Here is a 72,089-nt window from a genome sequence, read left to right as displayed (position 1 = left end):
TGGATCTGGAGAAGGCATTTGACCGTGTCCCTCGGGGTATTCTGTGGGGGGTGCTCAGGGAGTATGGGGTACTGGGCTCTTTGTTACGAGCTATCCAGTCCCTGTACAAACAGAGCAGGAGTCTGGTTCGTATGGCTGGCAGTAAGTCCGACTGGTTTCCAGTCGGAGTTGGACTCCGTCAGGGCTGCTCGTTGTCACCGGTTCTGTTCACAATTTTTATGGACAGAAGCCGAGCCGGGACCTCCAGCTCTTGCTGGACCAGTTTGCAGCCGAGTGTGAAGCGGTAGGGATGAGGATCAGCACCTCCAAGTCCGAGTCCATGGTACTCAGCCGGAAAAGGGTGGACTGCTCTCTCCAGGTTGGAAGTGAGATCCTGCCTCAAGTGGAGGAGTTTAAATATCTCGGGGTCTTGTTCACGAGTGAGGGAAAGATGGAGCGTGAGATTGACTGGTGGATCGGTGCAGCGTCAGCAGTAATGCGGGCTCTGTACCGGTCTGTTGTGGTGAAGAGAGAGCTGAGCAAAAAAGCAAAGCTCTCGATTTACCGTTCAATCTACGTCCCAACCCTCACCTATGGTCACGAGCTTTGGGTAGTGACCGAAAGAACGAGATCGCGGGTACAAGCGGCTGAAATGAGTTTTCTCCGCAGGATGTCTGGACTCTCCCTTAGAGACAGGGTTAGGAGCTCGGACATCCGGGAGAGACTCGGAGTGGAGCCGCTGCTCCTCCACGTCGAGAGGAGCCAGTTGAGGTGGTTCGGGCATCTGGTTCGGATGCCTCCTGGACGTCTTCCTGGTGAGGTGTTCCGGGCATGTCCAATGGGGCGGAGGCCCCGGGGCAGACCAAGAACACGCTGGAGAGACTATATGTCTCGACTGGCCTGGGAACGCCTCGGTATACCCCCGGAGGAGCTAGAGTCGGTGGCTGGGGAGAGGGAGGTCTGGGTTTCTTTGCTCCGACTGCTTCACCCGCGACCCGGACCCGGATAAGCGGTGGATAATGGATGGATGGATGGATCTAGAAACAAGTTCAAGCAAACTTGTAGCATAATAATATATTATTATGGCAATTATTTTAATGACAATATATACAAAAGCATGTTAATAAATAAAAACCAAATATTAAAACTATTATAACAATCAAACATTTTTTAAATTATCTTAAAGTACTTTTATCTGAAAATGAACACAATACTGTATACATATATACATACCTTACATTTGCAAATAAACCAACTTTAAAAGATTCAAGTATATTTAACCAAAAAAACATGAGATGTTAGAAAGAAGAACACCCCTATTTGCATGCTGGACACATGTAGTCTCTATGCAGTGTAGCCAGAATTAAGAGGGGGTGCCTTTTCATGTAGATGGACTGCCTCAAAAAGCACCCCATCATAACTCTCTTTCTGTACACACAAATATGGTTTGTTTTTGTCAGTACACCTATAGGATCAATGTAAAATACCTGTATAAGTTTCATGGTTATAACAGTAATGTAGCCAGAATTAAAATTGGGTACATTTCTTTCTAATTCAACTATTAATATTGCAGTTATGTTCAGGCAGTGGCAGCATGTGTACATTTTCATGGATATAACATTTAGCAAGTTCAGTAATGAAGTGGTAATTTTATTTACAATTCGCTGCTTTTGTCCTATATTCCTATTTATTTCCAGTGTTTAAGTATTCCATAAAAACTGCGACAGGATGTGTAGGAGTTTCATTGTGGTCAGATAATGAAGGTACACGTTTGTTTTAGAATAAGTCGAAGCTGACTTCAGAAAAAGCAGCGGTGCCTGTAGATTATATCATTTTATTATTTACAAGCGACCTTTTCTTTTTTACATCTCAACATCTAGAGTGTTTCTACTGGGGAAAAGGCGATTTATTTTTATTTTGACGGAAATGAACATGATATTTTGCCCGTTTTGTCATAAAACGCCGATTAACCTCCCTTAGGACTAAATATGCCGGGGATGCATCTCGCGGCGGGGGTGCTGAATTCGGCACAACACCGGCATTTCCTACATACCCTCGTGTAGGGCGGGCTTCTTTCTAACGACATGTCAATCAAGTCTATAGACAAATCAGGGGCAGAGTTATGGCGATGCGCACCCAAGGAGGCGGGACCCAAACGCAGCAAAATATTTCCAGCGCCTAACAGACCCAGACACCGCGAGAGAGACTCAAACGGTTCTGTTTAACAGCCAGAAGCTCCACAAACAGTAATCAAGTCAATAAACATGTTTTTAAAACGTATATTTCTTTATTTCCCTCACTGGGGCCATTCAAATGCAGCAGGGTGTGTGGGGGAGGCTGCCTCGTTCTACAGCCAATCAGAGCGCAGCTCTTGCGTCTGACATTTAAAGGGACAGTGTTTTCACAAGTTTTGACCACTTCATATATATTTCAGGATCTCTAAATGGTTTCTTTTACAAATCTGAAGGGTTTTCTGTAAAATTAAATCATGATAATGCCTCTAGTTTATTCACTGCCTCTAGATTTGGGTATGTAATTTCAGACGGAAAATCGAAAAAAGGCCTGGATTTATCTGGCTTCATTAAAAAAAATAAAAATAATAAAATCACTGAAAACCCATTCCATGTGGCATTGTCACAAGGTCAGTGATAACTCAAGAGGATTCTATGATTCTATGAACAACACACACTCCCCATAAAATATTATGTGAGATTGGAAAAATAATTAAAGGTACATGAAAACGTCAAACAAACTGAAATACCAGCCTACAGTTAAGAGCACAGATAACTTATACACTGAGATTTTGGTGGTACAAAGAAGAGGATCACTGATCGTTTTACTGAAATTTAAATGAGGCTACAGAAAGATGCTGACAGTGACAGAATGTTAATAACTGGATAAATGGAGCACCCCTAATTTCCAAGATACCAGCAAGAGTCAAAAAGTTGCATTATATTTCCAGGCATAACAATCAGTCCCACAAGAAGATCAGCCACAGCCAGACAGAGGACGAGCAGTTTGGTTGGAGTGTGGAGCTGCTTGAAGTGAGAGATGGAGATGATACATGAGAGAACAATCAACAGAAATATGTTAGCTTAATGTTAGCTCCTATCTTTGTCTTTCATCAACTTATCTGCGGGCACTTTAAAGGACACAGCCAAGTAGAAGGTCCATTTGACCAGACGACACTTTGGGGATGTATACACCACCCACAGTGGTTGGATTAAAGACTTTGAGATGTGCTGGTTTAGAGCCTCCAAACTATCAATGATCCCTGAGAATGCATTTTCTAAATCATTAGTTCTCAAACTTTTTAGACCAAGTACCACCTATTATAAAATACAAATGAATGCAAATATTTAGGCTTCTCACACAGTTATATATTTATAAGAACATATACAGTTTTGGGGAATAAACAATTTGAAGAGAGATCAATTTAATATGTGCTTTAGGTGAAAACAACACGGCTCTTGTAGTGACTGTCGAAGTAAAAAGTCAAACACAAACAAATAATCAAAAATTAATTGCCATAGGAATAAGAAGGGAACTTTATTCTGCAGATTGTCTCACCAGCAGGAGAGCTGCAGACTCTCCCTGTATCAGTGCCAGTTTACCGTTTATATTGTTTCTAAGAGTCCGTTTGTTTAACGCATCATATGTGAAGTACGTGAGGTCTGTGTTCTCATCAAATAGATTATTTATCATTCATGTCAGGTTTCCCATACCTTGAAGTCAATCACTCACACTGTACTGACCCTGCATTACCCTCTAGCTCTCTTGAACCCCTACAGAAAGCAAAGGTTCTATCACCTAAATCCTCTCTCCTAAAGGTATCAAGTCACACATTTGAAAGATTGTAAACGTGCATTGTCTCTGGACCCCCTGCAATTATCCAGTTTTACATTCTAACAAGCATGAAATAACTGTTTCTCCTTTACCATTCACATAGTTTTAAACACATAAAATGAATACAAATTAATCATGTTATCAATCATGTTATCATGTAATCATTAATCAAATTCCCTTGGAAGGAAAAAAAAAAATATGCTGATGAAATTTTTGCATTCCCTCCCTGGAGATGAGTAGCAGGGAACACTGCCCCAGGTCTTCCCTTACAGACGTACTGAACTTCCATTTCTCCTTAGCTCATGTTTTTTTTTTTTGTTTATGATTAATTATGAAAATCATGAAACATTATGTAATTTACATGTGAAAATTTTTCAGTTATTAAGTAATTCTTTAATTAAATAGTTTGAGGTCACCTGGAGTACCACACTTGATCTTTCATTCATTCATTCATTCATTCATTCATTCATTCATTCTTGCCTGCTGAGAACAAAAAATCCTGCTGCCTCTAACCTTTTGGATTTGTGATATAGTTAGGCTTAGGCTTAAATTTGGAGGTTGGTTTAATTTTAGGTTTAGGTTTAGAGTTAACAGCATGTTTAGAGTTAGAGTTAGGTTTAGAGATTGGAGCAGGGTGGAATGGAACTGGAAACTAAAGCTTTCTTAATTAAATTTAGGCAAAGAATCACTGTAGCTTAAAATAACTATATTTTATTTAATTAATGTATATTGTATTAAAACAAAACTGAGCACACCCCAACCCTCAGACACATATCACTTTTAATTCAGTATAATTCCTGGAAGTCCATATGTGCTAGTATATGTATAGTGTGCTTATGTATTGTGTGGTTTAGTATCAATTGCCAAAACCAGCAATTCCTGAATGTAATGTAGTTTTTGGCATGGAGGTCTATAAATCAACTAAATAACAGGTGACACCTATAGAGGTTTCCCTCTTTTTCATATCATGTTTTCTACATGAGAGCAGTACATGCCTGGATACTCAGCCCTTAAAGGAATGATATAATGCTGCAATACCTTGTTATGGAAGGACACATGGAAGGCATAATGTGGGTACATTATTCCCCCCCAAAAAAGCTAAATTTCTCTTTAACTACGTCACATTTAGAAATGAAAAGATGCCTCAGACCAAATGCTGTTTCAGGAATTCTATGATTCAGATTTAATAAGTCATGACACAAGAGAGAAGACAATACAGAAATGTATTGAATGCTACTGATTGTGTAATAGAACAGTTAGTATAATAAATGTTATATTATTTTAGTGACTAAAATCTATACATAATGAGTGCATCATGTGTTGATTTCACTGTACCTAGCTGTTATATCCACTACCTCTACTATCTACTAAACAAGCCACAGTTCTGTTTTTGTTAGTTATATTATTCAGAAAGTTTTCTGTAACTGTAAACTTGTCCAACTGCTCAGTCTGACACTAGAGATGTTCAGGAAACAGATTAATCTTTGAAGATGTGGATTCAAATATTCTGCAGCTTAAAATATACTTTGTTGACTCTCTGAACCATGAATAGAAAATTGCATAAATCAGAGGGTTCACAGAGGAGTTCATGTACATCAGCCAGCCAAACACAGTCCACACTAAAGACACAGAGGTAACATTTTCAACTGCCATAGAACTTAAATAAATTGGTATCCAGCTAGCAAGGTAAACAAAAATCACAATTCCCAGAGTTTTTGCTGCTTTGGTTTCAGAAGAACTTGAGACTTTGTCTCCTTGATTCTGTGAGAGACCATTAGTCACAGCTCTGACAGCTTTGGCTTGACGTCTTGCAACTTTAAAAATGATGGCATATAAGACTACAATAATAGAGCAAGGGATTATGAAAAAAATAACAAGGTCAATGGTTACCCAGAAATGTTTTACATACAAGACACACTCCCCATAGCATCTTATCTGAAATGGAAGGAAATGGTCATTGAAATACAGGTAGATGGTTATATAAAACAGACTGAAAGACCAGCCTAGAATTATTAAAATGGACATTTTACACACTGTGACTCTGGTGGAATACAATAGAGGATCACTGACAGCAATGTACCGATCAACAGCAATGAAAATGAGGCTACACAGTGATGCAGTCAGTGACAAGAAATTAATTATTGGAGAAATATAACACCCCAATCTTCCAAGGTACCAGCAAGAGTCAGCAAGTTCCATTATTTTCACAGGCATTACAAACAGTCCCACGAGAAAATCTGCCACAGCCAGAGAGAGGATGAGCAGGTTGGTTGGAGTGTTGAGCTGCTTGAAGTGAGAGATGGAGATGATCACCAGCAGGTTCAGAACCACAGTGCTCACAGATATACATGAGAGAATAATGAACAATAATGTATAAGCTGGGCCTCCTCTGACCTCCTTTATGCAAGATGAGTTGTTATCTGGAAAGCAATACTGGGCTGTGATGTTTTGTTGATGCTCCGTAAAATTCATCCCAGACATGTTTTATAATTTACACATGGATACAATTCCACTGCATTTTTATAGACTAGTCTGAACCCTCCCATTGACAGGATTGGCTGCTGTGTCTGCAATCTCTATTGCTCCTGTAATACCCCAATGTTTTTCTGGAATGGACATTCCCAAAAGGTTCTGAGAGAGTATCTCACATCAGATATATGTTAGAGTTCATTTTTGCATTTCAGTTACCTCTTGTTGAATTATCCAGAAATGTAGAGTTAATATCTACACAGAAGGTCCAATTAAATTATTTACCACACTTAAACATTAATTAAGTTTGTACTTTAAAAAGAAGATGAATCCAATCCCCTGATAATGTCAAGGACACAGTTTTAGGTCCTGTGGAGATATTCCAGGAATCCCCTCTGGGAGAACTGTTGCATCTGTGGCTTCATCCCAATCATCTCCTCCACCTGTACCTGTGCCCTTGGCTTTTGTTCCTGTTTCAGCAGTTTTGCACTCTTCTGGCCCTATATTGGCAGTTGTGCCTGCTTTGCAGTTCAACCCACTTTTACTCCTAATTTGGCAATCAAAAGTGCTTGTGCTCGTTTGCTCATTTTTTGCTGTTTCGGGAGGTCTGACCAGTTTAGCCCCTGCTGTCCAGGACATGGCAACATAGTCATATACTCCTCCTCTAATCCCCATTAAGGCCACCTTATCAGGCTTCGATGTGTTCACTCAGCCATTCTCCATTCTGCAGTTACCTTTTTTGGACAGTTCTATTTTCTGCTTTGTTTTACTTGTTAATCTAGTCTACTTTATTTAGTTCTTAATTTTTGTATTGCCTTCATGTGTTTGGATCATGTTTTGTCTTGTGTTCTTGTTTTGTCTGATGTCTTGTCTCACATATTTCCTTGCTCATGTTTGTTCTTGTTTGTTGCGATTGGTTTATTTTAATTCTCTTTGTGTTTTGGTCTTTGTCATTTATTGTTTTTTTGTTTCTTTTGGTATTCATTCCTGGCCTCCCCTGTCTACAATTTGTTTTTGGTTTGGTTTTCACTCATCCCGTGGGGCATGTTTTGAGGGGACGTACTCTCAAATTCTGTCTCTGTGCTGTGCATCAGGTCACACTCTCTGTCAGACTTGCCATGTGATTTTTGCATGTAGTGTTTGTTTGTTTTTCTTTTCATTTTCTGTCTGTGCATTTTTTTCCTGTTCCTTTCCTCTCTCCTTCTATTTTAAGTATCCTCATTTTTGTATTTACCTGCATTTCTGTTGGTATTCCCTGAATTTTGTTAGTGTTCATATTTTATATAATAAATGCCCCTTTGGGTAGATGTATACAACCTCATCTCATCCCTGAATACACCAGCAGTACACTTACGTGTAAGGAAAATAAAATATATGATACTAAAAACATTTTGAATTATGATAATATATATATATATATATATATATATATATATATATTTCTTAAGTTTCTAACTTTTGGAGATGCACCTGTATGTGGCAGACACTGCCATGTTTCTTCATTGTGGCACCATATACTGATTTATATTGCCAAACATTCCAACTTCATTTTCAATAGTCAGGACCCCACAGAGACACATCAGGGATTATATGGCAAAATAGTACACAAAGAAACAGTAAATTTCCTCTTTAAATTTGCAAATACAATAGAGGGTTCAAACAAAATCCATGATCCCACTTTAGTCGGTCACAATTACAAAATTGTAAATAATGACTGCAGAAACAGTAGAAATCAAGTATGAATTTTAGTGTGCTGAGTTGTTATACTCACAAATTCACATTTCCAAAAAAAACAACAATTCTAGTTTTGTAAGTGACATCTGTCCAGAATGTGGTAAATAAGTATAAACTTGTCAACTTCCTCAGTCCCAAGTTAGAGACGTTCAGGAAAAAGATTAATCCTTGAAGATGAGGATTCAAATATTCTACAGCTTAAAATATACTTAACCGACTCCCTGAACCATGAATAGAAAATAGCATAAATCAGTGGGTTCACAGAGGAGTTAATGTACATCATCCAGCCAAACACAGTCCATACAACAGACACAGTGGTAAGATTTTCAACCGACATAGAGCTTAAATAAATTGGTATCCAACAAGCGAGGTAAACAAAAATCACAATTCCCAGTGTTTTTGCTGCTTTGGTTTCAGAAGAATTTGAAAGTTTGTCTCCTTGCTTCTTTGAGGTACCATTAGTCACAGCCCTGACAGCTTTGGCTTGATGTCTTGCAATTTTCAAAATGATGGTATACAAGATTATTATAATAGAACAGGGGGTTATGAAAAAAAGGACTAGGTCAGTGATGACCCAGGAATGTTTTATAAACAAGACACACTCTCCATAACATCTTACCTGAGATTGAATGAAATTGTCATTAAAGTACAGGAAGATAATGACATAAAATAGACTGAAAGACCATCCTGTAATTATTAACACAGACATTTTACACACTGTGATTCTGATGGAATAATGTAGAGGGTCACTGATAGCAATGTAGCGATCCACTGCAATAAAAGTGAGGCTACAGAGAGATGCACACAGTGAGAGGAAATTAATTATTGGATAAATATAGCACCCCAATTTTCCAAGGTACCAGCAGGAGTCAGAAAGTTCCATTATTTTCACAGGCATTACAATCAGTCCCACGAGAAGATCAGCCACAGCCAGAGACACAATTAGCAGGTTGGTTGGAGTGTGGAGCTTCTTGAAATGAGAGATGGAGATGATCACCAGCAGGTTCAGAAACACAGTGCACACAGATATACATGAGAGAACAATGAACAGAAAAGTATAAGATGGGCCTCCTCTGACCTCCTTAATGCAAGATGAGTTGTTGTCAGGAAAGCAGTACTGGACTGTAATGTTTTGATGATGCTCCATAATATTTATCTTAGACATGTTTAAAATTGTGTGCACTCATACAATTCCACTGTCTTTTTATAAATGAGTCTAAAACCTCCCATTGACAGGATTGGCTGCTGTGTGTTTATCATAAAAAAAAAAAAAAAAAACTGTTCTCACTGTCGTTCCCAAATGTACTGACAGAATATCTGACACCAGATTTGTTTTTGTTTTAATCGTTATTGTCTCTCACTTAGCTCATTGTTGCATCATCCTGATTTGTAGAGGTCACAGCTACTCAGAAGGCCCATTTGGCCATTTTCCATGCCCAAAAATGCAATAATATTTTTAAAAATGTTTTTTAATAATGAGTTAAATTGCTGGGCGGCACGGTGGCACAGCAGATAGTGTCACCGTTTACACAGCTCCAGGGACCTGGAGTTGTGGGTTCAAGTCCTGCTCTGGGTGTCTGTCTGTGAGGACTTTGGTGTGTTCTTCTCATGTTCACGTGGGTTTCCTCTGGTTTCCTCCCGTGGTCCAAAAACACACATTGATAGGTGGACTGACAACTCAAAAGTGTCCGTAAGTGTGAATGTGTGAGTGAATGTGTGAGTGTGTGTCACCCTGTGAAGGACTGGCACCCCCTCCAGGGTGTGTTCTTGCCTTGCGTCCAATGATTCCGGGTTGGCTCCGGACCCACCACGACCCTGAATTGGATATGTGGTTACAGACAATGAATAAATGAATGAATGAATGAATTCATTCGATTTCTTGTTCAGGACAGACTTCTAGGTCCTGTGGAAAGATTGCAGAGATCCTATCAGGGAGAACAATAGCTATCAAATTTAATAACAATAAAAGTCCTGTATATTTTGTTTCCATTTGAAGGAACCAGGTAGAGTAGCAAAGGCAGATGTTAAATATAATCAAGTGGTGATTAGTTGCATATCTGTCAGGAACGAGAGGCGGACTGACGGAGCGGACGCATTCGCTAAAGCACAGTATATTTAATAAAGAAGAATAATAACAAAACAAAGAGACTTTAACATAACGAAAACAAACAGGGAGCCAAACAGGTTAAACGGGACACGAGGAGCAAATCAGGGCAAACGGGACAGACAGACTAAAGAACGAAACGACAAAGGAAATACAGCGACAACGTGAAAACTAACAACGGAGAGACTAACGAACACGACAGACTTGACTGGATACACGGAACAATAGAACAATGACCAACAAACAGGAAGTGTAGGAAGGGGACTTAAATACAAGACACTGACGAGACGCACCTGAGACAGATAACGAGAAGGACGGGTTAACAGATGACAGACGAGGAGGCGGGACAAAGGCGGAGACAAGAACATAAACAAAACAGAGCCATGTGCAAATAAAGCACATGGCGGGGACAACAGACTGACAGGACGAAGGCGTGACAGATGCCCCCCCCAAGAACGCGCAACTCCCGGGCGCGTACTCCTAAACCCCCCAGGAGCTGGCACAGGAGAGGGCACGGAAAACAAGACAGACTAAGACAAGACAAGGAACCAAGGGAGACAGGACTCAGGAGAGGACGGGAACAGACACAGGAGCTGGGGACACGACAGGACCGAATATACGAGACTGGACATGGGACATGACAGGAGACTGACAAAGGGGGGCCACAAGAGACGAGAACGGACTGGACAGGACAGGAGTGGACACATGGGAATTGACGGGAGACAATACAGGGGACTGAACGTGGGACGGATACGGAGACTGGACACGTTTGGGGACAGAAGACTGGACATGGACAGGTGACAGAACAGGGGACTGGAATGGAGACGGGACTGATGACAGGACTGGTTGCTGGGAATGGACGGGAGCAGAGACTGGTGACAAGACACTGGACAGGATAGGAACGTTAGACTGGACAGGGGTACGTGACTGGACAGAAGACAGGACAGGTGACATGACACTAGACTGAAACGGAGACGGGACAGGGGATTGAAAGGGAAACTGGACCGGAGACAAGACAGGTGACTGGACATTGGACGGATACGGGAACTGGACGTGAGACAAGACAGAGGGTTGAAACAGGGACTGGACAGGACTGACAGGGGACTGGACAGGAGACAAGACAGAGGGTTGAAACAGAGACTGGACCGGAGACAAGACGGGTGACTGGACATTGGACAGATACGGAGACTGGACCTGACTAACAGGGGACTGAACATGAGACAAGACAGGGGGTTGAAACATAGACTGGAAAGGGCTGACAGGGTACTGGACAGGACTTGACAGGGGAACTGGTACAAGAACATTTACAGGGACCGACACAAACACAGTGACCGGGACAGGGACAGAGACAAAGGCTGACACGGGCACAGGGACAAGAACAGAAACAGGAACCAAGTCAGGGACAGACAGGGGAATCAATATAACAGGGGGGTGCCCAGGACTGGCTAATGTCTGTGGGGCAGTCTGAGGAACCAGCCTGGGCACAGTTCTGGGGATCGGCCCTGAAGTCCTTCGGGCAGACCTACGGACATGGACAGGAGCGGCCGTAGCCACAGTCACGGGGACAGGAGCGGCCGTAGCCACAGTCACGGGGACAGGAGCGGCCGTAGCCACAGTCACGGGGACAGGAGCGGCGGGTGCCGCCATCACCGAGACAGGAGCGGCGGGTGCCGCCATCACCGAGACAGGAGCGGCGGGTGCCGCCATCACCGAGACAGGAGCGGCGGGTGCCGCCATCACCGAGACAGGAGCGGCGGGTGCCGCCATCACGGACACAGGAGCGGCGGGTGCCGCCATCACCGAGACAGGAGCGGCGGGTGCCGCCATCACGGACACAGGAGCACGTGCGACGACGTCCACGGAGGCAGAGGAATCTGCGCCGTCGTCCACGGAGACTGGAGAACGTGCGACGACGTCCACGGAGACAGAGGAATCTGCGCCGTCGTCCACGGAGACTGGAGAACGTGCGACGACGTCCACGGAGACAGAGGAGTCTGCGCCGTCATCCACGGAGACTGGGGAACGTGCGACGACGTCCACGGAGGCAGAGGAATCTGCGCCGTCGTCCACGGAGACTGGAGAACGTGCGACGACGTCCACGGAGACAGAGGAGTCTGCGCCGTCATCCACGGAGACTGGGGAACGTGCGACGACGTCCACGGAGGCAGAGGAGTCTGCGCCGTCGTCCACGGAGACTGGGGAACGTGCGACGACGACCACGGAGGCAGAGGAGTCTGCGCCGTCGTCCACGGAGACTGGAGAACGTGCGACGACGTCCACGGAGACAGAGGAATCTGCGCCGTCGTCCACGGAGACTGGGGAACGTGCGACGACGTCCACGGAGGCAGAGGAGTCTGCGCCGTCGTCCACGGAGACTGGAGAACGTGCGACGACGTCCACGGAGGCAGAGGAATCTGCGCCGTCGTCCACGGAGACTGGGGAACGTGCGACGACGACCACGGAGGCAGAGGAGTCTGCGCCGTCGTCCACGGAGACTGGGGAACGTGCGACGACGACCACGGAGGCAGAGGAGTCTGCGCCGTCGTCCACGGAGACTGGAGAACGTGCGACGACGTCCACGGAGGCAGAGGAATCTGCGTCGTTGTCCACGGAGGCTGGGGAACGTGCGACGACGTCCACGGAGGCAGAGGAATCTGCGACATCGTCCACGAAGACAGGAGAGGCGCGCTTCGCGCTCACGAAGACAGGAGAGGCGCGCGCCGCGCTCACGAAGATAGGCGCGGCTGGAGGTGCCGCGCTCTCGAGGACAGGCGCGGCAGGAGGCGTCGCGTTAACGAAGACAGGAGTTCGTGCTGCTCGCCGGGCTCGCGCTGGAGCTGTAAAGGGTTTAGGGGGTTTCACAGGCGCACCCATTAAATCCCTCAGAGGTGCGCCTCTGTTAGCCCCAACTCCGTCGTCACAACGTTGGAGGCTAACAGCCCCTATCCTTAACGCCCCCCCAAAAATTTCCCCGGACCTAAGGGGGTAATCCACCGTCGAGGGGGGAACTCCAGCACGCTTCTTCCGCCGGCTCCTTCGACTCCCGCTGGCGCAACTACTCGATTCACGAGTCGACTCCTCAGGTTTAGGAATCGGAATAGCGCCAGGCAGGAGCTGGAGCCGGCAACTCCCGCTGTAGCAGTCCTTCTGTCCATAATTCGGCTCTTCTGAAGTCCTAGAGGCTACCATTGCACGAATTATGGACGCTTGGACTTCTCCTAGTCTCCGAAAGTAACTGTCTGTGCTAGCTGCGTCCTGGCGGTTGGTCATTCTGTCAGGAACGAGAGGCGGACTGACGGAGCGGACGCATTCGCTAAAGCACAGTATATTTAATAAAGAAGAATAATAACAAAACAAAGAGACTTTAACATAACGAAAACAAACAGGGAGCCAAACAGGTTAAACGGGACACGAGGAGTAAATCAGGGCAAACGGGACAGACAGACTAAAGAACGAAACGACAAAGGAAATACAGCGACAACGTGAAAACTAACAACGGAGAGACTAACGAACACGACAGACTTGACTGGATACACGGAACAATAGAACAATGACCAACAAACAGGAAGTGTAGGAAGGGGACTTAAATACAAGACACTGACGAGACGCACCTGAGACAGATAACGAGAAGGACGGGTTAACAGATGACAGACGAGGAGGCGGGACAAAGGCGGAGACAAGAACATAAACAAAACAGAGCCATGTGCAAATAAAGCACATGGCGGGGACAACAGACTGACAGGACGAAGGCGTGACAATATCATTGTACGTCCACATGTACATGGACATTTAAACAGTAGTTTTCCTCTGATATTTAAAAAAAACAGCGTAGGCTCTGGACCCACCCAAATTAATGTTGTCCACAACAGCATTTTTAAAATGCACCATCCAAATGAAAATGCAATGTCTACTCTGACAGGTAATCTCAATGCAGCAATGTGCTTTTTAGTGTCCAGGCAATGGAGCTCACTCAAAGCATTTTTCTTGATCAACCAAACCCCTCTTACCACTCTTAAAACACCATGTGTGTGTGTCTTGGAACATCTGGATGTTTTAGTGATGTTTTAGAACTACAAAGTGTTCCTCTATGGTCAGTGGAGCTAAGAGAATGGACAATAAGTGTGCAAACAAGGTAATACATTGACCATTATTTGTATAAGGGGCCTTCTTTTTATGGGTGACCTCCAGTATGTCTGCATGGTTCAGCAGTGAGCTGTATGACAAAAAAAAAAAAAAAAAAAAAAGAAAATCTAACACTAAACAGCTAGTGTCAGATACTCCAATTTCTTTTGGGAATGAAAATTAATAACTGTAGAATATTACAGAGTGATGGTGATTGGAGAGTTAATGTTCATTCTTTTGTCAATGGGAGGGGTCATACAAATAAGCACATGATTTATGAAATATTTTCATAATGTACACCGCACATCATCAACAAAACACCATGATCCAGCACTGCTTTCCTGACAACAACTCATCTTGCAGAAAGGAGGTTCTCTCTCTCTGGCTGTAGCTGATCTTCTCGTGAGGCTGTTCCAAAATCATGGAACTTCCTGACTCTTTGTATCTAGGAAAAGTGGGATGCTATATTTCTCCAATAATCAATTTCCTCTCATTGTCTGCATCTCTCTTCAGCTTGATTTTAATTTCAGTAGATCGATACACTGCTGTCAGTGATCCTTTAATTTATTCCACATGACTCTCAGTGTGTAACATGTCTGTGTTCAAAATCCTAGGCTGGTCTTTCAGTCTAATTTATGTCATCATATACTTGTACTTTAATGACCATTTTCATCAGTCTCAGGTAAGATGCAATGGAGAGTATGTCTTGGTTATAAAATACACCTGAGTCATCATTGACATGATTATTTTTTCATTACCCCCTGCCTTATTTTAATAGTCTTATATTCCATCATTTTAAAAATATCAAGACATCAAGCCAAATCTGTCAGAGCTGTGATTAATGGTGTCTCAAACAGCAATGGAGACAACATTTCAAATTCTTCTGAAACCAAAGCAGCAAAAACACTGGGAATAGTGGTTGTTGTATACCTCACTTGGATGTTGGATACCATTTTATATCAGTTCTCTGGCTGTTGCAAATGTTACCTCTGTCTATGATTTAGACTGTGTTTGGATGGCTGAATTACATTAACTCATCTGTCATCTGTGACTCATCCTGGTCAGTGTAACCCCTAGTCGATCTGAAAAGGTTATCTAGTCAGATGTTATACATATATCGTTTTATTTTGTGTATTAGGTTTTCACTGTTTTGAATGCTACATAAATGCAAGTGGATATAAAATAATTAAATTAATCATTCATTGATTTATTTATGGGCCCTGCAGTGGCATAATGTGTCAGACACAATGACATATCCTCGTGTTTAGAGCTAGGCCCAGTGTGAGCTAGGCCCAGTTAAATGTGTGTGTGTTTGTGTGTGTGTGTTTGTATGTACTGTATATATGTATGGAGAGAGAGGAATTGAAGATACATTTCATAGTACTGCTTCAGTCTCCAGTCTTATGGTCACCTTAATGGTCTCCAGTTACAGTTAAGATTGCTGTCGTAGGCAACAAATGTTGTTCTTCAGGAAAATACTCACTCACAACACCTTCTACATTTTAGATGTATACACACACACACACACACACACACACACACACGCATACACACATAGATATATTATATTATGATTATATATTATTTAGTATATATATATATATTAAAATTCAGTATAAAATTTTTTTATACCATACTGGTTAAGTTATTGGAATGTTATGAATATCTGGGGTGTGCATTTTTGCAATGTATGTAGGTCTTTTTGGAGATCTTGACAACATCTGCCATGTTGTTGAAGTCAATATAAAATGTAAGCCAATGTATATCTATTGAATAATGTGGGTGTCTTCCACTCACATTTGATTTCGTCAGTTTTTACAGTGGTAGGAAAAAGTTTGGGCACCCCTGATATTTATCATGATTTTACTTTCTAAATCATTAAATCATTGGTTGTTCAGAGCAGCAATTTCAGTTAAATATATCATACAGCAGACGAACACAGTGATATTTGAGAAGTGAAATGAAGTTTATAGGATTTACAGAAAGTGTGCTATAATGATTTAAACTAAATTTGGGCACCCTGACAGAAAAATTACTTCAATATCAATAGATCCATCTTTTGCAGAAATAACAGCCTCTAAACACTCCCTATAGCTTCCAATGAGAGCCTGGATTCTGGTTGAAGGTATTTTGGACCATTCTTATTTACAAAACATCTCCAGTTCAGTCAGGTTTGATGGTTTCCGAGCGTGGACAGTGTGCTTTAAATCACACCACAGATTTTCAATAATATTCAGGTCTGGGTACTGAGATGGCCATTCCAGAACGTTGTACTTGTTCCTCTATATGAATGCTTTAGTAGATTTTGAGCTGTGTGTAGAGCCTTTGTGTTGTTGAAGTATCCAGTCCCGACACAACTTCACCTTTGTCACTGATTCTTGAACATTGTTCTCAAGAATCTTGTTCTCAAGAATATTGATTAGAATCCATGTGACCCTCAATTTTAACAAGATTCCCAGTACCTGCACTAGCCACACAGCTTGAGAACGAGATACTTCAACAACACAAAGGCCCTACACAGCATGATGGAACCACCACAAATTTTCACTGTGGGTAGCAAAGGTTTGTCTCGGAATGCTGTGTTCTTTTCAAATAACTCAATTTTAGTTTCAGCGGCCCACAACCACTTATTCCAAAATGAAGCTGACTTGTCCAATTGTGCTTTAGTATAACTCAAGCAAATAATCATTAGGGGTGCACAATTAGTAGTACATATAGTGTGTTCCTGCCTTGCACCCAGTGTTTCCCGGTAGGCTCTGGACTCACCATGACCCTGAACTGTATATGTGCTTACAGCCAATGAATGAATAGTTAATTAATTATTTTTTACACTGTTCTAGAAATAATTTAATGCACCCATAGATGATACTATTCCTCCACTTGTTAAATTCAGGCTGAGCCTACAACTTGGAAATAAAGTAGCACAAATACTATTTATTTTACTACACAATTATATAATTCAACAGATATTTCACATAATTAGTTATGGTGGTGGCCATTTGGAAATGTGCAGAGGTAAACGATTTAACATGGCCTTATGGTTGTCTAGCTATGGTATTTCAGTCCTTGCTTAATGAAAAATGTTGTTAGATGGCTAATGCCATCTAAAAAATCAATGCTTACTGACTTTTAAATGCTACCACTTCACTCAACTTCCACTGTTTGCCTAGGTCACAGGAAGTACATGTGAGTAAAACTGTACCTGCAGTGGAATGCACATCTGTAATCTAAATAAATGGCAAACATAGACATCATTTCACAGGAGAAAGTTACCTGCCTTTACTGCAGTGTACAAAATGCTGTAAAGCTATCAAATATGTGTTATGCAATGGTTTATGTAGTGTTTCCTAAGGCAAAATAGTCTCCACAGGTGTCAAGGAGAATTAATAAAAATATCCAAATACATAATCTAATACTACAAAAACCATGATCATGTATAATTATTATTACCATATGGCCCATTCAGTTTGACTAGGAAAGGCCAAGATTAAAATTCCTCTCCTCTGTCTCATTAATTTATTCCATTTCCTATATTCCATGCGAATAAATAGATTTTGGGACTTCTGCATGCTATTGCTGTTGATGGGAATTCTATAAAAACAGTTAAATTCCTTGTCAGTGAATATGTTGAAAATGTGGTCAATAACTGCTAAGTGCTCAACAGTTTCATTGTGAACCTACACGTTCTGGAAACAGATTGATCCTTGAAGATGAGGATTCAAATATTCTACAGCTCACTATATACTTAACTGACTCCCTGAACCATGAATAGAAAATAGCATAAATCAGTGGGTTCACAGAGGAGTTCATGTATACCAGCCAGCCAAATATAGTCCATAAAACAGACAGAGAAGAGACACTTTCAACTGACAGAGAACTCAAAAAAAATGGTATCCAACAAAGAATGTAAACACAAATCACAATACCCAGTGTTTTTGCTGCTTTGGTTTCAGAACAATTTGAGACTTTTTCTCCTTGACTCTTTGAGACACCATTAGTCACAGCTCTGACAGCTTTGGCTTGACGCCTCGCAACTTTAAAAATGATGGAATATAAAATTATTATAACAGAGCAAGGGCTCACAAAAACAATGATCAGGTTAGTGATGACCCAGGAATGTTTTATAAACAAAACACATTCCCCATAACATCTTACCTGAGATTGATGGAAATGATCATTAAAGTACAAGTACATGAAAACATAAAATAGACTGCCAGACCAGCCTACAGTTATGATCACAGACATTTTACACACTGTGATTCTGGTGTGATAAAGTAGGGGATCACTGACAGCAATGTAGCGATCCACTGCTATTAAAACTAAGCTGAAGAGAGATGCTGAAATTGAGAGGTAATTGATAATTGGAGAAATATAGCAACCAACTTCCCCAAGGTGCCAGCAAGAATCAGCAACTTGCATTATTTTCACAGGCATTAGAAACAGTCCCACAAGAAGATCAGCCACAGCCAGAGAGAGGATGAGCAGGTTGGTTGGAGTGTGGAGCTGCTTGAAGTGAGAGATGGAGATGATCACCAGCAGGTTCAGAAACACAGTGCACACAGATATACAAGAGAAAACAATTAAGAGAAATATATAGGCAGGGCCTGTATGGACCACCTTCCTGCAAGATGAGTTGTTATCAGGAAAACAATACTGGACTGTAAGGTTTTCTTGATATGTTGTGATATTCATCTTGAACCTGTTTGGTAGTTTATGCACCAATACAATTCCACTGCCATTTTATGTATTAGTATGAACACTCCCATTAGCAGGAGTGGCCATTTTATCTCCAATCATGATCTCCCTGTAATATTCAAGTTGAATTGGTCATTCTAATGCCCTAAATATCTGAAGACCAGCTAAATGACATTAGATACTTTCAATATCATAATCAAAAGCAGTTTCCTCCCACAGTCCAAAAACACGCGTTGCAGGTGGATTGGCGACTCGAAAGTGTCCGTAGGTGTGAGTGTGTGAGTGAATGTGTGTGTGTCTGTGTTGCGCTGTGAAGGACTGGCGTCCCCTCCAGGGTGTATTCCCGCCTTGCGCCCGATGATTCCAGGTAGGCTCTGGACCCACCGCGACCCTAAATTGGATAAGCGCTTACAGATAATGGATGGATGGATAATCAAAAGCAGCTTTTTTGGCCAGTATGTTCACACACACACACACAAGGAATTTGTTTCCAACCGTTGGCGACACTCTCTAATATTAACCAGTATACAATAAATATACACATATAAAACACAATATTCAGTAAACACAGTACACTGCCAATACACAGACTACACTATATTACAAGGGCAATAGTTGCAGATCAGCTACAAAGTATTACAGGCAGTATACCCAATTTACACAATAAAGTGTGTGTGTGTGTGGGGGGGGGGGGTCTGGGGGATGGGCAGGGCGGTACAGTAGGATGATACAGTAATCTTTGATTACAATATTCATATATTTATATCCATATCAAATTATGGATGTGATAACTGGAGTAAATATGGTTCTAGTCAGTGATAGCATATGTCATTTATTTGAGAGGGTGGTGACTTGAGGTAAAAAGAACTGTTCTTGTGTCTGGCAGTCTTAGTATGCAGGGTTCTGTAGCACCTGTGGGAAATTTTAGGATTTACTTTTACAAGCCTCCAAACCAGATATACATGAGAGAATAATGAACAGAAATATATAAGCAGGGCCTGTTCGGACCTCCTTTCTGCAAGATGAGTTGTTGTCAGGAAAGCAGTGAAGTTTATCTTCAGCCAGTGAGTCATTTCAACTGCTTATTTATAGAAATATCTGTCCCCACAGGATTGGCTGTTGTATCTTCAAACACCCTCCTAAATTCATTAATTCATTCACTCATTCATTCATTATCTGTAACCCTTATCCAGTTCAGTGTCACGGTGGGTCCAGAGCCTACCTGAAATCATTGGGCGCAAGGCGGAAATACACCCTGGAGGGGGCGCCAGTCCTTCACAGGGCAACACAGACACACACACACACACATTCACTCACACACTCACACTTTTTTTTGAGTCACCAATCCACCTACCAACGTGTGTTTTTGGACCGTGGGAGGAAACCGGAGCACCCGGAGGAAACGCACGCGGACACAGGGAGAACACACCACACTCCTCACAGACAGTCACCCGGAGTGGGAATTGAACCCACAACCTCCAGGTCCCTGCGGCACTACCTGCTGCGCCACCATGCCGCCCACCCTCCTAAATGTAATATTCAAATATTGTTTTGGAATACACATTCTTAAAACTAATACATCGATATTTCACCCAAACGTTTGTCAATCAACTCATTATGACATCAAGCAGTTCTTTTGTAGGTTGCAACTCACAAAAAAGCCATTTGAACTAGGGCAACATATCATCTGGGCTCTTTTCAGTTGAGCAATTCTGACAAGGCTCCAGAATCCTAGTAATAAAGTGTGGGGACAGCTGTGGCCTTGAAGATAATGAAGTGAGTTGGTGGCCGGAGGGTCATTGGTTAAATTCCTAGGACTAGCAAAAGAAAATTAATTCATAGCTGTAGTGCCTTTGAACAATGCACCTGACCCACAAATTGGCCTCAGATGCAGAGATCATTTACAGCATTCTACTCTGTTTGTTTGTGTGTGTGTTCATTGCCCCTAGCGTGTGTAAATAAATTGATCACTAGTGTGTGTTTGTGTGTGTGTTCATTGCCCCTAGTGTGTGTAAATAAATTGATCACTAGTGTGTGTTTGTGTGTGTGTTCATTGCCCCTAGTGTGTGTAAATAAATTGATCACTAGTGTGTGTTTGTGTGTGTGTTCATTGCCCCTAGTGTGTGTAAATAAATTGATCATTAGTGTGTGTTTGTGTGTACCCTGCCACGGCTGGGACATATGTTGTGTAACCTCACTGTCAGAACTCCACATGGCTTTAAACTGCACATTGTTTTTCTCTGCAAAATTAAATGAGACAAGCTCTATCAAAGTTTCCCAGTCACCCTAAAAAAAATATATATATATATATATATATATATATATATATATATATATAATTTATTTTTTTTTTTTTTTTTTTTTAAGGTTACCATAGGACTGGTGACTGGAGCATTTTGATAGAGGTTATCACACTTAATTTCCCAGAGAAAAACAGTACAGGTTTGAAATCTCAATACCTACACAGAAGGCTGTTAACGCCTGTGACAGAGGGGGACACGGAGGGCATCCTAAAGCTAAACAGTCCTCCAAGTAATCAGTAACATTCACATTTAACTATATCTTATTTTTAAAAGAAACAAGGCATTACACAAAAGATGTTTTATATTCCATGAAAAAAGAAAAAGACAACTATAAAATATAATATTTTATTTATTAGTCTATTTGGGTAATAAACTGTAATAAATTGTAAATAAGTGTTTCAGAGCATAAGAAATCATGTGTGAATTTTACTATGTCTAGCTGCAATACTCACACATTCACATCCAGCAAGAACAATCTGCAATCATTAACTCAGACTAAACCCAAGGATATGTCATTATGAGTGACACTTTCAGTTTCTGCCGTTGGGTTTGAAATGTATGGAAACCTAGTGTTCACATAATGCATAATCTACAAAAATTGCAAGGGATCTTTAATAGGGAAACACTCTAAATTTAAATCATTCTATATTGTCATCATTTCACTTTACTATGTTCCATGTTAAAGGCAAGTAATTAAATTTCTGTGCTGTATTTTGTAGTATAGAATAGTATAGAATGTGGTCAATAACTGAGAACCTTTAACTTGTGTCTGAATTATAAACGTTCAGGGAATAGATTAATTGTTGAAGATGAGGATTCAAATATTCTACAGCTCAAAATATACTTAACTGACTCTCTGAACCATGAATAAAAAATAGCATAAATCAGTGGGTTCACAGAGGAGTTCATATACATCAGCCAGCCAAATATAGTCCATACAACAGAAACAGAATTTACATTTTCAACTGAAAGAGAACATAAAAAAAAGGGTACCCAGCAAGTGAGATAAACAAAAATCACAATTCCCAGTGTTTTGGCTGCTTTGGTTTCAGAAGAATTTAAGACTTTGTCTTTTTGACACACTGAGACAACATTGCTCACAGCTCTGACAGCTTTGGCTTGATATCTTGCAATTTTAAAGATGAGTGAATAGGAAATTATTATAATAGAGCAAGGAGTCACAAAAACAATGACTACGTCAGCAATGAACCAAGAATGTTTTACAAACAAGACACACTCCCCATAGCACCTTAACTGAGACTGAAAGAAGTGGTCATTAAAGTACAAGTAAAGAATGTTATACAAAAGAGAGAAAATCCAGCCTATAATTATGATCACAGACATTTTACACACTGAGATTCTGGTGGAATAAAGTAGAGGATCACTGACAGCAATGTACCGATCTACTGCAATTAAAACCAAGCTGTATAAAGAGGCTGATGTGGAGAGAAAATTGATTACAGGTAAAATAGAGCAGCCCAATTTCCCAAGATACCAACAAGTGTCAGCAAGTTCCATCATTTTCATAGGCATTAGAAACAGTCCCACAAAGAGATCAGCCACTGCCAGAGAGAGGATGAGCAGGTTGGTTGGAGTGTGGAGCTGCTTGAAGTGAGAGATGGAGATGATCACCAGCAGGTTCAGAAACACAGTGCACACAGATATACATGAGAGAACAATGAACAGAAACATATAAGCAGGGCCTGTTTGGACCTCCTTTCTGCAAGATGAGTTGTTGTCAGGAAAGCAGTACTGGACTGTGATGTTTTGTTGATGATCTGTGATGTTGATCTTCAGCATATTTCCTAAATCATGCAGTGAGTCAATAGCCACTGCCTATTTATAGAAAGATCTGACACAGGATTGGCTGTTGTGTATTCAGACCCCCTCCAACATGTAATATTTAAATATTATATCTGGATCCACCACAACCCTGAAATAGATGGGCGGATGCAGACAATGACTCAATGAATAAATAGACATTCTCAAAACTAATAAATCAATATCTGACCACAACTTTTTTCATTTAACTCATGGAATCATGCTGATACTTGTTAGGTCACAACTAATAAAATTGAAAATTTCACATAATTTGAACACAGGGCAAAATAACAGTGGGGTTCTTTTCACATCAACATTTCTGACAAACCTGGTTCCAAATGTAAGAAGTCTGACTTCCTGTTAAGGCTCCAGAAACCTAAACCTCTAAAACACAGCCTCTAGAATATAATACATTTATTACTATATAACATATAAGCATACTGTATAAAATATTATGTCTGATCTAACACTCAGTACTTCACACAGCTTAACAGCTGCAGAGGAAAGTATTCAGCATGGTCTACTTTGTTGTGTTTTGGCCTTAAGAGACATTGTGTCAGAAAAAAAGCATTTGGTTTACACTCCATGTTTGCAGATATTCGTGGAAAGTATTAACATGAGCCTCTTTTATGGGTATCCTCAATGTAAAGACTAAATCCATAACTCAGTATTTCTGTAAAAAAAGTCAGTATTTCTACATTTTTATTCCAGTATTGTCTAATGTTTTTATCATTGTGCATTACGCTTTAACAAAATTTCTCCCACTCCTGTTATATTTGTACTTTCACATTTGTAAAAACTTTAAATGAGAGCAGTATGTGAAATGTGTTATTAAAAAAAAATAAAAAATAAAAATAAATTAATAATAAAATGGCTTTATCTTACTTTGGCTATGATTTGTGCTCTACTCAGACTGGGGTTATGTAGTTTTACCAAAGGACATCAGTAAAGTTAATAATGGATCCGTTTTGGTGAAAAATAACTGAGATGGGAATGGCTACATGTTTTGCACACTGCCAACACAAAGTGTGGGTCCGTATACAGCAGAGCTACTGGTGTTTTTCTTTGGACTCACTACTTTTCAGAGAATAGCTCAGCAACCAGAAAACATACAGTAAAATTTTACTAGACCCTGACACAATAATTGTAACTGATCAGCGCGTTTAATGGTAACATAATGAGTAGGACACATGCTCATAAAACATCTTTAGACTGCTACTGTGCACAAAACCTGAATATATCTACTACAATTTTTCATCCAATGACTACAATATTAGGTCATCTTATGGATGGTTTGGTGTGTTTTGTGTTTCAACAACTGAGCCTCGTACTTCAACAGCCTACTCCAGCTCCTTCATTCTTGAGAAAACCCGCAAAATATATATGTACCTCAGGATTTGATAGAAATTTACCAATATGTCAATTCAGACAGTTTTAATATAACCTGGGTAGTTTTAGATTAAAACTTCTGTCTTGAAACAAGAGCAATCACCCTGGAAAATCACTGAAAGTCAGACAGGATTAAAATGACTGAGAAGTTCCAGTAGAAATTACTTTACCCCATGTGCACAGGTCAAACTATTAAATCTGTATAGGGCTTTATTCTGTTTTAGCTGTTAGTTAGCTACATAACCTAGCTTTGATATGTGGTATTTCATAGTTTTGATTAATATAGTTTTGCATTGCTTTCTTCTTGTTTTTTCATTAAATCTGATAAAATTTGTAATACAAAACTTTGTATATCTTCTGTACTAGTATAATACAAAACAGCAACATTTAACTCTGATTTTGTCAATCAAATTGTGGTTTTGAATAAAATGTAGGCCATGTTAGACATAGTGATCATTAAAGTGATCATATGATTGATGACTGCAGCTTGTCTTTAAGTCCTCACTATATTTCCCAGAAGAGTGCGGTACAAGCATGACTATTCAAGACCTGCACAAACAGATGTAAGTCCTTGTGACTGAGGGACACATGGAGGCCATCCTAAGGCCACACAGCAAATTCACCAGTGTTAAATCAACACTATTAGTGTTAAATTAACACTGTTAGTGTAATAATTTACCACTCTCAGTGTTAAGTTAACACTAATAGTGTTGATTTAACACTGGAGAATTTGCTGTGCACGTAGTCCTTAAAGGTATCTGTAAAATGTCCTTTTAGGAATATATTTTAAAAAGAAACAGAGGCTTCACACAAATTATGCTTAAAAGTCTGTGACAAAATAAAAATAACCATGAAATACAACTAATAAAAGTATTTGTCAGCTTGTACAATAAACAGTTAGTAAAGTGGTTTTAGTATTAAAGTTAATATTAATTTAGCTGTGTCTACCTGCTATGCCCACAAATTCACATTCAGCAAGAAAAGCCTGCAGCCATCATTAACTCAAGCTAAATGCAAATATATGTAAATATGAGTGTCATTTCTGCTTCTGTTGTTGTGTATTGATTAATTTTAAAATGTATGGTAAAGAAGAGGCCATATAATAGTCCCATAATCATACAAACATTTTTAACAGGAATATGCCATATGACCATATATCCCTTTCAGTTTTACTGGGAAACACAAAAAGGCCTCATTAACCTCTTCCATTTTCCATATTAAATGCAAGTAAATCCATTCTACTCTGATGTAGAATATTCTATTGTAAACAAAATATTAGATATAGTAACCTTTTTCTCTATCCAAAATTTGGTTAATATCTGCAAAAGTCTCATGTCTTCAGCCTAGAATTATAAACGTTCAGGAAACAAATTAACCCTTGAAGACGATGATTCAAATATTCTACAACTCACAATATACTTAACTGACTCTCTGAACCACGAATAAAAAATGGCATAAATCAGGGGGTTCACAGAGGAGTTCATGTAAATGAACCAGCCAAATACAGTCCAAACAATAGACACAGAAGCGATATGTTCAGTTGACAAAGAACCTATGAAAAATGGAATCCAACAAATAAGGTAAACACAAATCACAATTCCCAGTGTTTTTGCTGCCTTTGTTTCAGATGAGTTTGGGACTGTGTCTCTTTGAATTCTTGACACACCATTATTCACAGATCGGAAAGCTTTGGCTTGACGTCTTGCAATTTTAAAAATGATGGAATATAAAATTATTATAACAGTGCAAGGGGTTATAAAAACAATGACCAGGCTAAGGATGACCGAGGACTGCTTTCTGAACAAGATGCACTCTCCATAGCATCTTATCTGAGATTGATGGAAGTGGTCAGTTAAGTACAAGTACATGAAGACATAAAACAGACTGCCAGACCAGCCTACAATTATGATCACAGATATTTTACACACTGAGATTCTGGTGCGATAGAGTAGAGGATCGCTGACAGCAATGTAACGATCTACTGCAATTAAAACCAAGCTGTAGAGAGATGCTGACATGGAGAGGAAATTGATTATTGGAGAAATATAGCACCCCACTTTTCCAAGATACCAACAAGTGTCAACAAGTTGCATTATTTTCACAGGCATTAGAAACAGTCCCACGAGAAGATCAGCCACAGACAGAGAGAGGATGATCAGGTTGGTTGGAGTGTGGAGCTGCTTGAAGTGAGAGATGGAGATGATCACCAGCAGATTCAGAAATACAGTGCACACAGATAAACATGAGAGAAGAATGAACAAAAATATATAAGCAGGGCCTGTATGGACAACCTTTATACAAGATAAGTTGTTGTCAGGAAAGCAGTAATTAATTGTAATGTTCTGCTGCACTGTGGTGTTCATCTTGAGTATATTTCATAGTTTGAGCACCGATTAATTCCACTGATTTTTATGGATTTGTCTGAACCCTCCCACTAACAGGATTGGTCTTTTTTTTTATTCCTTCAGTTGCCCTCATTCAGTAATATTCTATTCTTATTCTGAAATTCACATTCCTGACACAAGTTGTTTTGTGTTAGATTTATTCCATGTCTCTCATTCAACATTCTGTTGCATCATCCAGAGCTTTATGAGGTCAAATAGATTCCAAATGTGTGTTGGGCCCCAAAAAAATATTACAGCCTACAATTTCAACAGCATAAGTTATTTTTTCCCTAGCTAATACAGAATATGTAACCTTGAAGGTGCCACCACAGTGACAGCAAACTGTACCAACACAGTGACAGTTTTTCTGACACTGTAGTATATTATAGTAAATATTAGTGGTTGTTTGAGTTTACATTAGTGTTAGGGTCAATGTTAGAGTTTGACTAAAACTTAGAGTTAGGGGTAGTGTTAAGGTTAGGGTTGGAGTTACAGATAGGGTGCTATGCCTTCTGTGTTACATTCTGTCCCTGTGTTGTGTTTGTCTAGCCATGTGCTCATTCAGTGTGAACACAGTGTTCAGTGTTTAGTCATGTGACTAAAGCTCACAGGTGTGCATTATTAGTAAGTAGGCTGAAAAGCCATTCTCCCTAATTTAGTCTTGTTGGTCATTCACTCCTCCCAGTAAACATTTAGCTGTTGATTCAATGTTGAAATAACGTAATGACTGCCGTCTAATCAACGTTCTCTTAAGGTTGAAAATGAAAGTTGAAAAGACGTCCAAACACAGACAGTGAAAATGCGACTATTAGACGTATTTTGGACGTCCATTGACGTTATTAATTGGTCCCGAAATAAATTACTTGTATAAAACGCTTTTTGGACGTCCACTGACGTTATCGATTGGTCACCACTTAACTAACTTATTAAGATGGAATTTGGACATCCATTGACGTTTAAAATATGTCCTTTAAGGACAGACTACTTTTAGACCTATTTTGAACGTCCAGGGACGTTCCTTGTTTACTGGGCTGTGTCTGGTTGCGTTCTAAACATTCGGTTGTAGTATTTTCAGTCTTGTTCTATTGATCTTTAGAGTCTGTTTATTTCCAGTTCATGTTTGTTACATTATTAGTAAATAATCCATATTTGTTTTGATAAATAGGACCTCTGATTCAACCAATTTCATTTCACCCCATTTTTTGGAGAAATCCTATAACTCACACTTAGTATTTATATAAGTGTTAGATTGAGCTGGAATTTCCTCACACCTCTTCTACCCCCAGAAGAGGCTGAGGCAGTGTTTTCATGTTCAGTGAGACTCTTGAATAAGTCCAGCATGAACTGCCTTGGATAAAACATTGCATTTTATATTATCCTACCCTCTTCAAAATGTACAGAATTGAGTTAACAGTTTTGATATTTTAGGAACCAGGTTAATGATTATGGTAGCAAACAGCAAAATACAGTTTCCTACCCAAGTTTCTGACCTTATGGTCAAGTCAAGTAATTGAATGGTTCATCAGTGCGTATCAATAGTTCAGTATTCTTACTGATTAGTCGGGGTGATGTTATATTATTGGAAAAAATATAAGCTTCCCAAAATTGTATATTTTCACTGATGTAATCACATGTCATATGTTGTTATACAGGAAGAGAATATCTTAAAATTTTAAATAAAAGTTGCAAAGAAGCATTATATGGTACACTTAAGTGTACTTAACACAAATTCGGCACTAAACCCTAAAAGAACTGCTGCAGTGCTGTCCGTTATTTTGGTGGAGGGCTATATAAAGGTCATCATTTTATTTTTAAATAAAACAAAGGCTTCAAACAAATCACAAATGCTATGTTCCATTTTAAGAAGTTATAGAAAAAGACAAATAGCAATAATTTATTACAGTTATCTGTTTGATAGTGTTATTAAACAATTAATATATTCATATTATATAAGTACAAACAATAACTGAATCTGCAAATGATCACACCCAGCAACAAAATACATTAACAAACTTAAGTTGAGTATATATAATTAAATCTGGTGCATGATGTAGCAACTGTAGGTTCCAGCCAACCTGTGATATGTTTAAGGAGTCTGAATATTATGGAGTTTATATGCAAATCTTGTTAAGTATGATCACATAATTCGACAACAAAATAGCACCTCACAAAAATGAAATGACAGTTTGAACACATATGTTCCTCATGTGACAGGGAAGTAAATTGAGCTGAAATTGCTCTTTTGTCATTCAGTTATAAATGATATTCAGTGTAAGTGCATACATATCTACACGGTTGTATGTGGTTGGAAAATCTATAGAATCTATAGGATAGTAAAATTAATTTTTCAGTAAGTTTGTCCACAGTATGGTCAGATATTCCAATTTAAATTAATGATGTTCTGGGAACAGATTAAACCTTGAAGATGATGATTCAAATATTCTACAACTTACAATGTATTTAACTGACACCCTGAACCATGCATAGAAAATGGCATAAATCAGTGGGTTCACAGAGGAGTTCATATAATTCAGCCATCCAAAAATAGTCCATATAACAGATACAGAAGTGACACTTTCAGCTGTCAGAGAACTTATAAAAACTGGTACCCAGCAAGCGAGGTAAACAAAAATCACAATTCCTAATTTCTTGGCTGCTTTTGTTTCAGACGATTTCGAAACTTTGTCTCTTTGACTATTTGAGACACCACTGGTCACAGCTCTGACAGCTTTAGCTTGATTTCTTGCAATTTTAAAAATGATGGAGTATAATATCAGTATAAGAGAGCAAGGAGTTATGAAAAAAAATACCAGGTCAATTATGACCCAGGTGTATTTTATGACCAAGACACACTCTCCATAGCATCTTATCTGAGATTGATGGAAATGGTCATTAAAGTACAGGTAGATGATGACATAAAATAGACTGAAAGACCAACCTAGGATTATAAACACAGACATTTTACACACTGAGATTCTGGTGGAATAGAGTAGAGGATCACTGACAGCAATGTACCGATCTACTGCAATTAAAATCAAGCTGAAGAGAGATGCAGACAGTGAGAGGAAATTGATTATTGGAGAAATATAGCATCCCACTTTTCCAAGGTACCAACAGGAGTCCATCAGTTGCATTATATTCACAGGCATTACAACCAGTCCCACGAAAAGATCAGCCACAGCCAGAGAGAGGATGAGCAGGTTGGTTGGACTGTGGAGCTGCTTGAAGTGAGAGATGGAGATGATCACCAGCAGGTTCAGAAACACAGTGCACACAGATACACATGAAAGAAGAATGAAAATAAATATATAAGCAGGGCCTGTTCGGACCTCTTTTCTGCAAGACGAGTTGTTTTCAGGAAAGCAGTACTGAACTGTGATGTTTTCCTCATGTGCCATGATGTTCATATTTCAACATTCATGCACTGATCCATTTCCACTGCTTTTTATGGATTTGAACCATAAAAGGGTTTGAACCCTCCCATTCACAGGATTGGTTATATTTTTCTCCAATTACTACTCCTTAAGTAATACATCAATGTTATTCCTGAATCATCATTCACAAATTTAACGGCAAAATCTGACAACAGCTATTTTGTGTTATATTCTTTCATTCTCTGTCATGCTCAATGTTGAATGACCCAGACTCTTTGGAAATGGTGACTGAGCCAAAGACTCATTAGAACATTGGACACCAAGCTAGATGGGCTCTTTTCAATTCACAATTTTTCTGTCAGACCTAGTGATCACAATCCTGAACTTTCCAAAATCACTGAAGTGCAGCTCATCATCAAGCCCACTTGCTTTGATGCTCCTCAGGGTATATAGACAAAAACAATCACCCCAGCATCAGAAGGTGACCCCAGACACAGTGACAAGCAGCTGAACATGTTACTTATTGCAGAGGTCTCTCAAGACAAAGCTCATCACTTTAAAAAGTAAATCCACAGTAACTGATGTCTGAGTCTGCATGCAAAAATACTGTATAGATATTTCTGAGTTGCTGTTCTGTGGTTTGCCCAGTCCCTTAATACTAAACCCTCTGCCCATTCTTTAGTGACATTTTATGTGCTTATCTGTGGATTCAGTAACTGGCTTCCCAGGGTAGTATACAGTGAATTTTCTGTAACAACTCAATAAAGGTCATTTTTCAACATGTTTATTAACATGCTTTGGCTTTCAGAAGACATCATGTAAGACAAATCATTTGTTTAAATGTCGGTGCAAGTTCCTGGAATGAGAGGGTATTAAGTTTACAGTTTCGTTTCTGGGAATTATAAACATAGAAATTGAATCATCAATAATCAGCAATTCAGTCAGTAACTGTGCAGTTTCAAACCACACATTAAGGCTGACAATATAAAGCATCAAATGCTGACTCTTCTATTGTGTTTCACAGACAGATAACTTGCCTAAGCCAAAATATACATGCATATATATAATCCTGAATAAATTTAGGTCATGTTCAACAAAAGGGTCATTAAAGTTAACATTAAATGGAAAACTGAGCATATTTTACTTATTTAACATGGAATAATTCCAAGTAAATTGACTTGTTTGGGTAAAAGTAAAATGGCTCATGCATGATTTTGTCTGTACAGATTTAACTGTATGGTGAAAAGCCTGGTTTAAAAAAAAACATTCCACTGATTTTATGGAACTCATTCATTCATTCATTCATTCATTATCAGTAACCACTTATCCAGTTCAGGTTCATGATGGGTTCAGAGCCTACCTGGAATAATTGGGCGCAAGACAGGAATATACCCTGGAGGGGGTGCCATTCCTTCACAGGGCAACACACACACACACACACACACATTCACTCACACACTCACACCTACCGACACTTTTGAGTCGCCAATCCACCTAACAATGTGTGTTTTTGGACCGTGGGATAAAACCCACTCAGACACGGAGAGAACACACCAAACTCCTCACAGACAGTCACCCAGAACTGGACTTGAAACCACAACCTCCAGGCCTCTGGAGCTGTGTGACTGCAACACTACCTGCTGCCCCACCGTGCCACCCAATTTATGGAACTGATTCTTTCTAACTGTTTGTTTTGAAAAATCAGACATCTGTATCTGTCAGATGTAATGGTTGACTGAATCCTATTTCATTTTCATTGAGGTTCTTGAATAAGTTCAGCTAGAACTACCTTGGATATAATGTTAAATTTGACACTATCCTACCCTCTTCAAAACCTAAATAATTGAGCCCCTGAGCACATAGCCATGTTAATTTAGGAAGAGAGTTATCAGATATTGGTAGTGAACAGCAAGTTTCACATTTCCTAACCATGCTTCTGATCTTATGGTCGAGGAGGTGTTGAGTGGTCAAATGGTTCATGAGTGTTTATACCACAAACTAGTTCAGTATTCTCACTGATAGTCACTGATAACCGTAGGTTCCTACTGTTAAGTCATAAGTCCTTATATAACATATCAAAGTCATTGTACATGGAAAAAAATCTAGAAATTTAGGTTACAATTTTTGAGGAAGCATACATTCTATCATGAAACAACATGCTGGAGAGTATTTTATTTCATCTTGACGTTCAGACATCTATATGGCTGGTGACAGGAGCACTGCTATAGACCTTCCCCTAAAGAATTTACCATATTGTCCACAGAATAGGCCTCAACCCTCTGCCCCTACAAGGACAGCTGTAATGCTGTAAATGCTTTTTCTGAAGGTATACATTAAGAAAACCATCATATATAAGAATTAAGTAGAGGCTTCGTACAAAAGCTGCACCACCAGTTCAATAATGACTTTTTTATGAAGTGGTGATAAAAGTCAAGTGACAATAATAGGACATTGGAAATTTCACTTTGGTTGTGTATTTAAACAGTATAGTCATATTATATCAGTATTATTAACAAAAATAAAATAATTTCTTAGTTAACTGCAAATCACACAGAGCATGAAAAAACAACAATATTAACTTTTTAAAACCATGAATAAATGTTATTATGTCAGGTGTATAATGTGTGTCTTCGATTGTTGTATTCCAGCTAATTTTTGTTATGCTCAAACATATACATTTTTATAGCAGAGAAAGATTTCTATATTCTGTGTGAGAAAAAATATTTTTACAGTCATTTATGTATGTTGTTGGAAAGTATAAAGAACAAGCAAATGCTATTTTTTCAATGTGCAAAATGTGGAAAATGACTATGAATTGCTGAACAATTTTTACTCTGATTCATTCTTGAAGATGAGGGTTCTTGTCACGCCCTCGTCCTGTCATGTCTGTTTTCCCCGATCATGTGCTCATTCTCAGCACATGGCTCTCTGTTTGTTGTCGTTCTAGTCCCGCCTTTGTTCCGCCTCCTCGTCTGTCATTTGTTAACCTGCCTCCCTCGTTGTCTGTCCAGGTGTATCTTGTCTGTGTGTTGTATTTAAGTCCCCTTCCTGCACTTCCTGTTTGTTGGTCATTCGTTCTTTGTATCATGTCTAGTCAGTCGTGTTCTCAAGTCTGTCTGTCTCTGCAAGTTCGTCCGTTATTGTTTTCCACGTCATCGTTTCATTTCCTCTGTCGTTTCGTTCTTTAGTCTGTCTGTTCCGTTTGCCCTGTTTAGCTCCCCGTGTCCCGTTTAGCCTGCTTGGCTCCCCGTTTCTTGTCTTTTTGTTAGTCTATTTGTTTTGTTATTATTTGTAAATTAAAGTTTATCTGTGCTTTAGTGTGCGTCCGCCCTCAGTCAGTCCGCCCCGTGAGCCTGACAGAATGACCAACCTATATATGGACGCAGCTGGCATGAAGAGTCTGTATGACAGGGCTGTGGAGTGGAATAACCGACTCCAGCTTAGGCCCGGCTCGGTTCCGTATCCCCTACCGGAAAAGTCAACTCGTGAATCGAGTGATTGCACGTCCGCGAGTCCTGACAGAATGAACGATGATCATTTTGCGAGGTGTGCTGTTCGCCGGACTCCATTCCGTACAGGCCCCAAAGATCCTGTGGGGGAGGTTAAGAAAGCGGCCTCGGAATGGAGTCGCCGGGAAATTTTTTTGGGGGGTTAAGGGTAGCCAACCCCCAACCTCAGGACAACGGAGGTGGGGCTAACAGGGGCGCACCTCTGAGGGATCTGATGGGTGCGCCCGTCAAACCCCCTAAACCCTCTACAGCTCCAGCACGTGCCCGGCGAGCGGCACGGGCCCCTGCCTCCGTGGACGTCGTCGCAGGGCCCCCTGCCTCCGTGGACGTCGTCGCAGGGCCCCCTGCCTCCGTGGACGTCGTCGCAGGGCCCCCTGCCTCCGTGGACGTCGTCGCAGGGCCCCCTGCCTCCGTGGACGTCGTCGCAGGGCCCCTTGATTCTGTGGACGTCGTCGCAGGGCCCCCTGCCTCCGTGGACGTCGTTGCAGGGCCCCTTGATTCTGTGGACGTCGTCGCAGGGCCCCCTGCCTCCGTGGACGTCGACGCAGGGCCCCCTGCCTCCGTGGACAACGTCGCAGGGCCCCCTGCCTCCGTGGACGACGTCGCAGGGCCCCCTGCCTCCGTGGACGACGTCGCAGGGCCCCCTGCCTCCGTGGATGTCGTCGCAGGGCCCCTTGCTTCCACGGACATCGTCGCAGGGCCCCCTGCCTCTGTGGACGTCGTCGCAGGGCCCCCTGCCTCTGTGGACGTCGTCGCAGGGCCCCCTGTCTCCATGAGGGCAGTGCCCGCTGCTCGTGTCTCCGTGATGGCAGCACCCGGCGCCTCCAGCCACTCCTGTACCCGTGAAAGCGGTGCCTCCAGCCGCTCCTGTCCCCATGAAAGCGGCACCTCCAGCCGCTCCTGTCCCCGTGAAGGCGGCTCCCTCAGCCGCTCCTGTCCCAGTGACTGTGGCCCCGGCCGCCTCTGCTCCTGTGACTATGGCTTCGGCCGTTTCGGGACCCGTGACTGTGGCCCCGGCCGCTAATGGTCGTGTCCGTGGGACGTGGGATCCCCAGAACTGTGCCTAGGCTGGTTCCTCAGACTTCCCCTCAGACATTTGCCAGTCCTGGGCACTCCCATGATATATTTTTCCCCTGTCTGTCCCTGTCCTGGTCCCTGTCTCTGTCCTCGTCCCAGTACCTATGTCTGCCTTTGTTTCTGTCCCAGTCCCGGTCACTGTGTTTGTGTCTGTCCCTGTAAATGTTCTGGTCCCTGTTCTCCTGCCAAGTCATGTCCAGTCCCCTGTTAATCCAGTCCAGTCCCCGTTGCAGTCTAGTGTCATGTCACCTGTCCTGTCTTCTGTCCATTCCCAGCACGCAGCCTTTGTCCAGTCACATACCCCTGTTCAGTCTAATGTTTCTGTTCCTATCCTGTCCAGTGTCTTGTCCCCTGTCTTGTCACCAGTCTCTGCTCCCGTCCATTCCCAGCACCCAGTCCTGTCACCTTTCCTGCCTCCGGTCCAGTCCCCCTTTCAACCCTCTGTCCTGTCTCAAATCCTGTCACCTGTCCCGTCTTCTGTCCAGTCCCTGTTCCCATCCAGTGTCATGTCCAATGTGCAACCCCAGTCTCCTGTCAAACTTTGTTTCCACTCCCGTCCTGTCTAGTCTTTTGCAGTCCCATTTGCCCTGTTTAGCTCCCCGTGTCCAGTTTAGCCTGCTTGGCTCCCCGTTTCTTGTCTCTTTGTTTTGTTATTATTTGTAAATTAAAGTTTATCTGTGCTTTAGCGTGTGCGTCCGCCCCGTGATCCTGACAATTCTCCAGCTCACAATATACTTAGCTGACTCCCTGAACCATGAATAGAAAATGGCATAAATCAGTGGGTTCACAGAGGAGTTCATATATACCGACCAGCCAAATATAGTCCATACAACAGACACAGAAATGACACTTTCAACCAAAAAAGAACTTATGAAAAATGGTATCCAAGCAAAATATACAGAAATCACTATTCCCAGTGTTTTTGCTGCTTTGGTTTCAGATGAATTTTAGACCTTGTCTCTTTGGTTCTTTGAGACACCATTAGTCACGGCCCTGACAACTTTTGCCTGATGTCTTGCATTTTTAAAAATTATAGAATATGAAATTATTATAATAGAACAAGGGGTTATAAAAACAACGACCAGGTCAGTGATGATCCAGGAGTATTTTATGAACAAGATACACTCTCCATAGCATCTTGTATGAGATTGAAGGAAATGGTCATTAAATTACAAGTAGATGATATTATACAACAGACTGCTAGACCAGCCCATAATTATAATCACAGACATTTTACACACTGTGACTCTGGTGGAATAAAATAGAGGATCACTCACAGCAATGTATTGATCAACTGCAATTAAAACTAAGCTGAAGAGAGATGCTAACATGGAGAGGAAAATGATTTTTGGAGAAAAATAGCACCAGACTATTCCAAGGTGCCAACAAGTGTCAACAAGTTCCATTATTTTCACAGGCATTAGAAATAGCCCCACGAGAAGATCAGCCACAGCCAGAGGGAGGATGATCAGGTTGGTTGGAGTGTGAAGCTGCTTGAAGTGAGAGATGGAGATGATCACCAGCAAGTTCAGAAACACAGTGCACACAGATATACATGAGAGAAGAATGAACAAAAAAATATAAGCAGGGCCTGTTCGGACCTCCTTTCTACAAGATGAATTGTTGTCAGGAAAGCAATACTGAACTGTGATGTTTTGCTGATGCAATATGATGTTCATATGGTTATTTTTTCAAACATCATACACTCAAGCATAACCACTGCCTTTTATGGATTAATTTTAACCCTCCCATTAACACATCATTGGATGTTTTTCTTCAGTCACCATCGCTGAATATAACATCACTGATAATTCAGAATTGTCATTCCTAGAAGTAATAACAGTATATCTGACACCAGTTGTTTGTTTTTACATTCATTTATTGTCTGTCATTCAGTTCACTGTTTAATGACCCAAAAAAAAGTCACAACTAACACAAAGGTTCATTTGAACAAGGGGCACCAAGCAAGGTGGGCTTTTCAGTTCACCATTTCTGTCAAAGGTGAGAAGGCTGAAAACCTGAACCACCCATCATCAAATTAAAAAACATTATAAAGCCTGCTTGTTTATTCGCTCTATTTGGGAGACAGACCAATAAATCTCTCCAGCAGCAGCAGATGGTCACAGGCACAGTGATAAGCAGCCAATCATTTTTTACATCCCAGAGTTTTCTCAAAACAAGCTCATTACTCTGCCACACAAAGTCAAAGCTACCACTCACCCAGCAGCAACCAGAATTTTGCATATTTTATTTTAATAACTACTGGTGGCCATTCTTCAAAAAGGCCAGCATGAACTGCCTCGGACACAAATTTAAAATTGTTCACTATCCCACCCTCTTCAAAATGTAAAGATTGGACACCTTGAGCACATCGCTACACAGCAAATTCTCCAGTGTTAAATCAACACTATTAGTGTTAACTTAACACCGAGAGTGGTAAATTATTACACTAACAGTGTTAATTTAACACTAATAGTGTTGATTTGACACTGGTGAATTTGCTGTGTACTTTTTTTTAGGAAAGGAGACTATAATTATTTGTAGTAAACAACAAAATACACATGGCATTTCCTGACCATGTTTTTCATTTTATGATCAAGAATGTGTCAAGTTGTTGAATGGTTCATTATTTTTTGACAGCAATCTAGTTCAGTATTTTCCCTGATAGGTCAGGGTGATGTTATATTATTTCAAACATATTAGCTTTCCATAAATGTTGTTTCTCACTGATGTAATCAAACGTCATATGTCATTAAACAGGGAGAAACAAATCTTGACATTTTGGTTAAAAATTGTGTAAAAGTAGGGGCGATCTATTTTAAGTTATATTAACACAACTGACACAATAGAAACTGTCTCATTTATATTTGTTTTTTAGGCGACAATAAGACTGGTGATTGGAGCAAAGCTATAGAGCTTCTCTTTAAGGACTCCCAATATATTCACAAGAGAACAGTATAGGCCTCAAAACTCAGCTCCAACAACGACAGCTATAATTCTGTAATTGCTTTTGGTGGGCCCCCTCCAGGGTGTATTCCCGCCTTGTGCCCAATGATTCCAGGTAGGCTCTGGACCCACCGCGACCCTGAATTGGATAAGGGTTACAGATAATGAATGAATGAATGAATGATGCTTTTGGTGGAGAGATACATGAAGACTGCCATCATATTTTAAAATGTTATTGAAGCTTAAGACAAATGCTGTGTCACTAATTCCCATTTTAATATGTTTGAATAAAAGCCAAATAGCAAAAGTAGAGAAACTTTGAAAATGTCAGTTTGGCTGTGTAATTCAACAGCAAACATAGTAACAGAAATAATTAAATATTAAAATAATAATTATTAAGTGTTATTCAAATGATCGCACCTAGCAAGAAAAGACAAAATTATTAACTCTTCATAAAAATGAACATATGTCAGATACATTGTGTTTTTCCTCAGTATTTGTTGTACAAATAAGTTTGGTTATAATCGATGATTTTAAAAAAAAGTATGACATTTTATACCAGAATACGTATATTGGCATCTCTTATTTTTAAATACACTAATCTGAATTTTTTTTTTCCGCTGGTCTCATTACTCACTCCTAATTCCTATAATCTGTGTGAGTAAATGTGTTTTTAAAGTCATGTGGGTTGGGCTAAAATTCTAAAAAAAAAAACCCAATAATTTGCCAGTATGTTGTCAAAGCATGTAAAGAGCCAAAAGGACTAAAGTTAGAAATGTTCAGGAAATAGATTCATTTCTGAAGACGAGGATTCAAATATTCTACAACCTACAATATACTTAACTGACTCCCTGAACCATGAATAGAAAATGGCATAAATCAGTGGGTTCACAGAGGAGTTCATGTACAACAGCCAGCCAAATATAGTCCATACAACAGACACAGAAGTGACACGTTCTACGGACAGAGAACTTATGAAAAATGGTATCCAGCAAGCGAAATAAACAAAAATCACTATTCCCAGTGTCTTTGCTGCTTTGGTTTCAGAAAATTTTGAAATGTTCTCTCCTTGATTCTTTGAGACACCATTATTCACAGCTCTGATGGCTTTGGCTTGATAGTGTGCAATTTTAAAAATAATAGAATATAGAATTATTATAAAAGAGCATGGGGTTACAAAAACAATGACCAGGTCAATGATGACCCAGGAGTGTTTTATATATAAGACACACTCTCCATAGCATCTTGTCTGAGATTGAAGGAAATAGTCATTAAAGTACACATAGATTATATTATACAACAGACTGCTAGACCAGCCCATAATTATGATCAAAGACATTTTACACACTGTGACTCTGGAGGAATAAAGCAGAGGATCACTCACAGCAATGTATCGATCTACTGCAATAATAATCATGCTGCAGAGAGATGCTGACAATGAGAACAAGTTCATTATCTGAGAAATAAAGCACCAAACTATTCCAAGGTACCAACAAGTGTCAACAAGTTCCATAGTTTTCACAGGCATTAGAAACAGCCCCACGAGAAGATCAGCCACAGCCAGAGAAAGGATGATCAGGTTGGTTGGAGTGTGGAGCTGCTTGAAGTGAGAGATGGAGATGATCACCAGCAGATTCAGAATCACAGTGCACACAGATACACATGAAAGAATAATGAACAGAAATATATAAGCAGGGCCTGTTCGGACCTCCTTTCTGCACGATGAGTTGTTGTCAGGAAAGCAGTACAGGACTGTAATGTTTTCCTGATGCAACATGATAATCTTATAGGACATTTTTCAAAAGACATACACTTAAGCATAATCATTGCTTTTTATTGAATTAATTTGAACCCTCCCACTCACACAGGATTGGGCACATTTCATCCAGTCACAATCACTCAAGTCATTAAACTCTCTACTAAATGATCTATATCCTTTGGAAGGTACAACTAAAATGAAGGCCCATTTCATACTCTGACCCATCCATCACCAAAATAAAATCAACCATTAAGCCCATCTACTTCATCGCTCAAGTTTTTTGGGAGACCAAAGAAAGTTCCCCAGCAGCAGCAAGAGGCCCAAGACACAACCAGAGAATTCACCCGAGAGTTTTCTCAAGGTACCCTCAACACTTGGACACACAAAGCCATAGTAAACACTCATTATTATTATTATTATTATTATTATTTACATTAATACTCTTTTTTATTCCAAAAGGACTTTGCACCTGTTTTTACTCTCCCACAGCATCATTAATCAATTTCTGCTACCTCTTACCTCTTAATAACTATCTACAGTATATGATTACATTTTATTGCTGTCTTGTAATTTTTACTCTCCAATGTTAAACAGAGGTGTATGGGTTCTGCATTATTAGACTTGCTTCCTCTCAAAATAGTTCCTCTTGTACTTAAGAAGTTCTTCCTTTACTGTTGCCCTTGGCTTGCTCATTGGAGTCTTGAACCCAGATAAAGCTGCTTTATGGCAATGTTCTGTTGTTATATATATAGGGGTGTATTCCTGCCAGGGTGTATTCCTGCCTTGCGCCCAATGATTCCAGGTAGGCTCTGGACCCACCGCGACCCTGAATTGGATAAGTGGTTACAGATAATGTTTAATTGATGGATTGATATTGGTTACCATTTAATGTTTTATTAGATTCTTGAATAAGTCCAGCATGAATGGCCTCAGATATAATCTTAAATTTGACACTATCAAAACCTCTTTAAAGTGTAAATATTGGAGCCTCATATTGAGGACATAGACATGGTATTTAAATAAGAGAGTTGATGTAACACATCATAAGTTTTTAAACATGTAGAAATGTTCTATTTTTTTTCTATTTTAATAGAAAGTGTCTCATTTCACATTCAGGCAACTATATGACTGGTGACTGGAGCAATGCTATAGAGCTTTTCCATAAGGCTTTGCCATATTATTCACAAGAGAACAGTTCAGGCCTCAACACTCAGTCCCTACAAGGAGAGTTGTAATACGGTAAATGCTTTTGGTGGAGGCATACTTGAAAACCACCATAATATTTTACATTATATTTGATGATTCATAGGAATGATAAGTAACTATATGATCCCATATAGTTCTAAGAAAAATCAAATGACAGCAATATACTACAAACATTGAAAATATCAATTGGGTTGGGAAATTAAACCAATAGTATAGTCACATTAACCTTTTATATAATAATTATTATTAATTATGTTCTCTTCATTTTAACTGGGAAATTCGCTGGCTTAAAATTTCTTTCCACTGGTCTCATTATTCACTTTCAATGTTTATATTCCGTGTGAGTAAATGTATTTTTACAGTCAAGTATGTTATTGGATAGTCTAAAAAACAAACAAAATGACTGGAAAAAATATCTGGAATTTGTTCAATAACAAGAAAGTATCAAACTTAAAAAAAAAAAGTTAGAAACATTCAGGAAATAAATTAATCCTAGAAGATGAGGATACAAATATTCTTCAGCTTAAAATACACTTAACTGACTCCCTGAACCATGAATAGAAAATGGCATATATCAGTGGGTTCACAGAGGAGTTCATATACAACAGCCAGCCAACCACAGTCCATACAACAGAAGTGACACTTTCAACTGACAGAGAACGTAATAAAAATTGGTATCCAACAAGCGAGGTAAACAAAAATCACAATTCCCAGTGTTTTTGCTGCTTTGGTTTCAGCTGAATTTGAGACTTTGTCTCTTTGGTTCTTTGAGACACCATTAGTCACAGCCCCGACAGCTTTGGCTTGGTGGTTTACAATTTTAAAATAATGGAATATAAAATTATTATAACAGAACAAGGGGTTATACAAACAACGACCAGGTCAGTGATGACCCAGGAGTATTCTATGAACAAGACACTCTCTCCATAACATTTAGTCTGAAATTGAAGGAAATGGTCATTAAAGTACAAGTACATGATATTATACAACAGACTGCTAGACCAGCCCATAATTATAATCACAGACATTTTACACACTGTGACTCTGGTGGAATAAAGTAGAGGATCACTCACAGCAATGTATCAATCTACCGCAATTAAAGCTAAGCTGAAGATAGATGCTGACAATGAAAGGAAATTGATTAATGGTGATATAGCACCACAATTTTCCAAGGTACCAACAAGTGTCAGCAAGTTCCGTTATTTTCACAGGCATTAGAACCAGTCCCACGAGAAGATCAGCCACAGCCAGAGAGAGGATGAGCAGGTTGGTTGGAGTGTGGAGCTGCTTGAAGTGAGAGATGGAGATGATCAGCAGCAGGTTCATAAACCCAGTGCACACAGATAAACATGAGAGAAAAATTAACAGAAATATATAAGCAGGGCCTGTTCGGACCTCCTTTTTGCAAGATGAGTTGTTGTCAGGAAGGCAGTACTGGACTGTGATGTTTTCCTGATGCAACATGATAATCTTATAGGACATTTTTCAGAAGGTGTCTACCCAAGCATAATAGCTGCCTTTTTTATGGAGTACTTTGAACCCTCACATTCACACAGGATTGGTATTTTTTTTCCTCCTGTCACCATGACTTAAGTAATAAGCCCAAAATATTCCCAAAAGTAATGACAGAGTATCTGACACCAGCTGTTTGCTGTTATATTCTTTCATTGTCTGTCATTCAACTCATTATTTTACACACTGAGCTTCTGATGGAATAAAGCAGAGGATCACTGACAGCAAGGTACTGATCAACAGCAATAAAAATGAGGCTACAGAGAGATGCACACAATGAGAGGCCATTGATTAATGGAGAAATATAACACCCAATTTTGCCAAGATACCTACAAGAACCAGCAAGTTCAATTATTTTTACAGACATTACAAACAGTCCCACGAGAAGATCAGTCAAAGCCAGAGAGAGGATGAGCAGGCTGGTTGCAGTGTGGAGCTGCTTGAAGTGAGAGATGGAGATTATATATATATAAACACACATACATACATACAGGCACCAACTGAATGCAGCTTCTTCCACGACAGAGGCCTTGAGTAGGATTCATTCAGACTCTATGAAAGAGTTCTAGGTCAGCTTTTCCCAGCCAACACTCACTACACAATTGGGCCTAAGAGGTATTTCACCAGCATTCTTCTCCACCATCTTATCCAGCACCTGTTGACAGCTCAGCTCCACTCTTCACATGATTTTCCAAATTATATATCTTCAGGTCAGAAGACAAAACAATGTCCCACACTGACATTGTGCTCAAGGTTCTTTTGTACCACATACACTTTTGAGTGACCTTGTGTTCAAACATGGTGTTCAATATGGGAAGAGGGAGATCATATAAGGAGAGTACAACTATTGATGACATAGCCCTGGATATTTGTAGACTGCACAAGCACAAGGCTATTTCATCTACAACCTTTATCCCCAAAGAAATATTCTACTCTTCTGTGAAATTCTCATTTACAAAAGTAGAGTTTCTGACATTAACTGTTTCTGTAATAAAACTTACCGTTGAATCATCCAGACTATTTGCAGGTCACAGCAAACAAGACCTATTTGGGCATGGGGCACTGTGAAGATGGCTTTTACCAGCCCCAAAATTTGATTAAAAAAATTTTAATCTGCTGGGTTATGAACTACCTATGAGCCCTGGATTTGAACTTTTTAAAACACTTCCCATTTTTTATATAACCTCAAAACATTGTTCTGTGTAAAGATTCCAGAAATGCTGTCAATATATCTTTTTAAATATAAACAGTAAAATCCCCTGGCTGTTGTGTGTTGAAAGCAAGGGCGTTCTAGTAAATTATTTTTTAACCAATTCTAACCCAATCTACAGGTAAAAGTGGATGAAAATACAAATGTCCCTTTCAAAGGCACAAATATATTTGTTACATTACAAAAGTCATGAAGAACTGTGCATGTTATATTTTCTTTTTGCACACTGTACATTACATAAAGTTGAATTTAAAAAAAAACAACTACGTGATACAAAATTTTAATAGATGGATAGATAGGATGATAGATAAATCACTTTATTCATCACAGAAGTAAAACTAAGAGTTACAGCAATGTTGTAGAAACTAGAGATTAACAACATAATATACCTGTAATACCTGTATAAAAAATTAAGACAAATATGAATAAAAATGTAAAATAAAATCCACTAAATTAACTTAAAATATAGTAGCTTAAATAAAAGTTCATATTTTCAAATCACTTTCCTCACTCAGAGCGCTCACTCAGCCCCTACAAAGAATGACACAATGCTGAAAATGATCCTGCTGCAGGGGGTAATGATAGGTTTACAAAGACAAAATAACCCTTAAAAGCATAAATACAGTTCACATTTAAAAGAATCATTAATTAAAATGAAATCGAGGCTTCACACAGGTGAGTTGTGAGTAATTCCAAGGTCCTGGTACTTTATTACTTGTAACAAATGACCAATGACTATAATCAAAATACAGAAGCAATAAATTAAATGATTATACTGTGCTTTACAGCAAACAGTAAATTGCAGAACAAAAGGAATGATGTGTGGATTTAACTGTGTCTAGCTGTGTTTCTGCAAATGCTGGGTTATGTACATACATAAGGTTCTTATATATATTGAAGTAGTGTGAAATACATGGGATTTGATACAGAGACAATAACATGTATAAACCATTCACAGAAGTGATTACCTAATTCTACAAAAAGGTATAAATGCACATTAAAATGTTATAAGACCAAATATCTTTTTCAGTTAGACTGTGGAATATATTAAAGCTGAAATTGCTCTATGATGGCCGTATTATTTCTTCCATTCACCATATTAATTGTGAGTAAATACAGTTCTACAGTTCTGAGTGTTGGTAGATAATCTACAAAACAAGATAAGTTTTGCTAACTTCAGAGTGCTCAACACTTTCACTTTGAAGTTAGAAACGTTCTAGAAAAAGATTAATCCTTGAAGATGAGGATTCAAATATTCTACAGCTTAAAATACACCTAACTGACTCCCTGAACCATGAATAGAGAATGGCATAAATCAGGGGGTTCATGGAGGAGTTTATGTATATTAGCCAGGCAGACACAATCCAAACTACAGACACAGAAGTAATATTTTCAGCTGTCAGAGCACTTATAAAATAAGGTATCCAGCAAGTGAGGTAAACAAAAATCACAATTCCCAGTGTTTTTGCTGCTTTAGTTTCAGAAGAATTTAAGACTTTGTCACTTTGACTCTTTGAGACACCATTACTCACAGCCCTGACTGCTTTGGCTTGACGTCTGGCAATTTTAAAAATAATGGAGTAAAATAGTATTATAACAGAGCAAGGAGTAACAAAAACAATGACCAGATCAACAATGACCCAGGATTGTTTTACATATAATACACACTCTCCAAAGCATTTTACCTGAGACCGAAAGAAATGGCCATTAAAGTACAGGAAAACAATGGCATAAAATAGACTGCCCGACCAGCCCATAATTATGATGACAGACATTTTACACACTGAGAGTCTAGTGGAATAAAGTAGAGGATCACTGACAGCAATGTATCGATCTACTGCAATGACAATGAGACTAAAGAGAGATGCTGACATGGAGAGGAAATTGATTACTGGAGAAATATAGCATCCCACTTTTCCAAGATACCAGCAAGAGTCAGCAAGTTCCAGTATTTTCACTGGCATTTGAAACAGTCCCACGAGTAGATCAGCCACAGCCAGAGAGAGGATGAGCAGGTTGGTTGGAGTGTGGAGCTGTTTGAAGTGAGAGATGGAGATGATCACCAGCAGGTTCAGAAATACTGTGCACACAGATATACATGAGAGAAGAATGAAAATAAATATATAGGCAGGGCCTGTTCGGACCTCTTTTCTGCAAGATGAGTTGTTGTCAGGAAAGCAGTAGTGAATTGTGATGTTTTCCTCATGTGCCATGATGTTCATATTTCAACAGTCATGCAGTGATACATTTCCACTGCCTTTTTATGGATAAAATTATTCCCTCCCATTCACAGGATTGGCTATTTTTTCTCCAATTACTATTCCTTAAGCAATACATCAATGTTATTCCTGAATCATCATTCACAAATTTAATGGCAATATCTGACAGCAGTCATTTTGTGTTACATTCTCTGTCATTCAGCTCACTGTTGAATGATCCAGAACCTTTGGAAATATTGACTGAGCCAAAGGCTCATTTGAACATGGGGCAACAAGTTAGATGGTATTTTTTCAATTCACGATTTTTCTGTCCGACCTAGTAATCACAGTCCTGAACGTTCCAAAATCACTGAAGTACAGCTCATCATCAAGAACACTTGCTTTGTTGGTCCAGTCTTCTAGTATATAGACAAAAACAATCACCCCAGCATCAGAAGCTGACCCCACACACACTAACAAGCAGCCAAATATGTTTTATAAATATCACACACTTCTCTGAAAGCTCATCACTTGAAAAAGTAAATCCACAACAACTGATCATCTGGGAGAAACCAGAAGCTGTTTCTTTGACATAAATACTGCTGGCTGAGTCTTCATGCAAATATATAGTGAGGGTAGTAAGTTTGCAGCTTCACATTTTCTGTCTAAGTTTAGCCCGTTTAGATGTCTCCGTCTAGTTCTCTGTTTAGCTCTCCATATCCACTAAGTATTCCTCTGTCCGAGCATTATCTGTCTGAGTCTCTCCAGTTAGCTCTCTCTGTCCAGGTCTTCCTCTGTTGAGTTCTTTGTATCTAAGTATTCCCTGTCTAGTTTGTCTTGTTTAGTTATCTGTATATTTCCTGTTGTGTCAATAAATGTCTGTTTTTGCATTTGCGCCCGTCCAGTCCTGACAGTCATGTTTAGCAAGAAGGTCATTAAAGTTAACATTAAATGAAAATCTGAGCATATTTTACTTATTTAACATGGATTTATTCCAAGTAAATTGACTTGTGTGGGTAAAAGTAAAATATCTCATGCATGACTTTATCTGTACAGATTTGACTGTATGGTGAAAAGCCTGATTAAAAAAAAAATCCACTGATTTTATGGAACGGATTCTTTCTAACTGTTTGTTTTGAAAAAACAGACATCTGAATCTGTCAGATGTAATGTTTGACTGAATCCCATTTCATTTTCAATGAGATTCTTGACTAAGTCCAGCTAGACCTGCCTTGGACATAATGTTAAAATTGACACCATCCCAGCCTCTTCAAAACCTAAAAGAAATTGAGCCCCTGAGCACATTTTCATATTGATTTAGGAAGAGAGTTATCAAATATCGGTAGTGAATAAGTTTCACATTTTCTAACCATGTTTCTGAATTTGTGGTCAAGGAGATGTTGAGTGGTCAAATGGTTCATGAGTGTTTTTACAGCAAACTATTTCAGTATTCTCACTGATTGGAGTTCATGTATACCACCCAGCCAAATATGTTCCATACAACAGACACAGAAGTGACACTTTCAACCAACAGAGAACCTATAAAAATTTGTATTCAACAAACGAGGTAAACAAAAATAACAATTTCAAGTGTTTTTGCAGCTTTGGTTTCAGATGAATTTGTGACACCATTAGTCATAGCCCTGATAACTTTGACTTGATGTCTTGCAATTTTCAGAATGATGGAATATGAGATTATTATTACAGAGCAAGGGGTTAGAAAAATAATGACCAGGTCAACGATGATCCATGAGTGTTTTAAGAAAATGATGCACTCTCCATAGCATCCTACCCTAGACTGAAGGAAATGGTCATTAAAGTACAAATAGATAATATTATAAAAAAGGCTGAAAGACCAGCCTAGAATTATAGTCTAAGACATTTTACACACTGAGATTCTGGTGGAATAATGTAGAGGATCACTGATAGCAATGTACCAATCTACTGCAATGAAAACAAGGCTACAGAGAGATGCTGACACAAAAAGGAAATTAATCATTGGATAAATAGCGCACCCCAATTTTCCAAAATACCAACAAGAATCAGCCATTTCCAGTATTTTCACAGGCATTAGAAACAGTCCCACAAATAAATCTGCCACGGCCAGAGAGAGGATCATCAGGTTGGTTGGAGTGTGGAGCTGCTTGAAGTGAGAGATGGAGATGATCACCAGCAGGTTCAGAAACACAGTGCACACAGGTATGCACGAGAGAACAACAATCTAATATAAATAAGCTGGGCCTGTTTTGACCATTTTTCTTCAAGATGAGTTGTGGTCAGGAAAGCAGTACTGGACTGTGATGTTCTGCTGAAGCACTGTGATATTCATCTTGAACATATTTTGTCAAGATGTTTTGTAAAAACATGCACAGAAGCATTTTCACTACCGTTTTATAGTATAGTGGGACCTCCCCCCCTAACAAAGGTGTGAATATTATGTCTCTAATCCCTCAGTAATATTCCATTGATAACTCATTTTTGAGTCATCCAGGTCTATTTGAACGACACAATGTTGAATTCTGGTTTAGAGTCTCCAAATCATAAATGATAGCAAAACACATACTTATTTTACTTTAATGTATCCAATTTTTTAATTCAAGTCCTGACATCCAGTGTGTGAGAAATGTTTCAAATGATATTATTTTGGGTAAAATCTTAAATAAAAATTGCTCTACTTTAACGATATAAAACATCATAAAACATAAAACATGGCTTCAAGTCTCCATTATCAATACTCAGTTGTCAGGTATGAGGTGTCATTTCTCAGGTATCAGGTGTCAACTTCCTGACAACAGCCACCTGAAAAGTGCCACCTGACAACTGATAACTGACACTATCTACACATCACTGACAAATCTCCTCTGCTTTAGCTATATTTATTAACCATGACCTCTCCCTGTGCCCCTTGTGTAGGGTTACACTTTTCTTTCTACATTCACTCTTCTTTCCTTTTCATGTTTCTTTGTACATACACTGATTTTGTCTGAAATTATGATTATTTTCATTATATTATATCTAGCTGTGTTTTTACATAAAATGTTCTTTTTTATCCTTGATATTTTTTCTTTCCTTATGTTGTGTGTGCTTGTAATTCAATCGTTTACAGTAGAAATTTCAAAGAAACCTTCTCTATACATTTAGCACTTGCCAAAGCCAGAATGTTAACATGTAATCCTGTAAGAATCTTAGGCCATGTTTTACATGGAGGTCATTAATGTCACCATGTGAGTGGTGACTGGAGCATGGTATTTAAGTGGTTATAGAGAGCCATGATTATATTAATAGACAAAAACAAATTACACTAAGAAAGAATATTCCCGCAATTTTCCATCCAGCAAAAAAGGCAGACATGTCAATAAGTGACCTATTATATTCGAAGAGCTTTAAATGTATGGAATATTTATTTACAAAACCTACAGTAAGATAACTTTAAAAAAAATGCTAAAAAAGAGAAACATGCAGGAAAATTTACGTTTCATCATATGTCTTCTTCTGTTTAGTTGTGAAAAACACTAACATTAAATTGGTATCAAATAGTCTAACTACTACCTAGCATTTTCCATGTTACATTTAAGTGAATACATTAAATTAAGTGAATCTATATTATTGTATATCGTTGTTGCTGTTGGATCATTTGAAAACAAGCTACAGTGTCATTTATTTATTGGGGGTGGTTTCCAGAATGTTGTCAACAAATACAAAGTAACCAGCCTCTTTTTTTCTGAAATTATAAATGTTCTGGAAACAGATTAATCCTTGAAGATGATGATTCAAATATTCTACAGCTCACAATATATTTCGCTGATTCTCTGAACCAAGAATAGAAGATAGCATAAATCAGTGGGTTCACAGAGGAGTTCATGTACAGCAGCCAGCAAAATACAGTCCATACAACAGACACAGATGTGACACTTTCAAATGACAGAGAACTTATATAAAATGGTATCCAGGAAGTAAAGTAAACAAAAATCACAAATCCCAGTGTCTTTGCTGCTTTGGTTTCAGACAATTTCGAGACTTTGTCTCCTTGGCTCTTTGAGACACAATTAGTCACAGCTCTGACAGCTTTCACCTGATGTCTTGCAATTGTAAAAATGATGGAATATTAAATTTTTATAATGGAGCAAGGGGTTATGAAAAACAAATCCAAATCACAGAGGTCCCAGGAGAATTTTATGAACAAGACACACTCTCCATAGCACCCAATCTGGGACTGGTGGAAATGCTCATTAAAATACAAATATATGACATTATACCACAAACAGAAAGACCAGCCTACAATTATGAGCACGGATATTTTACACACTGAGATTCAGATGGAATAAAGCAGAGCATTACTGGCTGCAATGTATCGGTCTACTGCAATGAAAATGAGGCTACAGAGAGATGCACACAATGAGAGGCCATTGATCACTGGAGAAATATATCATCCAATTTTGCCAAGATACCAGCAACATTATTTTCACAGGCATTACAACCAGTCCCATGAGAAGATCAGTCACAGCCAGAGACAGGATGATCAGGTATCAGGTTGGTTGGAGTGAGAGATGGAGATAATCACCTGCAGGTTCAGAAACACAGAAATACATTTCCACTGCCTTTTTATAGAGAACTAAATGGACAAAGGAGTTTTTGGCCATTTTGCATTTTAGAGTTGTTGATTTGATAATGACCCATCCCAATGTTATTCAGGTATTCTAATTCCCAAATATAAATATATGGTACCTGACACAAGTTTTGAATTTTTATATTTGGTCATTTAACTGTTTTTTTTTTTCATACAGATGTCACACCTAAACAGAAAGCTCATTTGGCCACGATGTCATTTACTATCCTCAATATCAAACTGAAATATGCTCCACACCAACCAAGGATCTCTTATTTTTTTGCCTATTTTATAAACACAAACTGCTTAGATGGGGGCAGCATGGCAATGCTGTGTCACTGTCACACAACTCCAGTGTCCTGGGGCTGGGGTGGATGGTTTGAGCCCTGCTCCAGGTGACTGTCTCTGATGAGTTTGGTATATTCTGAAAATATTTGCTCTGTTCCATATCTTTGTATCATGGGAAGTGGAAATGTACGTATTTCCTCAGCTGTTAAATCATAACTAAGCTGGAAACTATAGCAGGATTTGCCAAAAGTAGTATTTCCGTTTAACTTCACCTCACACTTTAAAATCGAGATGATTCACGTTATGTCTAAATGAAAATCAGAAGCTTGAGAAGCTTGTAATCTTTCAAAATGTTGAAGGATCCATCAGTAAAATGTGCATATATATATCCATTATATATATTCATTCATTATCCACAACCGCTTATCCAATTCAAGGTTGCGGTGGGTCCAGAGCCTACCTGGAATCATTGGGCGCAAGGCAGGAATACACCCTGGAGGGGGCGCCAGTCCTTCACAGGGCAACACAGACACACACACATTCACTCACACACTCACACCTACGGTCACTTTTGAGTCACCAATCCACCTACCAACGCGTGTTTTTGGACTGTGGGAGGAAACTGGAGCACCCGGAGGAAACACACGCTGACACGGGGAGAACACACCAACTCCTCACAGACAGTCACCCGAAGCGGGAATCGAACCCACGACCTCCAGGCTCCTGGAGCTGTGTGACACTACCTGCTGTGCCACCGTGCCGCCCCAGTGGCACCAAATTAATGAAGCTGCTTCCATGACAGAGGCCTTGAGTAGGTTTCATTCTGACTCCATGGCCTTCACTCTCAGAGGTGGGATTTGAAAACATTTCAGAAAGAGTTCTAGGTCAGGTTTTCCCAGCCAACACTCACTACACATTTGAGGCTAAAAGGTATATCACCGTCAGTTTTCTACACCATCTTATCCAGCACCTGTTGACAGCTCAGCTCTACTCTTTACATGATTTTCCAAATTATATATCTGGCCAGAAGACAAAACGATGTCTGACATTTTGCTCAAGCTTCTCTTGAACCACATATACTTTTGAGTGACCTTGTGTTCAAACATGGTGTTCAATATGGGAAGAGGGACATCATATAAGGAGCGTACAACTATTGATGACATATCCCTGGATATTTGTAGACTGCACAAGCACAAGGCTATTTAATCTACAACCTTTATCCTCAAAGAAATATTCTACTCTTCTGTGACATTCTCATTTCCAAAAGTAAATTTGACAGTTTCTGACATCAACAGTTTCTGTAATAAAACTTATTGTTAAATCATCCAGACTATTTGGAGCAGAGGCGATTGCTCTAAGACTGCAAGGGAAGCTCAGCTTCCCCTAAAATGTCAAAAAATAAGTGTTCAAATATATTCTGTTGTGTGTACACGTCATTGCATGAATATGCACTACAATGCGCTCAACTTTTGTTCTTCTTATCACTGGTAAAGACGCGGCATTCCTCTTGAGGTATATTAATCAGACAGCCTCATAAGACAGTATTAAGAAATGTTCAGTGTGTTCAGCCTAATGCTCTATGTATGTGCGCTACAGAGAGGGATGTTTGGGATGAGCTGTCAGAGGCAGGAAACTATCAATTTTGCACCCTCCCTTTGGAGCATGCTAATGTGGACTATTCTTTATGTTTGCCTTATTTGGAAAGAAGAAGACCTATATAAATTGGGTCCTAGCGAGATGTGGGGAGAGAGACCTCAGAAATGGAGAGATGACCCGAGCTCGCAATTGAACCTTAAGAACCCGTAAGACACTGTTTTGGTAAATAAAGATGTATTTACACTTTTAACCGTGTCTGCGGAGATTCTTTTCCATCACCTATCTTCACAACACAGCAAGAGTTAACAACAAAGTTTGGCGACGAGGATGGGATTCGAGCTGTGACCTGTTTGCTTCAGATGACCCCTGCATTCGAACTACCGCTTAAAAGCCGGCAAATAGAAGGTGAGATTTTCACAAATTTGAGCGCTGGTTGGGTGTTTGGGCCGTCTGATGCAGAAAGAGTTGCACCGAGATAGACTCATTAGTGTATGCAGTGTTGTGTTGGAAATGGTGTTGGATAAAGATTCTCCGTTCTAAATTTTAACTATAGTCATAGTAATAGAGAAATGAAGAAAATAAAAAGGAATAGAAGAAAAAGGTTAAAAAGGAAAGGAAGTATAAGTGTAGAATAGCTTAATTAGTAACGATAAGATGAGCTGATGATGACATGCACGTTTGGGTAAACAGGGCCCTATTTTTGCTTGAAACTGTAAGACATGAATCACAGTCATTGCGTGAAAGTAAGCTTTGAGTATTTTGGAATTGGATGATATTTAAATAGTGAGAAGCCCTGGGCCCAGTGGCATTTGGTTAAAATTTATTTAAGGTTAAATGGAATTTAAGGTTTTAAGGATAACGAAGAGAAATATATGGAAAATAGAGGAAAAGAGAGTTAAATAAAGAAAGGAAGCCGCAGATTTCGGATATAAGCCCTCGTGGAGGCGGGAATAGCCCGGCCGCAAATCCTGAAAAATTCACTAGGTGATTTTTTGGGTCAGTTTGATGAGAAACTGGAGGTGTGATGCAGAGATTTATTTAGGGGTGCCCACTCGAAACACTGTTGACGAACACTGTATTGATGCTGCCTCTTTTTGAATTATTACACCTCATAAGGTAGCATAAATTAAAAATAAGGAATAAGAAATAAGGAAATAAGGTAAGGGCGGCAATAAAAAGCATGCTGTTAATGTGTGAATGGGTCGACTATGAGAAATTGTGTTGAAAATGATGAGTGTGTGTAAGCGCTGTTTGGAGGATGTTGGATTATGTGTGTGTGCCTAGTGAGTTAAGAAAAAAGGAGTGTCTAACTATGTGTGTCTGTGTCAGCTGAAATAATTTTTTTTGGGAGAAAAAGGGGGAGTGATCAACCCCCTCCCTTCTGTGGTTGCTTTTGAGTGTGTGTTCAGAGAAAGGGGGGAAAGGACACCTCTGCCAGAGAGTGTCAGAGAGAGAGAGAGTTAAAAAGGGAATGTGATAAAGAATAAGAGATTTAGAAATTAATAGGGAAAGAAATTTGTAATGGTAAAAATTATGAGCTTCGTTCAAGGACAGTTATTTAAATGAATATGAACCTCAATAAAATGAGGGGTTTGTTTATTTATGACAATGAGCCTGAACTGAAGACGTTTTTAAAATAAAAATATATAAAGTAAAAATAAATGAACTTTCTGGGAGACAGTAAATTAAGAAAAACAGTAGAAAATGAGCTCCAGAGAGACGATTTTATGAGCTTTCTTGGAGACTATACATTAAGAAAATATAGACAATGAGCTCCAGAAAGACGTTTTTAGATGTTGAGAATAGGAGAAAGGAGAGCAAGGTGTAAAGCTGAGTAATTAATAGGGTACATTGGGGAAACTGTAAGGTTTAATCATGGGAACTAAAGGGAAAATTGTTATTGAAGAAAAAGGAGAAAAATTTTGAAATCTCCATATGATGGCTTTTATTGGGAGAAAAAAAAAGTGTTCATGGGTCTGGTTCCTCTCATTTTGTTGAATTTTTGAGATCTTATGCTTTGCGGAGGGGTCTCTTTCTGCAAGTGTGTAAGGCCTAGAATTCACTCTTGAAAAAGAGAAAAATGGCAGGACTTTGATTTGTGACGTACTGATAAAAACCACGTTGATTTGATTTAAATAGAAACTAATAGTTATTGGGCAAATTAGAAAATATTGATGTATAGTGCTGTGCAGGGGTTTGAAGCTCCTGATAATGGGTGTGGTGCTTGTGTTGTGCTTATGATCTAAAATAAAAGGGAATAGAGGATTAATTTAACATAGTGTGTGAGAGTGAATTGGTGGAGCAGTAATTTGTTTGTGTTCTCTTTTAATGCAATAGTTTGATGAAATTGAGATACATTGAATGGGGTAATTGTTTTAGGCCAGTGGAACTGAGGAATGGCCTTATATGGAGGGAGCTGCATTAAGGATGAACTTACTGCCATCAATCACTTTAGACCCTTTTAAGGGGGGTTGAGATTAAGGTCGTTTGGGCTTCAAGCCAATGAAGAGATTTGTTGGAGGTGTTTACAATATTGAATGAAGGGTAAAAATGTTATGAATGATCTAAATGTTGGTAAATAAAATACAAATACGCATATTGAATGTTTAATTACTAAGAAGTAAGCTGAATGTATTAAATTTCTATTTGTCTTTTTATCCTGTGGGGTGTGTGTGTGTGAGTTCTCAAATTTTAAAGGAGACGGTGAGAAGAGGACCAGGAGGAGAAAAGGGGGGTCAAATTTGCCCATAGCAGAGCAGACTGCATAAGGCCAGTCATTTTATCCACAAACTTCTTTCACAAACACCTGCATTGATACATTTAGATTTAATCATTAATAGGTCTCATTATTAAAAAGTAATAATTGGAAATTCATTGATTTGTTTATCTATTTGCATTTAGTTCATTAGAGGTGCTATAGTACATGACAGACTTCTTCAAAGAAAGCTTGGCAACAGGTGGTTCATTTTTAAGATAATAATTTGATTATAAAGAATTAACAACGTGGTTTATGAAGAAAAATTATTATTTGAAAAGGGGTTTCTGATCTAAGCTTTGCTATAAGTGTATGGGGCAAATATTTAGTGGTAATCATATTTAGAAGTGCTTGTTGAGTCTTATATAAGTTTGTATATTCTTTAATTACAAGGTAGTTACTGAATGTTTAATAAATCTAGGTTTATGGTGCACTTAGTAGTTATATCACTTAATAAAGGGGATTTAGTGGTGTGAATTGTATTGCATATTAAGGTTTGATTTCTCTGAAGTTGGCAAATTCAATTGGGGATTGATTTTTATTAATTGTGGTAATATAGTGGCATATAAACAGAGAAAAAAAACAAACAAAAAAAAAAACAGAGGAAAAAGAGGGAGAAAAATAATTAATAAGTGTAAGTTGGGAACATATTTAGTCATTATTATGCCAAAAATGGGCACTAATGTTTCAAAAGGGGTTACTCCTGTTGATATAGTTAAGAAAAATAATCCTCTAATAAAAGGCATTGCAAGAATATCAGAAAAATTTTATAAGCAAAGGCCTGACATAGACCAACCATGGCCGGTAGAGGGGACACTTAACCCAGATGTAATTAAAACAATAGAGGTACTTGTATCAACATATAAAGCAGGACAGAAAAAAGGGCGTCAAGGAGAAAAGCGAAAGGAAAAAAGAGAAATAGAGCTTGGCATTCTCCAGTTATTTGAACAAGAGAGTCAGAAACTGATGAAGGCAGCGAAGGACAAGAGGGAGAAAAGTGTAGACGTGATTAACCAACTTACGAAAAAAACCGAAAGACAGATGGCCGAAGTTAATGTGTCTTTTTCACATGTGGACTCAGTTAAGACACCACCACCTTATGAGAAGGAAGTGAAAAGTGAAAAAGCCTATCCTCAGCTTCCAGTGATTAGTCAAGGAGGAAATTATCACATTGAAGATGAAGATGAATGCATCATTGAAACAGGACAAGCAGAGACAACGATAAAACTGTATCCAAGTTCCAAAAGGAAGAAGAAAACTCGACGTCTGCAGACTAGAGGTGAACTGAGAATGAGAAGGAGGACCATTGAAGATGAGGATCTGAGTGACCAGGAGGAGGCCATGGGTGGATATGACCCAGCCATCAGACGAATGCTAGCTAAAGCAGAAAAAAGAGGAGATGTGAGTAGAAGGAAAGAGGACTCAAAAGATGGAAGTTCTGATGAAACAGAGAATGAAGAAAGTGATGATGGATGGAAGAGTAAGGGATCTTTCTCTGAAAGAGGATTATTTCCTGAAACATCCAGCACAAAAGGAGAAGACAGACGAAGAACTTTGAGAGAAGTAGAAAAAAGTATAGACCAATGTTTATTGAACTTAGATAATGCTTCTAGCTCACTGGAGACACAACTGAAAGAGTTGCAGACATATGAGGAGGATCTGAAAAATGAAGACACTAAAAAATCTGAAAGACAATACACTTTACGTCCAAGGAAAGGGAAATCACTTGAAAAGATATGTCCAGTGATAGTCCGAGGACGGAATTTGGAATACAAGCCTTGGCAAAATACAGATATGTCAGATATCATGGAAAAGTTGCCTACTTTGCAAGAAGGAGCACATCCTTGGATTTCAAAATTAGAAGAGCTTCTGGTGGGAACGCAGCCAGCAATAGGTGACATAAAGAGACTTTTAGCAAATCTCCTGGGAGTTCCAGCCATGGAAGAAATTCTATAGAAAGCGGGCCTAGAACGATATGTAAGAACTGCTGTTAATGATCCAGAGCTGTTTGCTGCAATCAGAGGTCGAATGTGGAGAGCATTGAAAGATTCATTTCCAACCAATGTGCATCCTGACAATATCCTGATTGAGCCTTTGGGAGAAGATGAGAACCCAAGAGCCTATGTGTCAAGAGTCCATCAGGTATGGAGAAATGTCACAGGAAATGATCCAGATTTAAATCAGATGGAACAGTCAATTTTGCGAGCCAAATTACAGAAGGGACTACCCTTACCAGTGAGAAGTAAACTGGCAGAAGTAGTGGGTCTCGGAAGCATGGCAAAGAGTGTCTATACAGATCATATAGCCCATCAAGTGGAGCTATATAGAAAGAAGGAACATGATCAGAAAATACAGGATGAAGAGACCCTCAGAAAGCTGAACCAAATACAACTGGTGGACAACAAGAAAAAAGAAAAGAAACAAGCTGTAGTCATACAAAGTCAGCCTCCTAATCAGCCAGGACCACATCTGGATCAGACTCAACCTTAAGTGAGCCAGTCAGCATCAGTTGCTCCAGTGACTCCCTGGCCACAGCCAGTGTTTGGTCAGGTGCAGACATGGAGAGGAAGAAGTCAAGGAAATCTAGGAAGAGGAAGACTAGGAAGATTCAGTCTGAACTTTCAACAGCCTCCTGAAGTGTGCTATAATTGTGGACAGTTTGGTCATTTTGCTCGTGAATGCAACCGGCCAGGAGAACACTTCAGGGGATACCTTAGAAGAGGATTCAGAGGAGAATTCAGAGGACAACAAAGGTCAATCAAGGGACCTGTGAACCCTTATAGGGGCCCGGAACCAGGATTCTAGGGATGCCCGGAGAACTCGTGTGGGAGGTGTCAGCTGGTAGCAATAGAGCCGGAGAGAGATCCAACAATAGAGGTGAAAATAAATAATCGACCATTGACAATGATGGCAGATAGTGGAGCTGCTTTCACCTGTATTCGGCCTGAAGATGCTATACACCTCCCCAGGTCTGGTCAGATGATTCGGACAATCGGGTTTGAGGGAGTAAAACAGCTGATTCCTCTCACAGAACCAATTGAGCTCTGCTATAAACATCTGAAGACTACAATACCCATACTGGTATCAGAACATACACCTATTGCACTTTTGGGAAGAGATGCTTTGTGCAAACTGAACTGTACAATAAAATGCACACCGGACGGCTGCCTGGTAGAAGTGCCGAGTGAAATGATTGATCAACTGATGATGAAAACAGAGACTGATGCTTCTTCAGTATTTTGGATTGGAAATCTTAGCGAAGAATTCTTGGAACCAGCCAAGATGTGGGAGAAGTTTATTGTAGCAAACATGCCTGATGCAAAGACTCCAGAGTATCCATTTCATTGTACACTGAAATACTTTAAGGATGCTGAACAATCAGATGGAGAACAATGGCTGAGTCATCAACCAAAGCAAGTTGAATTACGTTCATGTTGCATAATTTTGGGACCACAAGGAGCTGCTATGAAGATAGACAAAAATGATTACTTGCATAAAGAGTTTGAGATGGGAAAAAGTGTACCACATGTGACTTTGCTGGTGTCTGAAGATTGTGAGCAGAAACAAATAGGTGAAATGATGGCAGAAGCAGAAGAAGTTGTCTTTAAACCGCTTAAAGAGAATCTTTCCATCTGGAGGAGTGAAGATCAGCGATTTATTAAGATTATGATTACTGCTCAAGGACAAGGACAGCCACAAGTCATCAGGATGACACATGAATCACTTTACAATGAGAAGATGGATTCAAACTCTTTGAAAGAGGAAATGCTGCGATGTGTTCCAAAATGTTTATGGTCACAACATAGCACTGACATTGGATTTGTGAAGTCAGCTCAACCAGTGAAAGTTGAACTCCGACCAGGAACAAAACCTCCATGGAAGCCTCAGTATCCTTTGAATGAAGAAGCAATCAAAGGGATCGAACCACAAATTGAAGGTCTTGTGAAGGCAGATGTTCTGAAGATAACACAGAATCCGCAGAGTAATACACCTTTGTTGCCTGTGAAGAAGCCAGATAACTCTTATCGTTTAGTACATGATTTGAGAGCAGTAAATGAAGTAGTCGCAGACTTTCCAGCAGAAGTGCCAGATCCACATGTTTTGTTAGCCCAAATTCCTCCGAATGCAAAGTATTTCACAGTATTAGATTTATGTGGTGCATTTTTTAGCGTTCCACTAAGTGTAGAAAGTCAGGGTTTATTTGGGTTTACTTACAAGGGACAATTCTATGAGTATAAGAGATTACCACAGGGATATAAACATAGTCCTCACATTTTCAATAAAGTATTGAAAGATGATTTAGTTGGGGTAGATCAGAAGTTAAAAAGTACTGTCATTCAATACATGGATGATATTCTTCTCTGTGCACCAGATGAGGAAACATGTCATAAGGATTCAATTACTTTGTTACAGGTGCTGGCAGAGAAAGGGCACAAAGTCTCTCAGAAAAAATTGCAGTATTGTCAGGAAAGGGTAGTTTATTTAGGGCAGACCATAACACAGGGACACAGATGTATTTCTGATAAGCAGTTAGAAGCTATTTGAAAGCTCCCAAACCCAGAACAGTTAGAGAAATGATGACATTTTTGGGTATTGCAGGGTATTCCTCAGCATGGGTAGAGGACTATGCTAGTTTAACAAGACCTTTGAGAGCTATGATTAAAGATACAGGGAATGCTCAACTTTATTGTAATCTTTCCTGGACACAGGATGGCCTTTTAGCGTTTGAGACAATAAAACAGAGGTTTCAAGAGGCTCCAGCATTAGCTCTGCCAGATTATTCTAAGAATTTTTTGTTATACGTGTCCACTTCTACTGGAGGAAAATATGCATGTGCAGTTCTTTGTCAGCCAACAGGTACGGGAACCAATCCCCAACCAATTGCTTATTATTCAACTGCTTTTTCAGAAGTGGAATTGGGGTTACCAAGTTGCTACAGAGCAATGGTGGGAGTGTATTTAATGTATGAGAAAGCATCATCTGTCACGATGGGTTATCCAGTGACAATTCTTACACATCATAGTCTTAGAAATCTTTTAAATTTTGGTAAATATACTCTAACTATGCCTAGAATTAGAGATTATCATAGGCTCTTAGAACAAGAAGATGTCACCCTAGCAAGGTGTGTAACAGTAAATCCAGCTGAGAACTTGCCAACTCCAGAGGATGGTGAACCACATGACTGTGTACGAGACGTAGAGAGGTATTCGAGACTTAGATCTGATTTGCAAGCTATTCCGTTGCGTGAGGCTGAAGTGGAGTATTGGACTGATGGGTCCTGTTATCGTGTAGGAGATAAATTGAGGGCTGGCTATGCAATAGTAAGAGCACAGGGGACAGAATTTGTTGTTGAAAAGGCTGAAGTAATTCCACAGCCTGCATCTGCACAACTTGCTGAACTTGTGGGGTTAACAGAAGCATGTTTGTTGGCTCAAGGTAAGCGAGTGAACATATACATAGATTCGGCGTATGCCCATAATGTGTGTCATTTGTTTGGATCAGTGTGGAAAAACAGGGGGTTTAAGAAAACTGATGGGTCACCAATACAGCATCATGCTCAAATAATGAAACTGTTGCATGCTATGATGAAACCTAAAGAAATAGCAATAGCTAAATGTGCAGCTCATAAAATGGATGCATCAAGGGTTTCACAAGGGATTAGAGCAGCTGATGGAGCTGCCAAAGCCATTACAGGAGCGGACAAACTCGGGGAAGTGTTTTTGGTAACTCATGAAGTGGACTTCGAAGAGAAGGTGACACTTAATGATGTACTTTTACTGCAGGAAGCTGTTCCTGAAATAGATAAACAATTGTGGTTAGATCGAGGTGCCAGCAGGGATTCTACTGGTCTTTGGAGAAACCATGAGGGGCTGATAGTAGCACCCCCGGACTTGTTAGGTCTGATGATTCAAGAGGCACATGGGTTAGCTCATGTGGCTAGGGGAGAAGTCAGGAGGAAGATTACAAAGGAGTATGGTTTTTGGGCACCATATTTGCTTGAACAGATTGATTACGTAATTGGCAGATGTATAATTTGTTTGAAAAATAATGTTCGCAGGGGGTTGATGGTTCCGCCTGGTTACATTCCAACACCAAGGGGTCCTATGCGTGAGTTAGTTGTGGACTTTGTAGACATGATAAAACCAGTTGAAGGTAAGAGGTATATGCTGGTTGTTGTGGACAGGTTTTCACGATGGCCTGAGGCATGTCCAACCAAGCGTAAGGATGCTCAGTCGGTTGCCAAGTTTTTGTGTAGAGAAGTCATAAGCAGGTGGGGACTTCCAGATCAAATATCCTCCGATAATGGGAGAGAGTTTGTGGATAAAATGGTGAAATTAATTTTGCAAAAATTAGGAATTAAACAGCGTCTGGGAGCTGTGTACCATCCGCAAAGTCAAGGGATTTGTGAGAAAATGAATGGTGTCTTGAAAAATCGGATTGTTAAAATCTGTCAGCACACGGGGTTAAATTGGATAGCAGCACTTCCATTAGCATTAATGGTGTGTCGCTCAAGTGAGCTGCGTGATTTACACATGACTCCTCATGAGTTGATGACAGGCAGACGAATGCCAACGCCATGTTTGCGTACGAGTGGGAAAGGTCCAAGTTTAGCTCTTTTAGAAGATGACATGAGAGCATATGTTTCATACTTAGCTAATTTACATAAAAGAATATCCACATACGTTTCAGAAAAGCAAAGAAAAGAGGAGGAGCAGGAGAGACTGGATGAGCAAAGGAAGAATACAGTGCAGCCTGGAGACAAGGTGTTTGTAAAGGTATTTAGAAGAAAATGGTATAACGAACGCAGAGAAGGACCTTTTGAAGTTGTTCGCAGTACTGGAACGGCAGTTCAAGTCAAGGGGTCTCCAACGTGGTATCATTTATCTCACTGTGTTAAAGCACCAAGTGAAGAGGAGCCTTTCTCAAAGGGAGGAGAGATTGCAGGTTCAGGAGAACCAAAAGAACATGAGGGAGAAGAGGTTGAAAATAACATGCAAGAAACAAATCAGAGTAGATCTCCTGGAGAGGAGATTGTCCCTGGTTTGGATGATGCTGATGACTCTGTGTATATTTCTAATGATGCCAGACATGACACAGCAGATTGTAAACGAGACAAAAGGTTTGGAGAAATTGAATTTCAATATGTCCCAGAAACAGCAGGTCCTATTTCAGAAAGCAGTAATTCTATTTCAAAACAGTTCAGAGACTTGGATCAAGAGAAGAGTCCAAGACCAGTTCGGAAAAAGGTTAGACCTAAACGGTATGAGAACTAAAGAGAATGAAACTTTAAAGAATTTTACTTTTTCAGTGTCGAAAGTTAGTGAGGGGGTAAATGGATCACATCTAACTACACTAATGCCTTTGATAATTTCAACAACATCATCACCTTTCAAGACAGTGGTCAAGCTAAATTAGGTAAAGCAGTTCATCTTCCCTGTAAATGTGGAAGATTTAATACAGGGGGTAATAGTCCTCCTGAGTGGAAAAATAGTCGTGGTGAAAAAATGGTGTTAACAGGACCTGAAGTTGATCATTTGCCTCATGACCAGAGAAAGTATCTTTTGTTTAATGCCTTTAGGTGGTTCAGAGTTAGAGATGATTGTTCAATTCTTTTACGTAGTGTTACATGGGAAGATCAAGGGGAATACACTTGTACTTATTTGGAACCAGAGCTTAAGTTTGTGCCATTTCAAAATGTGTGGAGAGAAGGGTACATAACTCGTACAGTGATAGTGATGATAAAGGACCAGAGTCCTATTGAAGTTTTTACATCTATTAAAAGAGTTCAGGACCAAACCACTATGACAATGACTCTGAAGGTTACTAAAGAACAAATTAAGCCAATTACTTTAGCTCCAGAAATAAGTAAAGGAAATAATGTAACTAATCGAGTTACTACTTTAGATATGCTATTAAAGGAGACGAATAGCACTACACTGCCAATGATGACTTCTGCTTCGGGTACATCTGAATCTAGCACAACTGTTGAAAAGGGAAAAATAACAAGATCACATAATGTTGTAAAAGTAACCCAGACTCCAGAACTAATGTCCTTTCCATTGCAGAAGGAAGTAAACATAACACAGGGTCCAGAGTTAAATATGGAGCATGAAGTGAATATCAGTCAAGTGACTTTTGAAGCTAGAAACCCAATGGAAGATATGGATTCAAAGGGTTTAGTAACCACTGAGAAAATCACTTTAGAAGGGCAGAGAGAGTTTTTTGATTCTGACTGGACATCAGAAGAAATGACTGACCGTTACCATGCATTACAGAAAAGAGAAGCAAAATGGAAAGCATATGGATTTGATTCTTCAGTGTTACAAATCACAGACCCATGGGCATCTAGAAATTTATGGTTTCAGCAAATAACCCATTCCGTAAGAATGAGTACGATGTTGACTGGTCCATGTGTGGTGAAAGTTCCATCACCAAGCACATGGCCATCAATTTTAGAGACAATACCAGAACCACTGCATGCTATGTGTCAATCTTATGCTTTATCGTGGTTAATATATCAGCAAAACTCTGAAGAAGATATAATAATGGCTTTATCAGTGCATTTGTTTAGACCTAGATTAAATTGTACTTGGTTGATGAAGTTGCCATATGTGAATTTCCTTAATCGGCATGAAAATATACTGACAGCACAGCCTGATGCGATGGAAGTAAAATCTGTGGAGACTAAAGACTGTTTTTGTTCCAATGATACTCACAATGGACAGGGGATGTTTATGGGAATATCTGATTGTGCTCGTTATAAGATGAATTTTAAAGAGCCTAAACCTAAGGATGTTTTGTTTAAAGTGAATTTTCATACACCAGATAGCAAACAGAGTAGAACATTAATGGTGCAGTATGACATTTTGCCTGTAAATGTGACTATAGGAAATTTTAAGGATATTTGGTGGGTTTGTGGAGATAAAGCATACATATTTCTACCATATGGGTGGACAGGCTGTTGTTATATGGCAACATTAAAGCTTCCTTATGAGGTTTATACTCTCCAAAAAGTTGAAGCAACTGATGAAGGGAATTCTGAAGGTAATTCTGTGAGAAGAAAGAAAAGGGAAATGGCTCAGTTTCATAACTTGGAAGCCTACCATTGGAGAATCAGTATAGGAGAAAAATGGGGTATAGGATTATTCACATGGTATGGTGTGACATTTTTAGCAGATCATATAGATAATATTACGTACACTTTACAAGGGTTTGCTAATGAAACAATAAGAGGGTTTCAGTTTTTGTCAAATACTCAAAAAAGTCACAGATTAACTTTGTTGAAACATGACATGGCTCTGGATTACATTTTAGCTAAGCAAGGAGGTTTATGTGTAGCTTTGAATCTGACAGGGGATGCCTGTTATACTTTGATTCCGGATAATTCGGATAATATGACTAGTGTTATAGAAGCATTGAAGCATATAAGGGAGGCGTTTGGTCCATCAAAAGGAGCTGGATGGTCTGTGAATGCTTGGTTATTGGAGAAATTAGGACCACTAGGAGCAATGTTGGCTCAAGTTTTTGGAGCAGCTCTTTTAGCAGTGTGTATAATGTTTTGTTTTTGTACACTGTTGTTAACTTGTGCAAAAGCTATGATTTTGAGATGGGTTGGAGTTGTAATGCCTGGAAATCAAGTACAGATGCCACTATTAAGTAGAACCGACTCAGACAAACATGAGGAGGAAATGTTGGAAAACAACCTGGTAGAAAGATATCCATTTTGAATATCCACTTTTATATATTTTTCCATTCACTTATGATATTATCTTTTATTTTGTTAGGTTTATTATTTAGTAATCAAGTATAAAGATTGTAGGATGAAGTATACACTGTAGCTTATAAACCTATTAATCCATTAATGTTACTATTATTAAAGTTTTATTTGATGTTTGTTTGCATATGTCATTTTTGCAAAAGATACTGGCTGTTGTTTCTTTCTTCCAGAAAGAAAAAGGGGGGAAGAACACTGTAAGGGAGGATGGTTGTTCAAGATTCCTGAAATGCTACAGGGATCCAAAAACTCAAAAGAGGACAATAAAACAGAAGGACTTTGAAAAAGAATTGTGAAGACTGAAGCTCAATATGTCATCAACATCACATCAGAAGACAAAATTGCTGAAAAGACAATATTATGTCATATGTCTCTATTGAATTGTTTATTATTAGTAATCTTTGATAGTGATAAACCATTATATGAGTAATATTAAAAATTGTAACAACTGTGTATTATGAAGATTTATAGACTGATGAAATGTAATCTGTGTAAGTGTATTGAAATCTCAGAGTTTTTTGTTTGTTTTATCGATGTTAGGGCCAAGGGGTATGTCAGGTAGGGACAGGTCCACTGGAAGGTCCGATGGGTCGACCAGCCTGAATTTGGACATTGGTTTGATTTTATTTTCTGAGATTTTTATATACATTTACTTAAGTCAAATCCCTACACAAATTTAATTGGATTGAAGTACAATTTTATGATCGCCTAGGAGAGGGATCGTTGAGGGAATTTTTCCTGTCTAAAATGTTTGAAGGATTTTCAAGAAAGATTGCTGCCGGACAGGTTTTTTCGCCCTCACACTCCATGAAATTTTGTTACATCATAATGCAAGTGATGTTAAAATTGTGTGTAGGAAGGTATCACTTATTTGTTATGACATTTACATGTATGGGTTGCTTAAATTTTTACGAGACTTTAACAGTCTCGAAGGGAGGAAATTATGAGGTATATTTATCAGACAGCCTCATAAGACAGTATTAAGAAATGTTCAGTGTGTTCAGCCTAATGCTCTATGTATGTGCGCTACAGAGAGGGATGTTTGGGATGAGCTGTCAGAGGCAGGAAACTATCAATTTTGCACCCTCCCTTTGGAGCATGCTAATGTGGACTATTCTTTATGTTTGCCTTATTTGGAAAGAAGAAGACCTATATAAATTGGGTCCTAGCGAGATGTGGGGAGAGAGACCTCAGAAATGGAGAGATGACCCGAGCTCGCAATTGAACACTCTCTCACGGGATCCTTAAGAACCCGTAAGACACTGTTTTGGTAAATAAAGATGTATTTACACTTTTAACCGTGTCTGCGGAGATTCTTTTCCATCACCTATCTTCACAACACAGCAAGAGTTAACAACAAAGTTTGGCGACGAGGATGGGATTCGAGCTGTGACCTGTTTGCTTCAGATGACCCCTGCATTCGAACTACCACTTAAAAGCCGGCAAATAGAAGGTGAGATTTTCACAAATTTGAGCGCTGGTTGGGTGTTTGGGCCGTCTGATGCAGAAAGAGTTGCACCGAGATAGACTCATTAGTGTATGCAGTGTTGTGTTGGAAATGGTGTTGGATAAAGATTCTCCGTTCTAAATTTTAACTATAGTCATAGTAATAGAGAAATGAAGAAAATAAAAAGGAATAGAAGAAAAAGGTTAAAAAGGAAAGGAAGTATATGTGTAGAATAGCTTAATTAGTAACGATAAGGTGAGCTGATGATGCGTGCACGTTTGGGTAAACAGGGCCCTATTTTTGCTTGAAACTGTAAGACATGAATCACAGTCATTGCGTGAAAGTAAGCTTTGAGTATTTTGGAATTGGATGATATTGAAATAGTGAGAAGCCCTGGGCCCAGTGGCATTTGGTTAAAATTTATTTAAGGTTAAATGGAATTTAAGGTTTTAAGGATAACGAAGAGAAATATATGGAAAATAGAGGAAAAGAGAGTTAAAGAAAGAAAGGAAGCCGCAGATTTCGGATATAAGCCCTCGTGGAGGCGGGAATAGCCCGGCCGCAAATCCTGAAAAATTCACTAGGTGATTTTTTGGGTCAGTTTGATGAGAAACTGGAGGTGTGATGCAGAGATTTAATTAGGGGTGCCCACTCGAAACACTGTTGAGGCTAAATCCCTTTTTGATTGACAGTGAAATGAGCGAATCAGCGATCCTTTGGTGTAAAGATCCGTGGGAGCATTAAATTTTCATTCTGTTCTGAGTTGAACCGGAGACTGTCTTAATCCTCTTAGTGGCATTTTCTTTGTTAAAAACGACTAGTGACAAATCGAGCTTCTATTTCTGGTGGGTTTTTTGTAGCTGCTTGTGTTTGGAGACTGACTTCTATCACTCTTTCTGACTTCTATCGCAGTTTCTGTCCAGCAGGTGCTGCTGAGCCCCTCCACTGTCACAAACCACTCACAGGCGGACACACTTCACATGGGCCAAGGCCGTTTAAGCAGCCTAGCTCTGCTGGCCATTGAGAGGACACTAGTCAAGTCCCTGGAAAAGATGCCTTGTTGGTACGACAGGGTCACAGATCATTTTCTTAAAAAGGAACGGAGGGTAGAATTTACGTATAAATAAACCGACACATCTTATGATGTAGGCCAAAATTGAGCTTCCCCTCCTTGAAAGACCAGCATCCGCCACTGATTTGGAGGTCACAGCAAACGAAAGACAAGAACACCTATTTGGGCATTGGGCACTGTGAAGATGGCTTTTATCAGCCCCAAAGGTGGATTAAAACAATTTGCTCTGCTGGGTTATAAACTACTTATGAATTTGTACTTTTTCAAATACTTCCCTTTTTTTATAACCTCAAAACATTGTTTTGTGGAAAGATTCCAGAAATGCTGTCAAGATAACTTTTTAAACATAAACAGTAAAATCCCCTGGCTGTTGTGTGTTGAAAGCAAGGGCACTGAAACAGGGTTACTTTACTGGTTATCGATACAATATTGATAAACCCACTTTCTATGAATGTCTGCAAAAATTGTGCTTTGTATTAATTTTGTGAAGCATGTTGCATTTTATTTTTCCTAAATGTATGTGTGTGTTAAACAAAAAAGGGATGTGCTGATGAATAATTGCATCCCTCATCCTAACCCTAACCTAATATTTAATAGATGGATAGACAGGTTGATAGATAAATCACTATATTCATTGCAGAGGGAAAACAAAGTGTTACATTTCTGTTGTAGAAACTAGAGATTAACAACATAATATACCTGTAAATCATGTATAAAAAATAAGACATATATGAATAAAAATGTAAAATAAAATCCATTAAATTAACTTAAAATATAGTAGCTTAAATAAAAGTACATGTTTTCAGATCATTTTCCTCACTCAGAGCACTCACTCAGCCCCTACAAAGAATGACACAATGCTGAAAATGCTCTTGCTGCAGGCGCTAAGGATAGGTTTACAAAGACAAAATAACCCTTAAAAGCATAAATACAATTCACATTAAAAGCATCATAAATTAAAATGAAAATGAGGCTTCACACAGGTGAGGTGTCAGAAATTCCATGGTCCTGGTATTTTATTACTTGTGACAACAGACCAGTGACTATAATCAATAATACAGAAGCAATGAATTAAATGATTATACTGTGCTTCACAGCAAACTAAATTGTAGAGCAAAAGATATGATGTGTGGATTTAAGAACTCTCAAGAGAAATAACATTGATCAGAGACTGCTAGTGTCCTTCTACCATTCCACCATAGAGAGCATTCTCACTCACGGACACTGTGTGTGGTTCTCCAGCTGCACTGCAGCACACAAAAAAGAGGATTGTGTGGTCTGCAGAGAAGACTATTGGGTGCTCTGTACCCACCCTGGAGGATCTACACAGTTCCTGTTGATTCCATAAAAATGTTATGGCCATTCCTCACCCCGGACACCATCTTTTTTTAGCTGTTATCATCAGGCAGATGACATAGAACTCTCAAAACAAGGACCAACCCACTCAGAAATAGCTTTAAACCCCCTGATGTACAGGCACTAAATAACTCAATATAAGGTCTCTTCAAATTCATTTCATATATTTTTCATTGTTTAAAAGAGCAATGAGCAATTTGATCACTGCAATTTTTTTGTGCAATTCCTTGTGCAACTTTGTGTGAACTTTGTAACCACGTTACCGACAGAAAGACTGTTTTTGTGTTATTTTGAATATAAATATGTCAATTATACATATATTTTGAATAACTATTGGTTGTAACATCATAGAGTATTGCACTTTACTTTCATTATATCTGGTAAAATGACAATAAATATATTCAGAATATGATTCTAAATTGCGTGGTAGTACTCCCTCATATGAATGTGGATATTTGGTGTGGTTATTGACTAGGGACTAGATTTGTGGGTGTTGTAAGAACCTGAAGCTTAAGTACATTGGTCTGCATCTTATTTCCAAAAAAATAAATTTAGTCACTTATGACTTACCTGCTCAATATTGTTGTGTGTAGCATTTTCCACATGTTCCTTTTTAAACTGGTGGTTCCTGGTCTCCTGGAAGAGGTGCTGCCTGGACTCCAGGAGGCGAGATGGTGGGCTGCAGTACTTCATCAACGGGGAGGGTTACGGTCCCAAGTAGCATTGGGGGGTCTCTGCTAAGGACATGCTGGATCCTGTTCTCATTGTAGATTTCCACACTAGGATTCCAGAGAAGCCTGTTCCCTGTCCTAGATGTCATCCTATGAACATCTTAAGAAGTGTTCTTGGAATCCTCATCCTGTACAGTCCAGTCCAAGTGGGATACCATCACACTTCCTGTCATCTCCCAAGATGAAATGGCCTCCACTACCCAGAATGCTGTTACTGATCACATGACTCCCAACCAGAGTCATGCGATTTCCTACTGGCCTCAATCACATGAGTACTGATTGTTTTCACCTGTGAGTTTGTGTATACATATTCAGTACTGTGTCATTCTATATGCCAAGTCCACATTGTTCCTTTTGGATCTGAGGTTCAACTATCAGCTGGAATCTGTTCTCCAGTACTCGTGCATAGACCTTACTGGGGATGCGGAGGAGTGTGATCCCTTCTTAAAAAGAAAAACCACCACCCATCTGCCAGTCCAAAAACAATGACCCCGGTGTCCACGCAATGTTTAAAAGATGTGTCAGCCAGAACAGCCTCACAACAGCCAGTTGGTGTGGACCTTATCCATATTCTTCTGTGGAAGACATGCTAGTGAGATTGAGAAGATCCTCGAAGTATTCCTTCCACCACCTAATGACATCCCCAGTCAAGGTCAACAACTCCCTGTTTAGTTTTAGCTATTCAGGTGTCTATTTAGCTCTGTCTAAGATTAGTCTGTTTCTCTCTCTGTATGTTTAGCTCCCTCTACCTAGGTTTCTCTGTCCAGTTCCCTGTCAGTCCAGTTCCCTTTCTCTGTCCAAGTCTTTCTTTGTTTAAGTTGTCTCTCTAGTTATCTTAGTCTGTCTTTGTATGGTTATCTTGTCTTGTAAATAAAAGTTACTGTGTTTTAGGAAGTGTGTCCGCCTCCGTCAGTCCGCCCCGAGAAGCGTGACTATAATTATTATTATTATTTATGTATTTTATTTATTTATTTTTTTGCTGCACAACCAAAGTTAAAAGGGAAAAGGCATTGGAATTATGTTTATATGACTTCAGATTTTTTTTTTCTCTCATATCAGTTAAATTCTTTGGTCACTTCTATAAATTCAGTGTTACATTAGTGAGGATAACAGTCTGCAGGTCTGTTGTTTTGAACTAGAGACTATGTATGATTGAAAAATTTAGAAATTAAAATATGATGCAGTGTAGGAATATTGGATGCTTTTTGTTTAAGTACACAAGCACTGCAAGCTGATCTCATCAGTCAGGTGAATATAGTTCTAAATAAATTGTGCTCTAGAATCAAATTAAACACCGAGGCTAAGGACACAGATATTGTACATAGGATATAATATACACATTGAAATATATGAGATGAGCCACAGACTTAATAGGACATATCATTTTAAAATAAAGAAACAATAAGTGCTTGTGTGTTGAGACCCTGTGCCCACTATGAAACAATCTGAGTTCACCTGAAAACAAGTTATAAATCAAAAATGCACAGGGAACAAATTTAACCTCCCATGGTGACACCCATATTCCATATGCCAATGAAAAGGCCTGTGAAGTTTAAATGCCTCCTGACTTTGGGAAACAGAGCAGTGAATCTGTGTTCCCTGGAATAATGTAGCTTTTAATCCTCTTCCTGATGTCTCATAGATGTTATACCTTATACATTATACCTTGACAGGGTTTTTTTGTTTGCTTGTTTTGGCACTGGGCATGATGAAACTGGGGCCATGTAGAACTGCTTCAGAGCAATTAATTTCATTATTTCATTACTTGTTTTTCTGTGGTGATTAAACAAGCTGTGTGTGTCAAACTGGAATGTTGAGAAGTGGCACCTTAAATTCATTACATTGGTCATAGAGTAAAGTTTACAAGCACCATTTGTTTAATACTTCATGATAAAAGGTGAAAACTTGTTGCTTAGGGACAGGCCCTGTGTATAGACACAGGTCTTTTGATATCTGGCTTATTGATTTGTAATGTAGTGGATTTTTAAATGTCTGTGTACATTTTGAGCATATGAGACAAATGTCAGGAGATACACAAAATCAATAATAATAATAAAAAAAAGGGCCAAATACTGATCACATGAAACATATTAGTATCTGTTACTCTGACATCACCAGAAGGAGGGAACCGGAGCCAGGAGCAGTTTGGCTTTCTGGGCTCTTCAGCTCTTCCTCAAACAAGTGGTTTTCAATGAGCTCGAGCCAGTTTGTTCAATCCCAGAAAATAAGGTATGGTAGATGTAAATCATTGGTCACTAAAGATACAAAGAGTGTAATGTACCTTTAAAGGTACAGCAATTGTGTTAATGTACAGTGGTGTTCCCTAAAAGTACATTACATTCGTTTCTTCAGAAAAATTTCATTAAAGAACTGTGCTAAATCAAACAAAATATCATAAGTCTGGGAGATGAAATGTGGCGTATAAAACGAACCTAATTAAAGATTCTGACAGTGTACTTATGGAGGAAACCGCATTAGGACATTTATGTGGCCTTAGTCTATAATGCTCAGGACTTGTTTCTGAGTTGTGCCTCCTGGGTCAAAGCTCTGGCTTCTTTCATACATCTCAACCTTGCTGGGGAAATGGATCATGGTCATCACTGAGGCTTAATCATCTCTCCATTTAGTCTTCATTAAATCAGGCCACAATTTAATTATTACAACTGACCACATGAAATTGCTTAGCTTTTACAAATATAGCTTATTAAAATATCATTGTTTCTATTTATATATTTTCATTTTTATGTTTACATTATGAAGCATCTGGGTACGATAACCAGGTTCTTTTTCACAGGGTTTAGTGATTTGTGCACACATTTACATAAG

General features: G+C 39.3%; 8 protein-coding genes across 8 annotated transcripts; all 8 read right to left on the bottom strand.

Moving 5' to 3' along the window:
- Positions 1-5,280: 5,280 nt before the first annotated feature.
- LOC136674434 (trace amine-associated receptor 13c-like) lies at positions 5,281-6,297 on the bottom strand. Its single transcript, XM_066650441.1, has one exon. It carries the CDS (start codon positions 6,295-6,297, stop codon positions 5,281-5,283), a length of 1,017 nt encoding a protein of 338 aa, XP_066506538.1.
- A 1,870-nt stretch (positions 6,298-8,167) lies between these two features.
- LOC136674433 (trace amine-associated receptor 13c-like) lies at positions 8,168-13,402 on the bottom strand. The gene is made up of 3 exons (XM_066650440.1): positions 13,150-13,402; positions 11,336-11,487; positions 8,168-9,184 (listed from the first exon to the last, which is right to left on the bottom strand). Exons 1-3 carry the CDS (start codon positions 13,400-13,402, stop codon positions 8,168-8,170), a joined length of 1,422 nt encoding a protein of 473 aa, XP_066506537.1.
- Positions 13,403-17,920: 4,518 nt separating this feature from the next.
- LOC136674432 (trace amine-associated receptor 13c-like) lies at positions 17,921-18,946 on the bottom strand. Its single transcript, XM_066650439.1, has one exon. The coding sequence runs from the start codon at positions 18,944-18,946 to the stop codon at positions 17,921-17,923; it is 1,026 nt and encodes a 341-aa protein (XP_066506536.1).
- A 3,080-nt stretch (positions 18,947-22,026) lies between these two features.
- On the bottom strand, positions 22,027-23,052 carry LOC136674431 (trace amine-associated receptor 13c-like). The gene has a single exon (XM_066650438.1). It carries the CDS (start codon positions 23,050-23,052, stop codon positions 22,027-22,029), a length of 1,026 nt encoding a protein of 341 aa, XP_066506535.1.
- Positions 23,053-25,811: 2,759 nt separating this feature from the next.
- LOC136674430 (trace amine-associated receptor 13c-like) lies at positions 25,812-26,825 on the bottom strand. The gene has a single exon (XM_066650437.1). The coding sequence runs from the start codon at positions 26,823-26,825 to the stop codon at positions 25,812-25,814; it is 1,014 nt and encodes a 337-aa protein (XP_066506534.1).
- A 2,411-nt stretch (positions 26,826-29,236) lies between these two features.
- Positions 29,237-30,253, bottom strand: LOC136674429 (trace amine-associated receptor 13c-like). The gene has a single exon (XM_066650436.1). The coding sequence runs from the start codon at positions 30,251-30,253 to the stop codon at positions 29,237-29,239; it is 1,017 nt and encodes a 338-aa protein (XP_066506533.1).
- Positions 30,254-38,521: 8,268 nt separating this feature from the next.
- LOC136674428 (trace amine-associated receptor 13c-like) lies at positions 38,522-39,547 on the bottom strand. The gene has a single exon (XM_066650435.1). The coding sequence runs from the start codon at positions 39,545-39,547 to the stop codon at positions 38,522-38,524; it is 1,026 nt and encodes a 341-aa protein (XP_066506532.1).
- Positions 39,548-44,644: 5,097 nt separating this feature from the next.
- LOC136674427 (trace amine-associated receptor 13c-like) lies at positions 44,645-69,225 on the bottom strand. The gene is made up of 2 exons (XM_066650434.1): positions 69,103-69,225; positions 44,645-45,472 (listed from the first exon to the last, which is right to left on the bottom strand). The coding sequence occupies exons 1-2, from the start codon at positions 69,223-69,225 to the stop codon at positions 44,645-44,647; spliced, it is 951 nt and encodes a 316-aa protein (XP_066506531.1).
- Between the last annotated feature and the right edge of the window lie 2,864 nt (positions 69,226-72,089).

This window comes from Hoplias malabaricus, chromosome 18 (assembly GCF_029633855.1).
Source record: "Hoplias malabaricus isolate fHopMal1 chromosome 18, fHopMal1.hap1, whole genome shotgun sequence".
Lineage (NCBI taxonomy): Eukaryota > Metazoa > Chordata > Actinopteri > Characiformes > Erythrinidae > Hoplias > Hoplias malabaricus.
The sequence above is the reverse complement of the archived record's forward strand: the minus strand, read 5'-3'. Positions and strand labels throughout refer to the sequence as shown.

Excerpts from the sequence above, each read along its gene's own strand:
- LOC136674428 (XM_066650435.1), bottom strand. The coding sequence starts at position 39,547 with ATGTCCTATAAGATTATCATGTTGCATCAGGAAAACATTACAGTCCTG.
- LOC136674432 (XM_066650439.1), bottom strand. The coding sequence starts at position 18,946 with ATGAATATCACAACATATCAAGAAAACCTTACAGTCCAGTATTGTTTT.
- LOC136674430 (XM_066650437.1), bottom strand. The coding sequence starts at position 26,825 with ATGAACACCACAGTGCAGCAGAACATTACAATTAATTACTGCTTTCCT.
- LOC136674427 (XM_066650434.1), bottom strand. The coding sequence starts at position 69,225 with ATGAAGTACTGCAGCCCACCATCTCGCCTCCTGGAGTCCAGGCAGCAC. Across the intron at positions 45,473-69,102 it reads CACACAACAATATTGAGCAG|CTCCACACTCCAACCAACCT; the intron begins GTAAGTCATAAG and ends CACTTCAAACAG.
- LOC136674433 (XM_066650440.1), bottom strand. The coding sequence starts at position 13,402 with ATGACCAACCGCCAGGACGCAGCTAGCACAGACAGTTACTTTCGGAGA. Across the intron at positions 11,488-13,149 it reads AAGGAGCCGGCGGAAGAAGC|CCTTTGTCTCTGTCCCTGTC; the intron begins GTGCTGGAGTTC and ends TGCCCGTGTCAG. Across the intron at positions 9,185-11,335 it reads TGTCTCATGTTCAGTCCCCT|ATAAATATTATGGAGCATCA; the intron begins GTTAGTCAGGTC and ends AACATGTCTAAG.
- LOC136674431 (XM_066650438.1), bottom strand. The coding sequence starts at position 23,052 with ATGCTGAAGATCAACATCACAGATCATCAACAAAACATCACAGTCCAG.
- LOC136674434 (XM_066650441.1), bottom strand. The coding sequence starts at position 6,297 with ATGAATTTTACGGAGCATCAACAAAACATCACAGCCCAGTATTGCTTT.
- LOC136674429 (XM_066650436.1), bottom strand. The coding sequence starts at position 30,253 with ATGAACATCATGGCACATGAGGAAAACATCACAGTTCAGTACTGCTTT.